At 40.9% G+C, this 72,089-nt stretch overlaps 1 protein-coding gene across 1 annotated transcript; it reads left to right on the top strand.

The window, feature by feature from the left end:
* The first annotated feature begins 57,319 nt into the window (after nt 1–57,319).
* On the top strand, nt 57,320–59,933 carry LOC145097000 (protein NRT1/ PTR FAMILY 4.4-like). The gene is made up of 5 exons (XM_079034456.1): nt 57,320–57,477; nt 57,625–57,842; nt 57,946–58,377; nt 58,470–58,618; nt 58,730–59,933. The coding sequence occupies exons 1-5, from the start codon at nt 57,363–57,365 to the stop codon at nt 59,601–59,603; spliced, it is 1,788 nt and encodes a 595-aa protein (XP_078890582.1). The 5' UTR covers nt 57,320–57,362; the 3' UTR covers nt 59,604–59,933.
* Nucleotides 59,934–72,089: the final 12,156 nt, after the last annotated feature.

The following is a 72,089-nucleotide window of genomic DNA, read 5'->3' as shown; positions in this document are numbered from 1 at the left end:
CTTCACTGTCACCGGGTTCCTCTTCGAAGTTCTCTTCGTCTTCTTCGGGTTCGGCAGGCTCGCCTTCGTCTCCAGCCTCCGGTTCCCCATCAGATTCCTCTTCAGGGTCTTCCTCAGACTCTTCCTCTAACCATCCGTTATTCCCCTGATTAGGGAAATAAGGGTCTCCAGGGTGATGAAAACCAGCCATGCTGTCTGCGCGAGTATGTAAATATGCTAACATTATTCCTAGGATGCTACAACTATTGTACAGACTAAGCAAGCGTTCTCTTTTTGGTGATATAGGGGTATAGTTTTAGGTTCCCTAGCTATCCCGATCTCATCAGAACGTGTGTTAGTTATACTTTGGAGAGAATATAGTTGATCAGGCTACATCCACTCCTTGGTAACACTAAGAACAGTCCTGAATTAACCGAGATACTAGCATTATTTTGTTTGGTTCGGCGTTATGTTCCTTGTTCCTAATGCAAGCAAAGGTGTTTTATTGTTGTATTTTACTTGTTTTGTTCAGAGTTATGTTAGTCCCTCTTTTGGTTTATAGTTGCATATCAATGTATGGTTCGATATGCTAGTTCACTATAAACAGAGCTCTGATACCAACCTGTCACACCGCCGCACCAGACGGCGGAAACATCCGAGGGCTATTGTGACTCAATTGAATACCATCACAATGAATATACATGAAACATAACATCATACAATACCAAGCATTGGAATATTACAGATGGTAGCGTTTACATTCAGTACATTGATCCATAATATTACATGCCCAAAAGTAAATTGTTCGGTACTAATTAAAACAACAGCAAGACGTTACTGAGTACATTTTTTTTCCTTTTCGATTTACCTGTTACAAGTATTTTGAAAAACGTCAACATATGGAATGTTGGTGAGTTCATAAGAAATGTTTGAAATGTAGTGGTTTGTATTGTTTTGAAAATCACCAGAAAATCGGATATTTTCTGAAAAGAACATAGTATAAAAAGTGTGAAGATCCGTAAGTATGCTTGTTTGTTTCTATAAATGTAAAAGTACAATTTGTAAAACTCGGTATGTAACTCGTAGGTGCATCAATTCAAAACCCTAGGAAAACCCGATGTTTTCCTAATACTTTGCATCAAATGATTTATATCTTGTTATTTCGTTACGACGGGTGTATTCGTTGAGTCCCGGTGACGTTGGATTAATTATGGATTGTGAATTGTTATAAACACACATTAATGAAAATGACTAGTTTACAACCATACAAACGATCCCTTAGGCGTCGCTCGCACTATTCACTTAATCCAAACACCCGGACTTCATGTAGCCCCACAACCGAGGAGGAAAAGAGGGTGCGAAGTCCCGATATTTTCCGTAAGTCGTTCAAGCCTATCGTGAATGCGAAGGGCCCTTAGCCTGACTCGCATTTGGTGAATTCTCGACTTTACTAGCAGCACCAGAGGGCCCTTGGGGTCCAACAGCACAAAGCCTGTAAAAGTCCTTTTACACGAGATTAGGTCATATAAGACCCATCTACATGTAAGCGAGCTTCCTTCGGGCCTAAAGATCATGCCTGTTGGGCTGAAGTTTTGTATGATGTTGCGTCTTTTGGGCTCGTTAGTTTAGCCTTGTATTCTCCGGTTTGGGCCTGTCCAACCGAGAGCCTTTTATGTATTGTATATAAGTCAATGCTTGCATGCATATTAGGTTAACGTTTTAGAGATTATCGATATAGCGATTCATACAGAGTACAATATTTTCTTTAATCATTCCTGTAATCTTCTAATCCTCTACAGTTGATGTTCTTAATCGAGCTCTTCTGAGGATTTTATTTAATCATTCGACACGTTTGATTCAAGTTGATTTGTTCTTATTATTGCGTTCTTACTGTTTTATTTTCATATACTTGTTCAAGATCTTATCGATCTTCATAGATTAAAAGTTGTTTTAATCCCATCACTTGGTATCAGAGCAGGAGGCTGTGTAATCGATACACATCTTTTCTGTGAAAAAGATTTCCATTAGGGTTTTCCGCAATCATTGATATTTATTGAGTCGTCATCTTAATTGACGTATCTTAATATTTATTATTTTGCCCTAATCTGCTTTATTACAAGTCTGATCTTTGAACAGGTTTTTACGATCATAATGGACGCAACGCAATCAAACCCTATTAATATTTCCAACAGCATCGGTTCGACGACAAAGATTCCAATCTTATACACCCATGACTATGAAGTATGGGCACATCATTTTGAAGATTACGTGATTAGATCGGAGGACAATGGTTATCTCATCTGGGAAGCCATCATCAATGGACCGTTTTCTCATTCTGCAACATCCAGAATCATTAAGACGCAAAAAGAGTACAACGATCTGCTCAAGGACGTGAAGGATATTGCACAAGATGAAAAAGACAAATTCCAGTGCAATATTAAAGCTCTAAGGTTGATCAGATTCGCCCTTCAGTCCGACACATTCAGACTAGTCAGCTCATGTACTACGGCAAAGGAAGTATGGGATAGACTTCGCGAACTGTATTCCACAGACGAAGATCTTGAACATTCTATCCAAACCTTACTTCTATCTGAGTTTGGAGAATTCAGGCAAGGGGCCGAAGAAACGGTGACCCAGACGTTTGATCGCTTCAATCATCTTCTCAGCAAGATGATCAAACACGACATTGAAAGGAAGCTCATCGAACAGAAGGTTACTTTCTTGAACGGACTGAGATCTGAATGGAGAGCAGTGGTTTCCACAGTCAAAGCCCATGAGCAGTTTAAATCATACTCTTTGGCGAAACTGGTGGGTATTCTAAAGTCGCAAGAGAAGATTGTGGTTCAAGAGAAGAATGTTGTTTCTAGTCTTGGTTCGTTGGCCCTCCTATCTAAAAGTAAAGTTGTGATGGAAGATGAAGAGCTTAACTTGGAGGAATATGACCTCACGTCTGAGGATTATGCCATGATGGTGTCCAATCCTAAGAGGTTCATAAAGAATAGATTCCCCAGCAACAAAAACCGAAACTGGCAGGGGAGTTACAGCTCTGAAAAGGTGAACAATGAACCGAAGGCTGAGGAGCCCAAGAAGGAACCGAAGGCAGATGGCGATTCCGGAGTAAGTTGTTTCTACTGTGGTGGCAAGAACCACTATGCTAAGGACTGTGTTCTTAAGAAGATGGCTGAAAAGGACGACGGAAATGATGAGGAAGCCGTGTTGCAGAAGAGATTGGATGAGTTGAGAAAGAAGAAGTCTACAGCTAACCCTTCTATTAATGCTCTTATTGTACAGGGTTCGGTTAATGACGATGAGTTCGGTAGCATAGAAATTTGGTCTACTGACTCGGAAGATGAAGAAGTGAGGAAGCCTTCCCATGGAAAGGCATATGTGGCTAAGGAGGAAAGCAGTGGAGGAAAATGCTTCATGGTGACTGACGTATCACAAATGAGGGGATACAACACCGATGGAGGAAGCGATGGACCGAAGGTACAGGAGGATATGTGCTTTACGGCCAAACCACTCAGCCAGCAGTTCAATGAGCTCGATGAACTGATAAAGAAGGTACAATCTGTTTTTATTTCATCTAAAGTACCATCATCCTCATATGAGAAAGAACTAAAAAATGTTAATACAAGAATTTCTCATTTAGATAGTAGCTTAACTCAAACTCGAGTCACCAATTCTAACCTGACTGATCAATTAAGCAGGGTGGCGTCGAAGAGTGAGGAGCGGCGAATGTGGATTGAGTTAAAAGAGTCGGAATTAGTTAAAGTCAAAGACGAAAACATTTATTTGCAGAGAGACAATTTAAAATTGTTAAAACAACGAAATGTTTTTTGTTTAATTGCCAAACATTTATATTCCAATATTACTCAACTTCACTTAGACTGTGAGATAGGTCAAAAGATCCATCGCATGATTTTGCCCTTCCTAGAATTTAAGGAGGATGAAATCAATGTCGAAGCCTACAATTGTGAGAGTGTGATATCGTCTGATGATGTCAATCCGACCTACATGTATGGACTGGACAAAATTGAGTCCTTCATTAAATCCAAAGACCACAAGGACATGCTCAAAAATCTTTTGGATGAAAATGACAGACTTAAACTGAGAACTGAAACCATGCAAAAATTTGACTCTCTAAACGCCAACGTAAGCTCAGAAAATAAAATCGATGTTGAAAATGCATCTGAACTTAACGAGGACGAAAACATGAGTGAAATTTCTGTAGAGGATACGGTTGACTGCTCAGAATTCGTTAAAAGCGAAACTGAAAACCACAAAAATCTTATTTCTGAAAATTCTGTGGAATTCACTAGATTGTCCCAACAAAAGTCCCCGAAATTGGTAGAAAAGGCTGTTGTGTATCAAAAGGTCAGGACTACTCCGAATCAAGTATACAAAGTGACTGGAGTAACCGAACATCAAACAGCTGAGCTCACAGATATTGTAAACGAAGACAATGCTGATGGCTGTGATGAGTACTTCTGGGAAGCTCCAGTAGATAATGGAAACGAAACCGTTGGTCTATCTGAAAGAACCTCCTGGATGAGAAAAGGGAGATACATACCTGAACCATTGAATAAGCCCAATAATTTCAGTGAGCCAAGCACCAGTGGTACGAAAGATATTCCTCAGGAGGATGGAAGATCAGCAAAAGAAGACACTCCTTCCACTCCCTCAGCTCAAAGTGAAACCTCTTCGGACATTCCTTCTACTCCCTCAGTGCAAACTAAATCTTCTTCGGATACTCCCTCTGCTCCCTCGGCTCAAAGTAAAACTCCTGAAGTTCAAAAGGAACCAGCCAAGGAGACAACAAAAACGAAAGCGAACGTTCATCATCAACCTAAGCAGATGAGAGATAAGAAGATAGAAAGGAACCAAAGATACAGGAAAAACCTTTCTGAAAGGAAACAATTCTGGCACTCCCAGAATGCATACTACTCACACCAAAACAAGAATCTGAAGTATGAAAACAATCCTGTAAGAAAGCCTGAAAGTTCCAACAACCGAAAGCCAAGGTTCGGTTCACAAGAAAATACCAACCGAAAGCCAAGGTTCGGTTCACAAGAAGATACCAACCGAAGGCAAAGGTTCAGTTCTGAAAAGGACTTCAACCGAAACCAAAGGTTCGGTTCCAAGAACAACTCCAACCGAACGCAGAGGTTCGGTTCTGAAGTCACAAGAGAACAAGACTCTAAGGTCAGTCCTACCAATGATCAAAAGCAAAAGAAGTCCTCTCCTTCCAAATCCTCTCATTCTAACTCTTCTCGTTCTTCCAATTCATCTCCATCTTGCTCTAACGCTAATTCCGCTTGTTCTCAAAAACCTCATTCATCAGCTGAACAAAAGGGAAAGCAGAAGGTCAATGAATCCAAACCAGAATCCAAAACGAACACACCCAATTCTAACAAAATAAAAGTCTTTACCATTAAAAAGAAAGATGAAACAACTCTAATAAAACGAACATATCTAGTTGACATCTCTCTTACTATTCCCGTTCCCATGAAAAGCTCACATGGACCCAAGAAACTTTGGGTTCCTAAATCTGCTTAATTTTTGTAGGTTATAAGTGACGAGCAGTTTGACGAAGAATGGTACATCGATAGTGGCTGCTCGCGTCACATGACAGGGAGGAAAGAGGAGCTCAGGGAATACAGATCTCTTGCAAGTGGTGGCAACGTTAAGTTTGGAAATAACTCTTTCGTCACCATAAAGGGATACGGGATGATAACGAATGGTGACTTTACAATAAGGAAGGTGGCTTATGTGGAAGGACTCCAACACAACCTCATCAGTGTATCTCAGCTTGTTGGAGGTACAGGTCTCAAAGTCTCATTCGATGATGAAGGTTCTGAAATCATAGAGAAAAAGACAAAGAAAGTGATTCTAAAGTCAGAGCGAAAGGGTGAAATGTTTCCTCTGAACATGAAACACATCAAAGGAAACCCAGCCATATGTCTGTTATCAAAAGCTCAATCCGACGAAAGCTGGTTGTGGCACAGAAGACTCTCTCATCTCAATTTCAAAGATATCAACCGACTTGTCACTGGAGGGCATGTCAGGGGTCTTCCATTGCTCAAGTTCGACAGAGAGCATTTGTGTGCTGCATGCGAAATGGGAAAGCGGAGTCGTCAAAGTCACCCATCTGTAATCAACACAAAAGTTGTTGAACCACTCGAATTGCTTCATATCGATTTGTGTGGTCCTTCATCTATCGAAAGCATCGGTGGTAGCAAGTATATTCTTGTTATCGTTGATGACTTTTCACGATTTACATGGGTGTTCTTTCTAAAGCTCAAATCTGAAGCAACTCAAAAGTTGAAAGTGTTTATCAAGAAAATTGAAGTCCAGCTCAAGAAGGTCGTTCGCAACATCAGGAGCGACAATGGTCTCGAATTCAAGAACAGGGAGTTTGAAGAGTTTCTTGCAGAAAAGGGAGTCAGTCACAATTTCTCAGCTCCCTACACACCACAACAGAACGGAATAGTCGAAAGACGAAACCGATCCTTGTGTGAAGCTGCCCGAACTATGCTAAGTTTCGCTTCCTTACCTCTTTATTTTTGGGCTGACGCTATTTTTGCTGCTTGTTATACACAGAACAGGTCCTATCTCAACAAGCGATTCATGCTCACACCATATGAGATTATAAACAACAGAAAGCCCAATGTGAAATTTTTCCATGTGTTTGGCTCAAGGTGTTTCATCTTTAACTCTAAAGAACACCGCAACAAGTTTGATGTCAAAGCCGACGAGGGAATCTTTCTGGGTTACTCACTCACATCCAAGGCGTACAGGGTCCTAAACAAACGTTCAAGAAGGATTGAAGAGACATACTATGTGACCTTTGACGATAGCTATGTCATAAAGCTACAGGCCATAGAAGACACTGCCGGGGAAATCTTTCCTCAAACTGGCCAAGTCACAGTCTCGATCGCCAATTTATACGAGAAATTTATGGAACTCTTTGACGAACCGGAAAAAGCTTCTCTCTCAGAAGCGGGTGCAGCTGACAACAAAGTTGATCATATGAAGCAAATTGTCGAAGATGCTGCAAGAAGAATGCATGAAGGAGAATCGCCCACTGATGAATCTCCATCCAACAATGCTTCAGTCGAGGGGGAGCTAAGTTCTCATGTCGAGGGGGAGCCAAGCTCACGAGTCCAGGGGGAGCCAAGCTCTACAACTCCAACCGAAGGTCCTTCACCAACCGAAGGTGCCTCTCCAACCGAAGATACCCCTCCAAACGAAGGTGCTTCAACGCCTGAAAGCCCAGCACCACAAGAAATTCCTGAACCTCATGTTTCTCAAGACTCATCAATTGAGGGGGAGCATGATGATATGACGCTTGATTACGATAGCCAATCTGAGCTAGAAGAGATGATCAACGCTGAAATAGATCCAACCTTCGATCCGAATTACCCTCCTCTTACCAAATGGACCAGAGATCATCCTATCTCTCAAGTAGTTGGTGATGTATCTGAAAAAGTTCTAACCCGATCTCAACTGAAGGCAAAACAGACATCCTTATTTTCAAAGGTTGAGTTTTGTATGTTTAACTCATTCGTATCAAAAGTTGAACCGAAGACAGTGAACACTGCCCTCGATCACTCTGATTGGGTTCAAGCAATGCAAGACGAACTGAACGAGTTTGAAAGGAATAAAGTCTGGCGCCTCATTCCAACTCCTCCAGATGCTTCGGTTGTTGGTCTCAAATGGGTTTTTAGGAACAAAATGGACAAGGAAGGTAATGTCATAAGGAACAAGGCTCGTCTGGTGGTCAAGGGATACTGTCAGGAGGAAGGAATAGATTACGAAGAGACGTTCGCTCCAGTAGCTAGGCTAGAATCTGTTAGAATATTTCTGGCCTATGTTGCTCACAAAAACTTTGAGGTTTTCCAAATGGACGTCAAGTGTGCATTTCTCAATGGAGAACTCGAAGAAATTGTGTATGTGGAGCAACCTCCTGGGTTCGTGAACGAAAAGTATCCAAATCATTGCTATATTCTGGATAAAGCTGTGTACGGCCTCAAACAAGCTCCGAGGGCCTGGTATGAAACGCTTACAAAATTTTTAAAGATGTCTAAATTCAAACAAGGTTCGGTTGACCCAACCTTCTTTCGCAAAAAGGAAGGTAACCACCTTATGATAGTTCAAATTTATGTTGATGACATCATCTTTGGCTCCACGAATCCCAGCTTAACAGCTGAATTCAGAAAGTTGATGGAGACTAAGTTTGAAATGAGCTCAATGGGTCCTATTAATTTTTTCCTTGGTTTAAATATAAGACAGGGACCCGAAGGCATCTTTATCAATCAGGAAGCTTACACGAAGACTCTCCTAGCGAAGTTTGGAATGATGGGCGACTCAAAAGTCAAAGTCCCAATGGCATTCGGCACCAAGCTTACCCTTTCACTAGATAAACCGGCTGTCGATATCACGCTCTATCGTCAAATGATAGGCTCACTGATGTATTTAACTGCTAGCAGGCCTGATATCATGTTTTCTGTGTGTTATTGTGCTCGATTTCAGGCTAACCCACGCGAACCTCACATGCTGGCAGTAAAGAACATCCTACGCGATCTCAAGCGAACCACCTCCTTAGGTCTATGGTATCCATCCAATTCAGGCTTCTTCGTTCAAGCCTATTCTGATGCTGACCTTGGAGGATGTGGACTCGACCGTAAAAGCACAACTGGTGGCTGTCAATTTCTTGATGGGAAGTTGTGATGGGTTTTGAGCATTCTAACACTTCCTAAGTGTACATGCAACCCTAATAACCTTGGATCTATGTTTGTCTAATTATCATGCAAAGTTGAATTCCAAGGTTATATTCCTATCTAGCATACATGGGGAACAATTTTTACTTGAATCATAGATAGAATAACTTACCTTGTTGTTGCTTGTGTTCCTTGAAACCTTGTGAGCCTAGCACCCCAAGTGTGATGCCTCAAATGCTTCACACAACACCAAATGCTCTTCGAAAGACTCTTGAGATAACACACACTTCTCAAAATCGGCCAAGCCCTCTAGTTTCTTAGTGTTCAACTTGTGTTGCCAATTTGTGGAGAATGGGACTCTTATATAGTGTTGGTACATCTAGGGTTACACCATGTAAACCCTAATGTGTCATGACTCTTCATTTCCATGACCCATGGGTTTGTAACTCCCATGGAGCATCCATGGAGCATCCTATGGGTAGAACCCAACTTGATAATCCATGGAGCCTCTTAGCCCACTATACAAGATATGAATGATTTACATAATCAACCCATATATTTAATTAGTTATCCTTTGATCACTTAATTAATTCCAAATTAATTCTTTGATCAACTAATTAAATAATATTATTAATATATTAGAACTTATAATATATTAATAATCTCCAAGTGTTATTTCTCTCATTTAGTCTATCCAATTGCATGGTGCCATGCAACCCAAATGGACCATGCCGGGTCGGGTCAAGTACAAGCCCGAAATAGTTATGGACTTAGACACCTTATCCAACAGTCTCCCACTTGGATAAGTCTAATAACTATATCTCTAGTACTTCAGGAACCGAACGGCAATCGTAGCTCTTTCAAGGTCTCTCGGAACTGAGAAGATGATGATACGCCATTTAAGATAAGTAATCATATAATCCTCTGTTCTAGATATCAGCCGGACAAATACATGGAACATGTCTTGCTTATTGTCCAGCATTTGTTTCCCGATTTCCGATTTGTTTGACATAGAACTTAATTGAACACATCAACTTAGTTCTGACCGGGCCCGGTACATGGGTCAAAACAAAATCATCGAGGGGCCCAGATATCAGCTTCTAATCCAAGAAGGAACAGATAAACTTCGACTCATATGTTTGTTCTACCACTTATTGAATTACACACAAAAGTACGTTTTATAACATCGAGTTACCAATGCGGTTTCGTACAGTCAATGCATAACCAACTTGTAAGTAACAAATCATATCTCTAGGTTTGAAGACTTATATGATATTACCGTCTCACGATCACTCGAGATAGAATTCCATGAAGTGATTCCAGTGAGCGTGGGTTGAGTCCAATGCTCAGAACTTATGAGCACTCATGATTGTTGTAGCCTTGTCCAAGACCTCTACAACCAAACATGACAGTCTTGATTCATATCTACTTCCAACATATGACCGACTGTGGAGGTTTGAATAATATGTTATACCAAACAAAATTATTCTGGAAGTCAAAACATGCAAAAGAAATATAGTAAACGATTGACAAGAGATAGCAACACTTTACTCATAAATAAAACACCTTTTATTCATCATCAAATGTCAATTACACTTTACAAATTTCCGGGTTATCTAACTACTAAAACTTATATCATCCTTCAGCCCTATGCTCCGAGCATGCTGAAGATGCTTAACCCTACTCAGTCCCTTCGTGAGGGGATCTGCTGGGTTCTCATCCGATGATACCCTCTTTGCCACGAGGAGTCCTTCTTCGATCCGATGTCTGATGAAATGCTATTTTCTGTCGATGTGTCTGGATCTCCCTTGATCCCTTGGTTCCTTGGCTAAGGCAACAGCACTTTCACTATCACAGAAAATTTCCATTGGCTCTTTAATAGCTGGTACAACTCCAAGGTCTCCAATGAAGTTCTTCAGCCATATCGCCTCCTTTGCTGCTTCACTGGCTGCAATATACTCTGATTCACAAGTAGAATCTGTCACTGTCTCTTGCTTGGAACTCTTCCAAGAAATTGCTCCTCCGTTTAGGGTAAAGACCCAGCCCGACTGAGAGCGGAAATTATCCCTATCAGTCTGGAAGCTAGCATCACTATACCCAACAACTCTCAAGTCATCACTCCCACCGAGGGTAAGGACCCAGTCCTTAGTCCTTCGTAGGTACTTGAGGATATTCTTTACCGCAGTCCAGTGTGCCTTGCCAGGGTTCGCCTGATACCTGCTAACCATGCTCAAGGCAAAAGCTACATCGGGTCGAGTACACGTCATAGCATACATGATCGATCCTACAGCCGAAGCGTAAGGTGTTCGACTCATTTCTGCTATCTCAGCCTCAGTGCTAGGGCTTTGTGTCTTACTCAATCTGGTGTTACTCTGGATGGGTAACTCTCCTTTCTTGGAATCCTGCATGCTGAATCTCTTCAGCACCTTATCCAAGTAGGTACTCTGACTAAGTCCAATTAGTCTTTTACTCCGATCTCTCAAGATTCTTATCCCTAGAATATAGGCAGCTTCACCAAGGTCCTTCATAGCGAAACACTTCCCAAGCAAGGACTTTACTTCCTGCAGGGTTGGAATGTCGTTTCCCATGAGTAGTATGTCATCCACATACAATACCAAAAAGCTAACTATACTCCCACTAGCCTTGACATACACACAAGATTCATCTTCACTCCTAGAAAAGCCAAATTCCTTGACCTTTTCATCAAAGCAAAGATTCCATCTGCGAGGTGCTTGCTTCAATCCATAAATGGATTTCTCAAGCTTACACACTCTATTAGGGTACTCGTTGCTGATAAAACCCTCTGGCTGACTCATGTAAACATCTTCAGCCAACTTTCCATTAAGGAAAGCGGTTTTGACATCCATCTGCCATATTTCATAGTCATGAAATGCAGCTATGGCTAACAGAACCCGAATAGACTTAATCTTGGCTACCGGAGAAAAGGTCTCATCATAATCCACTCCAGGAATTTGAGAGAAGCCCTTTGCAACCAGTCTAGCCTTATAAGTGTGTACTTTACCATCCATGTTGGTCTTCTTCTTGAAGACCCATTTGCACCCTACTGTCTTACGACCTGGTACATTTTCAACCAAGTTCCAAACTTGATTGTCATACATGGATTGTATCTCGCTATCCATAGCCTCTTTCCATTTAGCAGACTCGGGGCCTGCCATGGCTTCCTCGTAGCTGTTAGGGTCATCTTGACTTACTAGTGTCCCATCACTAATAAGTGTCTCACCTTCTGCAGTAATATGGAATCCATAGTAATGCTCAGGTGCACTCCTAACTCTCGTGGAACGTCTCAGAGGTACAGATTTGTCAATTGGCTCAACAGGAGTTTCCTCCTCAAGTTGAGGGCTAGAGTTTGAAGTTCCTTCACCGCTTGATTCTTGAATTTCTTCAAGATCAATTTGCCTCCCACTGTCTCCTTGGCTTATAAACTCTCTTTCTCGAAAGACACCTCTTCTTGCTACAAAGACCACATTGTCACTAGGTTTGTAGAAGAGGTAACCAAAGGATCGTTGTGGGTAACCGATGAAAATACACCTCTCGCTTCGAGGTTCGAGCTTATCATGAGTCTCGCGTCTCACGAAAGCCTCACAACCCCAAATCTTGATGTGGTCTAGTTTAGGTACTTTACCAGTCCACATCTCGTGAGGAGTTTTGGCAACTTTCTTTGTAGGGACTAGATTAAGAATATGGGCGGCAGTCTCTAAGGCATACCCCCAGAATGAGATTGGTAGCGTAGCTCGACTCATCATGGAACGAACCATATCTAGCAAGGTTCGATTACGCCTCTCAGCCACACCATTCAACTGTGGTGTCCTGGGAGGTGTCAATTGTGAGACTATCCCACATTCCCTTAGATAGTCGAGGAACTCTGAACTAAGATACTCACCACCACGATCGGATCGAAGCATCTTAATGTTCCTGCCCAATTGATTCTCGACTTCCTGTTTAAATTCCTTAAACCTCTCGAAAGTCTCTGACTTATGCTTGATCAAGTAGACATATCCATATCTACTATAATCATCAGTAAAAGTCAAATAATAACGATTAGCATCCCTTGTGGCATGTTTGAATGGTCCACACACATCCGTGTGTATAAGGTTCAACAAACCTTCACCCCTCTCACACGAACCTGTGAAGGGTGACTTTGTCATTTTTCCAAGTAAGCATGATTCGCAACTATCATCTGACTTTAGGTCAAACGACTCCAAGACTCCATCCTTTTGGAGTTGGCCTATGCGCTTCTTGCTTATATGTCCAAGACGACAATGCCATAATGATGCTTTATCCAAGTTATTATTAGTAGAATCAATACATAAAACATTATTTCCTAAGTTATCAACAACAGATACAGCTTCATACACACCATCACAAGGTAATGCTTTAAAATAAAGAACATTATTAAAGAAAGCATCAATAGAACCAACTTCATTATTAAATGAAAAGGTAAACCCTTGTTTGTACAAAGCATGAAAGGAAATAATATTTCTTGCCATTCCTGGCGAATAACAACACTTATTCAGATCTAAACTACACCCACTACTTAGCGATAAAGTATAAACTCCAATCTTGGTAACAGGTATAGCTTTCCTATTCCCCATGATCAAGTTTATCCTTCCTTGCTCCACATCCTCACTTCTTCTTAGTCCCTGCAAGTCACAACAAATGTGAATACCACACCCGGTACCAAGGACCCAAGAATTAGAATGGGGTGAGTTATTAGAAATGATAGTGTAAATACCTGCATGGTTGGGTTTAACTTTCCCATCCTTCACATCTTGCTGGTATTTTGGGCAGTTCCGCTTCTAATGAGCTTTTTCATGGCAATAGAAGCATTCAGCCTCTTTTGGGTCAGAAGAAGGAGTAATGAAACCTTTCTTGGTTCCACTTGAAGAAGAGCCATCAAGGGTCCGAGCCTTGGTACCCTTCGAAGATCTCTTTCTCTTCCTCCATCGATTCTTCCCAATTGCCAAAACCGGAGTAGAGTTTTGAGTAGGAGTGATAGCAACCGACTTCCCCTTAAGACCTGATTCTGCGGTCTTGAGAAGTCCTTGAAGTTTGCTGAGGGTGACTTCTTCCTTGTTCATGTGATATGTCATGCGGAATTGATCATAGCACGATGGTAAGGAATGCAAAATAATATTTATTGCAAGATCCTCCGGGAAGTTCGCATTAAGCTTCAGCAAACGATCCACATACCTTTGCATTTTCTGCATGTGGCTCGTGACGGATTCCCCGTCCTTCATCATGGTTGTTATCATGGAGCAGATGATTTCATACCTCTCTTGCCTTGCACTTTGATGGTATCTTTCCATCAAATCTTGGTGCATGTCATAAGGGTAGAAATCCTCATAAGACTTTTGGAGTTCCGCTGTCATTGTGGCCGTCATGATGCAAGCCACTTTCGTAGCATCCCTTTCATGTGCCCGAAATTCAGCGATCTCCTGAGGAGTTGCAGTGGACTCATCAATCTCCTTAAGCTCCTTGTCAAGGACATATTCTTTGTCCTCGTAGCGGGTAATCATCCTGATGTTTCTGATCCACTCATTGAAGTTGGATCCATCAAAGGTGACTTTCCCACACAAGTTCATAAGGGTAAAGGAGCCATTAGGATTAGAGCCAGAAGCATTGTTGAAAGACATCTGAAGGAAAGAGGACAAGATTAGTTTAGATATAAGAGAGTCCTTAATAAAACACCCAAATGTAATATTAAGGCTAGGATCCAATCACAATATAATATAACTTAGAAGAGGTATGCCGTAATCTAAGCTATATCATATTTGAAAGGTAGGTGAATGACGATTCACCAATTTCCACCACGAAAACCGCAATATTTTAGTATTAGGTTTTTGAATGGTTCTTAGAAATTCCTAGATTCTTTGAGATTCAATGAACTTTTCAAAGGCATGTTTCAATCTCGAGTGTGCCCTCCAAGTTTTGTGACTGGGATACCAAGGATCACAAAACGAGGTGTGAAGTAACCATGCAAATCACTTGGTACCCTTAAAGTTTATCACTCAATCGATGTGCCGGTTAACCACACACGCTCCATCGATACTATAATAAACCCCAAGTCACCCTTTACCTACCTTGTTAAGTCCAAGTTAGTGTGCCGGTTAACCACACACGCTCCACCAACAACTTAATCAAAGTGTAAAGTGTAATTTCATGGAACAGCACCTTATTCACATTTTTCCTAAAGTAACTAAGATTGGGAATTTAATAAAACATTTAGTTACTTTATAATATTCATCATACTTTGAATGAGAATTAATAAGACCTTGTCTTACCCGTTCGGCTAACGATCCTCCACCGATCAAGCAAGCGGTGGGTGAGAGTGGACACCCATTAAGTCACCATTTTATAGGCAACAACCTTATACCCACCTTATAGACCGGCTTCGTGAATGAGGCGTACTAGCGGTAAGACGACTTTGTTCTTATACATATATATATATATAATTATTAAATCATAATAATATAAGTATAAGGGTTGAATTTTAACTTTTAAAATTCTAGGGGTTGGAACTAAAGTTTTAACTTAACTTTACTTGTTCCAAAACTTGAGGGCAAGTTTTGTAAACTTTCAAAACTTTTCATTTCTTGTAACTTATGAGTTTAATAGAGTAATAAAATGAGGACTTTTCATTTTTCCTAACTCTTGTGTTCTTTTAATGGTTTTTAACCCAAGAGACTTTTGGTTTTCCATAACTTGAGGACAAGTTATGGACTCCATTAAAACACATTATGATCATGAATTAATCTACCACATAGGTTACAAATAATTCCTATGATCATCTAAACATCATAAGAACAAGAATATGAATATGAACACTTTCAAGAATCAAAATCACATTTAATCTTTGTAATTTTGATAACTAGTTGTTGTAAATGAGTTAGAAAAGACATTACACCTTCTAAAACAAGTTTTCAAGTACCAAAACATTTTAGGGTAATGATTCTAATCCATTTCCAGCAACTCAAGTCGAAATTCTGCACTCTGTCGACCCTACTCGCCGAGTGCATAAACCTACTCGCCGAGTAGGTTGAAGATACACATGAACTCGACGAGTCCTCCCCATGGACTCGCCGAGTCCATCAGTCAGACAGCAGAATTTTCGACTTTCTTCAACTTTTAAGCACAAATGACAAACAAACAAACCTGGCTCTGATACCACTGATGGGTTTTGAGCATTCTAACACTTCCTAAGTGTACATGCAACCCTAATAACCTTGGATCTATGTTTGTTTAATTATCATGCAAAGTTGAATTCCAAGGTTATATTCCTATCTAGCATACATGGGGAACAATTTTTACTTGAATCATAGATAGAATAACTTACCTTGTTGTTGCTTGTGTTCCTTGAAACCTTGTGAGCCTAGCACCCCAAGTGTGATGCCTCAAATGCTTCACACAACACCAAATGCTCTTCGAAAGACTCTTGAGATAACACACACTTCTCAAAATCGGCCAAGCCCTCTAGTTTCTTAGTGTTCAACTTGTGTTGCCAATTTGTGGAGAATGGGACTCTTATATAGTGTTGGTACATCTAGGGTTACACCATGTAAACCCTAATGTGTCATGACTCTTCATTTCCATGACCCATGGGTTTGTAACTCCCATGGAGCATCCATGGAGCATCCTATGGGTATAACCCAACTTGATAATCCATGGAGCCTCTTAGCCCACTATACAAGATATGAATGATTTACATAATCAACCCATATATTTAATTAGTTATCCTTTGATCACTTAATTAATTCCAAATTAATTCTTTGATCAACTAATTAAATAATATTATTAATATATTAGAACTTATAATATATTAATAATCTCCAAGTGTTATTTCTCTCATTTAGTCTATCCAATTGCATGGTGCCATGCAACCCAAATGGACCATGCCGGGTCGGGTCAAGTACAAGCCCGAAATAGTTATGGACTTAGACACCTTATCCAACAAGTTGGTCAGCTGGCAATCCAAGAAACAAACGTGTGTGTCGCTGTCTACTGCCGAAGCGGAATACATTGCCGCTGCATCCTGCACATCCCAAGTGATTTGGATCCAGAGTCAACTTCGAGACTATGGACTCAATATGAAGAAGATCCCACTATATTGTGACTCTGAAAGTGCAATTAGGATCTGTCATAACCCAGTGCAACACTCTAAAACCAAACACATAGCACTGAGGTATCACTTCATCAAAGATCATGTGGAAGATGGAAATGTCGAAGTTCACTTTGTAAGAACTATTGATCAACTGGCTGACATCTTTACCAAAGCTCTTCCTGAAGCATCATTTAATAAAATATTGCAAGGGCTAGGTATGATGGAATCAGAGTCAGTACCTCACACTACCTCTCAAACTCAAACGTAAGAAGTGAAACCAACCGAACGTTCGGGTTCGGTTCACCCATCTGACTCGCTCATTACTTCAAAGGTAGTTTTTCTGAGCTGTATATTTTCTTTGTACAAAATTTGTTTTTCTTTGTGTAAAACGTTTTTCCAAATTGCATATCTAAACTCTTTGGTTTTCCAAAATTTTCCTAAACCGAAACCAACTGAAGGTTCGGGTTCGGTTTTTCAAAACAGTAAGAACGCAATAATAAGATCGATAAGATCTTGAAGATCGATAAGATCTTGAACAACTTTTAATCTATGAAGATCGATAAGATCTTGAACAAGTATATGAAAATAAAACAGTAAGAACGCAATAATAAGAACAAATCAGCTTGAATCAAACGTGTCGAATGATTAAATAAAATCCTCAGAAGAGCTCGATTAAGAACATCAACTGTAGAGGATTAGAAGATTACAGGAACGATTAAAGAAAATATTGTACTCTGTATGAATCGCTATATTGATAATCTCTAAAACGTTAACCTAATATGCATGCAAGCATTGACTTATATACAATACATAAAAGGCTCTCGGTTGGACAGGCCCAAACCGGAGAATACAAGGCTAAACTAACGAGCCCAAAAGACGCAACATCATACAAAACTTCAGCCCAACAATCTCCCCCTTTGCGTCAATTTGGAGCGAGACCTTCACTTCTTACTTGGGCCGGCAACTGAAGCTGGTACCTTCTTCTTTACGGTGTTAAACAGACACTTGGTTATGGAAAGGATGGTCTGTCTAAACCGAATGTACCAATTGATCATATCATTGAAGTACTTAATGTCATCAGCCGAATTCTCCTTACACCGCTTGATGATTGATAAGACGTGTTCCAAGCAAGCTGTGGTGTAAAGGTGTTTGTCAGCTAAAGCGAAGAGACATTTCTGTCCTTCGGCTCTAGTGAACATTACTGAGTTTCGCCTCGGATCTATCTTGCCCATTTGCATTTGATTTAGATCGCTGGCCGATTCTACTTTCGGTTTCTTCTTAAAAACTGTGGCGACCTCCTGATCCATGAGGGCAACCTCCATGATGTAGCAAGCCAACATCCTTTTGACATGGTCTATGATGGGACCATATTCAGCTTCATTTGTCAGCAGGATATTGTACAAGACTATCCAGTCATGAGGATTCAGATTCGGCAGATCCGCCAGGGTGATAATGTGAGCAGTTCTTGCAGATCCACGAATAAGCTTGAACTTAACGTTTGTGAATCTCCCCACGGCATAAGGCTTCAGCACCCGAACACTAACAATCTTCTGGGCGCTCCAGGTAAGGTATTGAGGGCGAGCGGCCTCCAGGTAGAAGTCAATGAGCTCCCTGTCAAGCTCATCGTTCGGATGCGGGACTTCAAAAATGTTAGAGAAGACGTGGAAGATGAACGCCTTTCGAGTCAACGGCATATCAAACTGCGAATCGATGGAGTTGTTGCAGTCGAATGATATCATCGGCTCGAGCCATAGTATGCTTGGAGTCTCTATGGCCTCTTTTATCATACGATCCCTGGTCCAGGCAGGGAAGAGCAACTTTCGGCTCTCAAGGAGATCGTGGGCTTCTTTTTGCTTTCGTTCGGCTTCTTCAGCCTCACGCGCCGCACGACTGGCATCGTCTTCAGCATTGCGACTGTTCTTTCTTTTTAACATGTCAGCAATGGTCTCCCTGTCTTCATCTTCATCTTCATCTTCATCTCCTCCCTCAGCTATATTTTTGCCCTTGTTCTTCACACCCGAACCTGAGGCATGACCAGTTGGGGGTGGTTCGGTTGTGTGAGTAGCTTTGGAGGAAGGAGGTGGTTTCGATCCTTTCTTCTCATCTCCCCCTTGTTTCGGAATGGACACGAAACTCGGTAGGCCTTCAATTTTGCTTAAAAGGTCCATGGCCGGAGAGAGTTTTTCAGTGAGGGTACGCCTCACTGAGTGATTAAGGATGGGGTCGTGTGCTTCCAGGATGTTTGATAGAGCTGCGTGGACATCCGAAACACACGTCTTTATGACCTCCCTCTCGGATCGAAGAGCTTCCAATTGTTGTTCGGAGTTGGAAAGCTGCGTGCTCTTGACCTTGAGGGCGGTAGTCTTACTCGCCAAGACGTCCATCAGAGAATTTTCTGCCGCAAGATCCTCTTGTAGCTTTGCCAGGCGGGCATCGATGGAGGCACGGAGTGCCGAGTTGTCGTCGCTAATATGTTGTCTGAGAGTAGCGAACGAAGACAGCTCCGTCGAGACAAACTTGGCCAATTGTTGAACAACTGGTTCAAGAGTTGTCTTAGTGGCTTCGGCGCTCTCCTGCAAGGACTTCAGCAGGCCAGAAGCGTCATTGAATAGTTTATCGACTTTTTCGGTCGCTGCCTCACAGGCTCGGGTGGAGGCGTCTATAGCAGCAGTTGCTGAGGCCACGGAATCATGTTGAGCCCTGGAGAAGGCGTCAACGATCTTCTGAAGGGCAGCTTCAGACAAAGAGGACGGCTGGTTGGATGAGGAGGCGAGAAGTTAATCAACCTTCTCGTTAAGCTCGCGAAGATGCTTCTTTGTCACTGGAGCATCATCCTCCTCATCACTCTGAACTTGAAACGGACTATAGTAGACCGAATCATAGTTCATGTGATCACCACCAAGGTACTGATCGTCGCCATCGGAGGCGTCTTCTGGAGATTGAGGTGGTGGTGAAGCTGGGGGTGTTATGGGTTTGGTTGGTTCAGGTTGAGTGGGTAGGGGGTTAGTTTCGGGTGGTGGTTGTGTATGGGTAGGGTCGGTTGTATGTGTTTGAGTTTGTGGTGGTTCGGTTACATGAGGGGTTTCGGTAACTGGTGGTGTTTCGGTTGATGTGGTGAATATGGGTGGAGGTATAGGGATAGAGGTTGGGGGAATAGTGGGGTTTATGGTGGGAATGGAAATAGGAATTGTTGGTGGAGGTGAAGGAACAGGGGATTGATGAAGTTCCATTTCTGGGGTTGGGGACCGAGGTGGTGTGTTGCCTCGTTGAGGAGATTCGTCTCCTTGTGATCCTTCAGAGTCCGAACTCCCACCTTCGGATTCGCTTGAAGAGGAGGGAATAACGAGCTTTCGTTTCTGTTGGGTCTTCCTCATTTTCGGCTGTGGGGATGAAGCAGCCTTCGGTTGTTTTCGCTTCTTGGGAGAAGGTCCCTTTGGAGCTTTGGACACTTGCTTCCCCTTCTCTGTCTTTTTGCCCCTGGCCACCGGTTTATCGGCATCATGAATCGATCGCAGCATGTCCGGTGTCAGTTCCCTCGGACCAGTTGGCCTAAACTCCTTGATCGTCCTGATCAGTCTGCTATCGGCGGGCACATCGGCATACATCGACTCCGGGATAGAGCCAATGAATGAGAATTTTGATGCATCGGATACGATGATCTTCTTGGTATGAAACGTACCAATAGAAGACATCGATGCACCATCGGCTGTTGGAACATTGAACTTGTCCATGGCCCATCTTGTGATCAAGATCCAGAACCGAGCCAACGACACCTCAGAGTGTCGGGAAGAGGAAGAGAGGCTCTGAATCAGCTGTTGCCAAAGGACAAACCCATAGTCCAGGTTTATCCCATTGTACACCCCATACATTATCGAAAGGAAAAGACGACTTGCACCGTCAGATCCTGAGCTTCTCTCAGACAGTCCCTTGAAGAGAACTGTAAATAACCCATTCCACTGGGGCGGTAGGCAGGACTTCTTAAACTTGGCAACGGAGGTGAGAACCTCTGTGTAGCCCATGTTGTAAAACATGTTGTATAACATCCCAACCGGAATCGTCTCCGGGTTAACTCGCGAAGGGTCAGCAGCAAACCCTAACATCGTGCAGAAACGGGGGCGAGAAATCGAGGTCTTGTGTTCTGCCATTTCAAAGAATACCCTGTCGACAGCCTTGTCGTAGTAAGCCGTCGCATAGACCTGAGATAAGGCCACCATTGGCACCGTTTCGATCCGTGATAGTGCAGGAGCAAGCTGGGAGTACTTGAGGCATTCTATGACCGGCGACATGTAGGAATCATACGCCAGTGGGTTCAGATCAATGACTAGGCATTGTTGGGGCTGGATGGGAAGAATCTGAGAAGTTGCATGAACAGAAGAAGATTCAGCCATTGTTGCAGGTTTGGAGAAGAAGATGAACGGGAGAGTGTTTGGGAGTGTTTTTGCTTTGGAAATTATGGGGGCAGTAAAGAGGTAAAAGGTGGTGTTGATGGCTTTTTATAGTGAGTGATAGGAGAGAGAAAAATCGTTTCAAATCTCTTATGGAAATACGAAGCGGGTTTTTTGAGTGACTGATCGGTGACAGTTGGGACGTGAGATGATCACGTAGGAGAGAGAGTGTCAGATTCCTAGGATTACGTCGCCCAATAAGCGCCGGTTCAGAGAAAGGAACCGTTTCCATTTCCACACGCGCCTCTAATGCCAGAGAAATGATGCTTCAATATCGCACACGCGTCCTTTAAGTGTCAGAAAAAGCGCGGCCATTTCAAATTCACGCGCCCTCCTGTTTACCGTCGTTTGAATTTCTATCATTTTAACTCCCGCCGAGTCAGCAACTTTTTGTCTTATCCCCTTTTAAACGGCTGTTTTCAATTAATGACCCACGTGGCTAATTTTTGACCACAACTTCATTAGTAACCATCCAGTAATAATTCAGCCTGTAAAATAATTAGTAACGGAATTTTGGAAAATTCAGGATTTTCGTGCAAAGAGTGTAAAAGAAAAAGAAATAAAGCAACTCTTTTTAGGATAATCTGTGATGTCAATAATGACACGAAACTGATGATCCCGGGCACGAATCTCTTCCTTCAAGGTCAAGAGAGACCTCAAAGTGTTAGTGTGGAATCCCGTTGAATTACGATCAAACATTTATTAATAAATGTTGAAAGGCTTCTTTTAATTAGGCTTATTAAGGGTGGTTTCGCTTTGAGTCATCAATTCAATTCTTGATATAAGAACGAAAGTGAACAAAGTACTTGTGAGACCGGTGTAGTCTGTTGAACAAGTAGGTAGGAGTTGATTTTGTAGTGGCTTGGATTAATAGGAAATCTCATAAAAAAAAATTAAAACTGGATCCCTTGGTAAGAAATGTTATGGTGTGTAACAATTTCATTGGAATCATGCAAAAGAAAAATTGAGATTTCATGAAGGTACATTCGTCAATTCATTGGTGAAAACTTGATCAAATTAATTGGTCACCGTCAATTCGTTGGTGTTGAATTTTGGGTTTCACTCAGCTCGTAGTGGCACGAAACTAAGATCATAAACACAGATGTTGTGTAACCATAAACCTCAGTGGTAGTCTCTGAGAGTCTCAAGGGTTACGTTGATAAAACGAATGTAATGGAGAAGTGTAATGGGGATGGTGTAAGAAAACATAGTACCTCTGCTGCGAACAAAAGGACCAAGCAGGAAACTCTTAACTCATGTGAGAAAGGAGTGAGGTATCAGAGCGGGTCTTTGAAAATCTATTGATTTTTGAAGTATCGGTTCTTGATTTGGTGATTTCCTGCACATATATCGAAGATTATTGGTGTTTTGGCGGTAAGGAATCAAGATTTTTGTTCATGTTACTGTTCATCGAGATTTATACTGTTCATCTGGTATTTTTTTTAATCTGAATCTCTTTTCTGTTCGTTTGGGATCAAATCATTTGCTTAAATCCCAAATCAATTAATTCCTTTATTTTTAGCCTTTGAATCCAATCGTATTTACTTTTGCTTTGGCCCAAAATGTTCAGTCCGTCACTGTTCATAAAGCGGGTATTTGATGATATTCACGATCCAGTTTTATTTGACCCTAATATTACATCTATGTCTCCGTTTCCGTTTGCGTTTTTGTTCTGTGCTTAAATTCTTTCATTCGTGATTATCAATTTCAACATTCGTGTCGCGATTATCGACTCATGAATCGATTCCTTTTGATTTCAAGTTTTTTTTTCGATTGGTGTTCATGTGTTTCTGGGTACTTTGATGAACCATTGAAGGAAGCTTGCTATTTTAAATGAAAAACACATTCGATCTGGAAATGACTTGTGATTTTCACGGAACTCAAATCACCAATCAGAGATTAGCTTTTAATCAGAACAGATGGCTTTTGCAATTAGAATACAGATCTCGGAGTCGGTACCAATTTCTCAGAATTTGGTTTCAAAGTTGTGATGTTGGATGGCGTCTATCGGAACGAGATGGAATGGTAATGCAAAATCTTTGATTCCATTGAACTCACTGAGAACGAATCGGATTTGAGAGTTTATCGGAATGAAATTGTAACTGGTGCAAACGATAGTCAAAATCAAAAAGTCAAAATTGATGATGTTCACTGCAAACGAATGAAACTGGAATTGGAAATCAATTGGGAAGAACAATTATCAAACGAAAGTCAAAATCGCTATGAAAGCCTTACCTGTGAATGCTCGTTTACTGTTCTTCTCTTTGGGGTATAATCGTCAAAATTGAAGCGAATCTATGATTGGGTCTGTTTGTTGCCTTGGAACGAAAGAAAGGAAGACAGAAAGCGAACTTGGGTTCGGGTGCTAGCTCTTGGAACAAAAAAAGCTTGAAGTGAATGTAGAGTGGAACTATAAGCGAACCTGGGAATGGAGACTCGCCTTGGGGTATAATCAACGGAATTGGATCGAACCTCGATCTTGGGTTCGCGTGTTTATGCTGGGACTGAAATAGGAGATGAACCGAAAGCGAACCTGTAATTCGGCTTGGCTAAGGTTTCGCTCCTTATTCTAATCGGGATGCTCGGTTTTTGAAACTGGGTTCGGTTGTTAATGGTTGGAGCGAACGAAGGATGAACCGAAAGCGAAAGGAGTTTCGCCTGATGAAGCTTGATATGAAACGAACCGAACGTTCGGTTCGCGTGAATAAATGGCGATCTTGAAACGAACCTTGGTTCGGTTGGTTGTGCTTGAAACGAAAGTCTACAAGGAGTTGATTGGAATCATTTGTGAACGCTCGTATGATCCCCCTTCCAGTCGTGTTCTTTAAATTGGGGAAGATGACTTAACGTTTCTTTTTTTGTCCCTACAACACCTACGATTTGTCAATTCCGGTCCCTGTATTTTACATGGCTTGGCGATTATGGACCATATCCAGAATTTGTTACAAATGAAGGGGCATTTGATGCAGAATTACCTTTTCAGTCCTGGATCTTTCAGCAAAGTGACTATTTCAGCCCATTTTTCGAAAAATTTGCAATTTTAAGGGCTGGTGAACAGTTTTGGATTCTTTAACGCTCATATTTTTTTTGTGAACAGAAAAATAATGATTCCATCAACTCTTGGCGGTTCGAAAAGTCGTTTTTTTTTAACGTCAAGTTTTCACGATTTTTTCGGATTTTTTTTATATCTTTTTGTCGTGGGGGAGCATAGTAAATTTTTATCCATTCAAGATCATTCTCATGACCTTTTGAAGGCTTTATAATCATGTTTTTTATTATAAATCGGGGGAGAATTTGGTATGGCCATTCGAAATTGGATTTGTGACTTTTCAAAGTCGAAGATTTTTGATAAAGCTTGTGGGAGAATTATGAAGGTAGCTTTTTTACAGAAGTTCTTCATCGAGCTCTACTAAGGTTTTTACAGAGAAGTATCCTTTACAGCAAAAGTTCTTCATCGAGCTCTGCTAAGGACTTGTTATATCTCCGACTTCTTGTATTTTCTCGATCAAGTGGCGTTACGAATCTTAAAGTTTGGGTTGTTACATGATATTTTTTGATGGCTTATATCATTAGCTTATTTGAAGATCGTTGTGACTTGGAGGGGGAGCTCTTCAAAGACAAGAAGTGATTCAGTTTCTTTGTTCTGAGATGGGTTTTATGGCGGGTTTGGTTTTCATCAAGATTCTTTGGGATTACATTCAAAAATGAAGTTTAAAGACATTACTTCAGTGCTTGATTTATATATTCTAGAGCCCGTGTTTGAAGACCATTGAAGAATCAAGATTCGTGGATTGCTTCATATATTCCTCATTGCAGATCTTTTTATTTGCTAGATGCTTGTTTTGGAAGTTAAAGCATTGTCATCCATTCCATACTTTGAGGGGGAGATGGTAGGGTTTCAAAGCACTCCATGGATGATGGCAATGGGCCCCTTTGATGAATTCTAGGTTAAAAGCCCAAGACTTGTCTTTTCCCTATAAATAGTCATGTATTATTCATTATTAGGGTTAAGAGAGAGGCAAAATGTAGCCGCCACGTTGTGAGGTTTCTTGTAGAGTTAGATTATTATTTCTTAAGTGTAATTTGTTCCTCACATTTCAATAAATCGAGTGATCATTCGACATAATCTTCATTATTGTGTTTGTTCTTATTTTCCGCATCTTGTTCATCAAATCACAATTAGGGTTTTAATCCCAACAATGCCATTGGGCTAGCTAGGCCCAACAACCACGATTTGAAACTTTTGGGCCCAAAGACGGTGTATCGACGTCTGGTGTATTCTCACGTGTGTATTGACTTCCAGAAATTTCCGCGTGTGTATTGAAGTTTCGTCGTGTTAGTAATTTCGGATTCACTATTGATTCGAGACCGAATCAATTCGTTTGATAACGATTTTGGTGTTGAAGGTGTATTATAATTTTCCGATAGTCGAGGTGTTAGTATTTCATCATGACGAATTTATTACTTAAAACATTAGGATGTTTCATTATTGCAGCCCCTTTCTTTTGGATCATTTACACATTTAACCCTTTGTATAAAATAAATTTCTATTTTAGTCCTCAAACTATTTTTCTTGACACTTTAGTATCAAAACTTGTAGAAAAGTTATTTTTCAGCCCAAAGTTATTTGAAAAACAGTTTTAGTCCACCAAATGAAATTTTTCTCGGCTGAAACCCTTATGTTCGCAGTTTTTACACTTTTGGCCTAAAATAGAAAATTTTTGCATTTTTGGTCCCTTTTAAATATGAAAAGCATTTTTAACCCTTGAAATGGACTTGGAGCACTAGTAGTCCCCTCTTTTACAGAAAGTCACGGTTTCAACCCCTCTAAATTGAAAATCTCGCATATTGGGCTTTATTGGGCCGAAAAATTCATTTTTGGCCCATTATACATAAAAATTTCACATTTAATCCTTCAAAGAGAATATTTCCAGAAAAATACCTTATTGAAACTCTATTGACTCATTTCATCCATCAGAATTTGTATTTTGTCATTTTGGGCCCTTTAACTTTTTATTTTTAACATTTTGAGTCCAAAAATGGGATTTTTAGCCCAATGAGTTCATACTAACCAACTTGGTTATTTTTCTATAATTGATTTGGGTGTAATAATATGTTTAACCCTTGTTTCATACATCCTAATGCAAATCTCGATTTTAAGGACTTTTGACTAGTTTCAACACCATAATCACATAAGAACATGTAAACAAACATAGAAATCATACAAAGCATACATATACTCTTAGATCTACACATTTGCTTGTATTCCCCCCCCCCCCCACAAAACTTATAAAAACCGAAAAAGAGGGGGTATGAAGCTCACCTTTGGGTGTGGTTTCGGTTTTGGAGAAAAGATGGAGGAAAATGAGGTGATTTTCGGCCCTAGCACACTTTGATGAAGATCTCGACTTTAAGGTGATTCTAGGATGCAAAATCATGATTTCTTATGAGTTAAGAAGAGATGTTTGATAGATCAAGGAACCTAGATCATATATTTAAGTATAAACTTACCTTGGATTGTGATTCTTGTGAAAAATCTCCTTGAAATGCCCTTAAATCTCGAAAATTTAGTGAAGAGAGGTGAGGGTGTTCTTGAGAGTGTTTGATAAGTAAAAAAAAGTGATGGAAGTGTGTGTGTGTGGGTGCTTTCGGCCGAGATCAAGAAGAAGAGAAGAGAGAGAGAGAGAGAGAGAGAGAGAGAGTTGAGTTGACAATCCTAGATGCATGTTGGTCCACGCATGGAGGTATGTGAGATATAAGTGAGGTGGCAAGGCTTAAGTCAACTCTTCACTTCTTGGATTTGGGCTTTGGGCCAAGATTTTGGAAGGAAAAGGAGATTATTGGGCTTTAATGCCCCTAAGCCCATATTATAGTTAGGTTGGATGATTTTTGGCCCAAAAAAAATATATAAATATGATTTTTATACTTTGTTGGGCTAGTTTAGGTTAATTATGGTTCATAATATTTAATTTATTTCATTCTAGGCCCAATATGGCCCAAAATGTTGAAATAGATGAATGTGGATCCAATTAGAGCCCATTTAAAGGTTCTAATCTCATGATAGTCAAATTGGAAGCTTATTGGTCCAATGACTCCAATAAGGAAGTCCTAGCCCCAAATGGACCTAACAAGAACTTCTAGGGTTTCCAATTGCTTGTTGACTATTTGTAGTACTTGTATGGTGTATTGGATTGAAGTTTTGTTGTCATAGAGTAAGCATCATACATGCTCTTAAGTTTATGATTCTACATTTTACTTGAGTGTAGTGATTACAAGACACAAAATTTCTAGTTGTGACAGTTGTGGTGTTCACCCTTAGGATTTGGAGGCATTAACTTTGTGGGGTCTGTTGTACTGTCTACACGGATCACAAGAGTTTGAGATATCTGATGGAACAGCCAAACCTAAACATGAGGCAGCGCAGGTGGATGGACGTGGTCAAGGATTATGATTGGAAGATCCTTTATCATCCGAGTAAATCAAATGTGGTGGTGAATGCTTTAAGCTTCAAGTCGGATTGATATTCGGTTGGGGAGATGTGTATGAGGATATCAGTTGATTATCTGCTTTTGGGTTTGATCAGGGAGGATCGGGAAGAGGGAGTTCAGAAGGAGAACTGGAACCAGGAAAGGATCAAAGGTGAGATTGACAGATTTTTCACAGATAGTCGAGGGTTATTAAATCGGTGTGGTCGAGTTTGGGTTCCAATTTTTGGTGGGGTCAGGCAGATTGTGTTGGAGGAGGCTTTTAAGTCTCGCTTTTCTATACACCTGGGAGCCACCAAGATGTATCGGGATTTGAGATTGAGTTGTTGGTGGTTGTGTATGAAGAGGGAGATAACATGGTATGTTAAGAGATGCTTGACATGCACGCTGGTTAAGGATGAGCATCAGAAGCTGCATGGCAAGTTGTAGCCTCTGGAGGTTCCCGTGTAGAAATATGAGCAGATTATGATGGATTTTCTCACCAAGTTGTCGAAGATAGCAAAGTACTTTGATGTTATATGGGTAATCGTGGATCGACTAACCAAGGGTTCCCACTTTATGGCAATCCTAGAGAGCTCTTCATCCGAAAAGTTAGTAAATGTTTATGTCCGGGAGATTGTTGCTCGCCATGGGGTTCTGGTGTCTATTTTTTTTTCAGATCGAGACGTTCGGTTCACTTCCCGTTTCTAGAAAAAGATTCATGTGGAATTGGGTACAAGATTAGATTTCAACACTGCTTATCATCTGCAGACCGACAGCCAGAGTGAGCGGAAGATACATACCCTTGAGGATATGTTGTGGGCATGTGTTATTGATTTTGGTAGGAGTTGGGATTCATACCTACCTCTTGCAGAGTTCTCCAACAACAATAGTTATCACTCCAGTGTTGGTTCTCCGTTTTTTGAGCTCTTGTATGGTCGGAGATGTCGTACCCCGGTTAGTTGGGAAAAGGTTGGTCAAAACGTTATGGGTAGCACCGAATTGCTCCTTCAGACCACAAAGTTTATCCAGTTGATCAAGCAGAGACTGCAGACAGCTCAGATTCGGCATAAGAGTTATGCTGACCGGCGCCGATTCGAGTTGGCGTTTCAAAATGAGGGGGAGTTGGGTCATCGATTTATTGGACCGTTTCGAGTGATTTCTAGGGTTCACAAGGTTGCTTACAGGTTGGATATACATGAGGAGCTCAGTCATATTCACAAAAAATTTCATGTTTCGCAGTTGCGAAAGTGCGTATTGGATGATGAGGCATTGGTCTCCTCGGACAATAGTCAGGTCGATGAGCGCCTGAACTGTATTGAGAGGCCGGTAGTTATTTTGGAGAGAAAGATGAAGGTCTTGCACAACAAGGATATACCTTTGGTAAAGGTACGGTGGCAGCATCAAAGAGGCTCTGAGTTGACCTGTGTAACACCCGTGTTTGTAGGCTAGGCATTAATATTGATGTAATAGTCTATGTTAACCTTTGTACCTCGTTTTGAAGTAATAGAAATGTATTATTTAAGTATTGTATGTTTATTGCTTAAATGTGTGGCATAAATGAGTTAAGAATAAAAATAAGCATAATAATAAAATATTAGATTAGCCCAATATTTATGAAGGAAGTTGTGTTGGTCATGGCAAGGCTTCCGAGAATATAAAGAATGCCGAAATCCAAGTTATAACGAAGAAGTTATGACCTGTCAAAGTTTCGCGACAGAACCAGCACGACGCTGAATGACGTAAATAATGAATTTACGAAAGAGCGATATTTATCCTTAGTGATCTAAACGAAAATTGTAGAATATGTTAAACTGAGAGCGTGTATAAAAAGAACGTCTAAATATGACTTCGTATGAGGAAGTTATGATTTTTCTATGTTTCGACTCCGTAGTATGCAGCTCGAAAATCGAATTTTAGATCGAGTGATTGTTAGCCAAAACAATCTAAACGAGAATCGAAGATCTCGTTAATAGTAGTTCAACGGTAAAAAGACAGACGAAAACGAATGTCGGATGAAGAAGTTATGAATTTTTAACGGACTTTTCCTGTCCCAGCCTGTTAAAAATATAATATTAAAAATAAGTTCAAAATTAGCCGACGGAGTCTAAATGAACGTTGTAGAGCATAGTCTCACCTACACAAGTATATAAAGAATGTCAAAAACGGAGCTGGTATGCGAAAGATATGAATTTTAGAAGTTTGGAAATATGGAGTACGCCCAACGTACTTCGTGTTCATGGTCTGGGTTGGGCAACGTTGCCCTACTCCACCACTCGAGTGCCCCTATTTCACCCCCGAATCCCTGTGTTCATTGTCTTTGTTGCTCATTTCTTTCCTCTTACTTCTTATTCTCTCGTTTTACATGCAAAATATACCCCCGAATCCCTGGTATCATCCCGACACCCGAAGCAAGTCCTGGCGCTCCGAAGTTCCCGAGAAGATTATATTTTCAAGTATATTATTTGCTTATTTGAAATAATTATTGAATGAATGATTTGTATAGGTTTTAGGATGTATATAAATGTATATATTTTTATCTACTAATATGTTCGGTAGAACATGGGTAGACAGTTGTTGTGTGATGAAATAAAATGATGAGAGGCCTCGATTTGATTATAATCTAGTCGTCCAACAGAATATGGATGACGACCACAGACTTTTCTAGACAGTTCAGTGGAACGTTGGTAGGCTCATAACCTATAGGTGTAGTGAACTTGGGTGTTCGTTTGTTGTATTCTATCCCCCTCATGGATTCCTTAGGACATTCATTGTTGAGGAAACCCCTCTGTAGTAGTGTCCGTCCCGATGAAAATCCTAGATTAGGTCCCTTGTACTAGTTATTGTCATAGGGACGTAAAGTGAGGATAACGGGAATGGGTAATCGGGTTGTTGTTGTTTTGTGAAATTAAATATAATTAATTATTGTAGGTTGAAAACTCTATATACTCACTAGGCTCCCAAGCGTGACCCACTCAGTTTCTTTGTATTACAGGTAGTGGTGCGAGAGCATAAGTTAGGGAACTTGTGAAGATGTTTTTATTTATAGACCAGTAGTTGTATATAACTACATAAGGTCTATGTTTTATTGTTTATGCTTTTGTGTCTATATCAGAACATGACATCCCGAGTTTTTATATATAATGAAAATACATTTCTTTAAGAAATGCTTTGATAAATCTTATTTTATCACGTAATGTTTCAGAGACAAATTCCGCAACTTTTTTAAATCAATGGATTTACTCTGAAATTATTTTAAAAGCATAAATGAAACTGGTCTTTTCTGGCCGTGATTTTGGGGATTTCACAACCTGGGAGTCGAAGGCTAAGATGCGGGAGCATTATCCTATGTTATTTGCCGTGGCAGACTTCGAGGACAAAGTCTAAATCAAGTGGGGGAGAATTCTAACATCCCAATGTGAGGTATTCCTAAATTTATACCCTTTAATTCATTTATATTGAATTTAGTCCCAAAGATCAATAAATTTATGCAAAAGGGCCTTAAGGACATTGTTGTAATTTGAGGCCTTCGGAGTATGCCATGCGTACGTGGTGTAAGCAGAGAGTATTAGGGCGTGCCTTAGTACGCTCAGTGTACATCAGTGTACACCATGCGTACTTGCTAAATGAGGAAACCCTAATTTTTAGGGTTTACCTGGTATTTAAGCATCCTTATGGCTTCATTTCTCTTCATCCTATCAGCCTCCACCCTCTCATTCGTGTTTGAAGCCCTAGTTCACCTTGAAAAGCCATTCTAGAAAAAAAGTGTTTGCTTGCGTGATTAGAAGAAGAAGGAAGGAAGCCAATCTCATATTGGAAGAGTAAAGCACTATGGATCTAGGATTTTTTCTTCATTTTCAACCCTTCAAAGGTATAAAGCTTGCAACTTTATCTTTCACTCAAGTACATCTAGAAATGGGTGTTTTAGTGATGCTTTTTGGTGCCAAATGCCTTATCTTGAGCATGACATGCTCTTAATGATTTGAGTTGTCCTTACAGACCCTAGGAGGGGTCCTAAGTCATAAAAATGAAGTCCTTATGGTTCATTTTGCTCTATGCGTCTTGTAGAACGTCGTAATGGATTAAGGCCTTGAGTTAAGCATTAGTAGGCACGTAAAGTCAGAAAGTTGGAAACTTTATGACTTTAGCACGTATTTTAGCTGTGGATCTGAATTGTGGACGTAACTGCTTGAGCCATTAAGAAATTATTGAATTTTAAAGTTTGCGAGAGTACGCCCAACGTACTCAGACTACGCACTGCTTATGAGGTCAATCACCTGGATGGTGGACAACTGCAAGGGTTTGTAGTATGCTCAGCATACCTTCGGAGTACACCCATCGTACTCACGCTTGGTCAATCCGGTTGAGTTGACTCGACATGGTTGACTTTGTTGCTTTAACCAGTTGAGTATTACCAAGTTTGACCAAGTTTAACCTTAAGGGTATTTTGGGAATTAGATTGAGATTCGGGTACGAGGGCGTGCCCTAGTACGTTGGACGTATTTGAGTGTACACTGGGCATACTTTCCAAATGAGGAAATCCTAATTTTTAGCATTTGGCTGGTATTTAAGCATCCTTATAGTCTCATTTCCCTTCATCTTATCATCCTCCACGTTCTCATTCAAGTTTGAAGCCCTAGTTCACTTTAAGCAGCCATTTCTAGCCTAAAAGTGTGTGTTTTTGTGCTTAGAAGAATAAGGAAGGAAGCGAAGTTTAACTTGGAAGAGTGAAGCACTTTAGATCCGTGATTTATTCTTCATTTGCAACCCTTCAAAGGTGTAAAGCTTGCAACTTTATCTTTCAATCATGTAGATCTAGATATGGGTGTTTTATTGATGCATTTTGGTCCCAAATGTCTTAACTTGAGCAAGGCATGTTCTTGACGATTTGAGTTGTCCTTTCAGACCCTAGGAGGGGTCCTAAGTCATAAAAATGAAGTCCCAATGGTTAATTTTGCTCCATGCATCTTGTAGAAGCTCTTAATGGATTAAGACCTTGAGTTATGCACTTAATGGGCATGTAAAGTCATAAAGTTCGAAACTTTATGACTCTGGTGGGTATTTTAGTCGTGGATCTAAACTGTGGACGTAAGTTCTTAAGCCATTAAGCGCTTATTGAATTTTGAAGTTTGTGAGAGTACGCCATATGTACGATGTCAACTACCCCAATGGTGGACAACTGCAAGGGCTTGGAGTACGCTCAACGTACCTTTGGAGTATGTCTCACATACTCGCACTGGGTCAATCTGATTGAGTTGATTCGGTTGGGTTGACTCGGCTGGGTTGACTTGGTTGACTTAGTTGGTTAGACGAGTTGACGTTGACCAATTTTTGGCCTTAAGGTTATTTTGGGTATTTCGGGAATTTGATTGAGATTTAGGTCAATGGTTGAAATTGGTGTCGATTGGGGCAGAGATTCAGAGTCGAGACCTCATCAACTTTTGTCCAGTTTGTGAGGTGAGTTTTCCTCACTACACTTCTGGTTCGAAGGCACCAATGTCGGCCCTTTGGATTCGATATTATGTTATGCATGCTATTATATTGTAGTGATCTGTTAGATCGGTATCCTGGTATATAGGATGATACTATGCTTAGTGATTAGTAGAACTGTATGAATGCTTGTAGACTGTTATATGATTATTTGTTATATATGGACATACATGGTTGTTGGTTGAGGCTTTGCAACTTTGTGTGTAAGTCAATAGATCGAAGGTATTCCATCCCGAGCATTACAAGGGGAGTTTTGTATTAGCATTCCAGCCCGATGGATGAGGGGCCTAGGGTAATCCAACCTGATGATTTATTGGACCCGACATGCTGTTATTGTATATGTTATTTGTTTGTGTGTTGGGATTTTGAGAGAAATCACTAAGAATTTGCATATAGTTTTGTGCTATGTTCTAGGTATTTCAGATGACCACAGGAAGGTGAAGGTGTGACCGTACACATCCTCATGTTTTGACTTATGGCTTTGTGAAACTCTAATGTTGAAATGTTTTTTGAAAACTATGTTTGTAAACAATTTATGAATCTTGCTGGTTTTAAAAAGTATAAATTTTTGATGATTTTTATGAGTGTTACCAGTTGGTATCATAGCCTTGCTTTGAGTGAATTGGAGGAACACTCTTGCGAATCCTGTCTCAAACTACGGAAAAATATTTTAAAAATTATTTTCAAACTGGTTTCAAAATAATCTAAGAGGATGTGATGTGTACGATCAGCCGGAGCTAGTAAGTAGACCCCAAATTACCACACTATTATTTGAACTTATGATATGTTAGAACAACATACTAGTGATAGGCTAGGGATCTTAGGGAATTGCAAGAAAGAATTGCCTGATTTTTTGATGCCTGATAGCCTAGAGTTCTTCCTTATATGAAATTGACATCATTATTGTTGTTGCTTAGTATAGGCATCATAGTTTTGCATCACTAAGATTTTATAGCCTGAGAATGTTTTGTTTAGCCTTATTTCTAGTTCTTGTTTGATGAAGGGCCTAGTGTAGGATCAGATATTCGACTGTCTATAGGGTCCAGTGTTATGTATGATTAGCATACACGAGTATTATATGTTTAGTGGAAGTTTCATGGATGTGTTGTCTGGGGTCGGTCGGCCAGTTTCATGCGGTTTAGCCTTCCTCTAGGGAGTGAGAACTGAGCGTATGTGTTTTCTAGTGGGTATTGTTAGGGTTTTTGTGATGATCCTTGAGACAAATACGAGTAGGTGTGGAAGGATAGTATGCTCCCGTACTACTAAAAACACAGTACTCGTGCGCATAACAGGGAAGTCACAACCCCAAGGCTTTGTTGGGTGTTGGTTCCCCTGATATGATATGCATGTTATCTGATATCTCCATGGTTTATTTTCAGTATGGTGATGACATGTCGTTTTGAGGCAAGATCCAAATCAGGATCAAGGGCAGGTGGCCAGAGTGAGTCACCTGTGTCCGAGGACAAGATTATGGAGATCTTTCAGGAGGAGGTTGTTCCTCACCTTAGAGTACAGTTTCTAGAGATGTTTGGATCTATTAAGACCGTCATGGTGGAGTATTTTGATGAGCGTTATGCTGCTTTGTTTGAGCCTTATGCTGCTGCAACCACGCAGTCGTTGTCGTTGCTGCGTTTGGTGCTGGGAGAGTCTTCCAGTATCGGGACTTCGACAATATGAAGCACCCGAAATTTGATGGACTTCAGGACACGATCATAGACTTGAGGTGGTTGTCTAACATTGAGGTGCGTTTCTTCACTTTCTCTTTCCCAACTGAACAGAAGGTCATGTGCGCTCTAAACCTTCTTTGGTCCGGAGTGAAGGATTTGTGGAGACTTCTTACCAACTCGCATTCTCCTATGCAAAGGACTGCATTGACTTGGGAACAATTCTGGGAGATGTTCCATTCTAGATATGTTCTACTGGTGGAGCGTGAGAGGTTCGTGTAGGAGTACTTGAATTTGAGGCAGGGGACAAAGTTGGTGACAGAGATCACTAGGATGTTCAAAAATAATGACATGTTTTGTCTTGAGTTTACTGCATTTGAGCAAGCCCAGGTGACCGATTACTTGAGCATGCTCAAGACAGATATCAGGAAGTTTGTATCCACACAGTGTTATGGTTCATTGTTGGAGTTGCAGGAGGCCGCCAGGCGGCGTGATATTGGGATGGAGCTCTAGACAAGGGAGCAGAGACAGACCTCGGCGCAGTAGCATCCTGCACCAAAACGGTTCATGGACACTGATACTAGATCTGGGAGTCAGCGGGGCCGCACTTGTTAGAAGTGTAGCAAGATTCATGGTGGCGCTTGTCGATATTCTTTGGGATGCCACAAATGTGACAAGAACAGTCACGTTGCGAGGGACTATCGGCATCAGGCTCGAAATTGGCATCAAAATTTGTTATCATTGTGATCAGGTGGGTCATATGAAGGCCAAGTGCCCCTTCCTTCCTGCCAGGCCACCATAGACTCCAGCACCGGCTACTCTGAGGATCACAGATGGGATTCAGGGTAGGCCGGAGACTTCGAGGGCTTGAGGTCGCGCTTTTCAGCTCACTGCGGAGGAGGCCAAATCAGCTCTAGATCTTATGACTGGTATGTTTCTATTTATTTATTTTGTTGATTACGTTTGATGTTATGCTTACATTTATGCCCCTAGTAGGTATGTTCCTAGTGAACTCTTTTCCTACTCTTGTGTTTTTTGACTCTGGGGCAAGTCGGTCTTTTGTGTCTCTATCATTCAGTAGGGAGTTTAATATGCCTATTGGCGAGTTAGAGTGTCCATTGAGGGTTTCTATCGCCAAGGAACACGGGGTTTCTGCATTTGTGGTATATTAGGGTTGTGTGCTAGAGATCTTCGAGGTGCCTTATCCGATAGATATGATCCTTATTATCATGGGAGATTGTGTGCATGATAATGGGTATGGATTGGTTGAGCAGGTTTTGTGCCATGATAGATTTTAAGGGTCAGCGCGTGGTAGTTCAAAACCCAAGTGGGGGACAACTCGTTATTTATAGAGAGGGCACCAGGGTCGGTTTAGGGTTTCGTTCGGCAGCAAGGACTCATCAGTATATTCAGCATGAGTGTGCATGTTATTTGGCTTATGTGGTTGACCCTCGAGTTAGGTATCAGATTTCAATTTCAAAGGTTCCAGTGGTCAGGAAGTTTGCTGATGTATTTCCGAAGGAGTTACTCAGTGTGCTGGGTGCATCCCCAATTGCCAACGCGTCGTACCACTTGGCACCACCTTAGATGGAGGAGTTGTCATCTCACCTGAAGGAGCTTTTAGGCAAGTAGTTCATCAGACCGACCAGTTCTCCATGGGGAGCGCCGATACTGTACATCAAGAAGAAGGATGGTTCACACGGGATGTGATTGATTACAAGGAGTAGAACAAGTTAACGGTGAAGAACTGTTATCCTTTTCCATGGATTGATGACCTCTTTAATCAGTTTGAGGGAGCATCTTGGTTCTCAAAGATCTATTTGAGGTCTAGATATCATCAGGTGAGAGTGAGAGAGGTGGACATGGAGAAGACGATGTTTCGAACTTGTTATGGGCATTACATGTTCATGGTGATGGCATTTGGGCTCACTAATGTGCATGCCATTTTTATTGATCTGATGAATCGGGTATGCAGGCCAATGGTTGACCGATCGGTTATTGCATTTATTGATGATATCTTAGAGTATTCCAAGACCAGGGAGCAACATGAGGAGCATCTTCGAGAGATTTTTAGGGTATTGAGGCAAGAACGGCTTTATGCAATGTTCTCGAAGTGCGAGTTTTAGTTACGAGAGGTCTAGTTTCTGGGGCACCTCATTAACTAGGATGGGATTTTGGTCAATCCAGCCAAGATCGAGGTTGTCATGTAATGGGAGGTTCTGAAATCTCCCTCAGAGATCAGGAGTTTCTTGGGTTTGGTGGGGTACTACTGGAGATTCATTTAGGATTTTCTCCAAGATTCTGGTACCCCTCACTCATCTGATGAGGAAGGGGTGCATTTTCAATTGGGCCATGTGCTGCAGTCTGCGTTTGAGACTCTTCGGCAGAGGTTATGTGAGTCCTCAGTATTGACCCTCCCAGAGAGAGTTGAGGATTTTATGGTATTATGTGATGCATCCATCAATGGTTTAGGGTTAGTCCTCATGCAGAGAGTATGGGTGATTGGTTATGCTTCACGGTAGCTGAAGCCGTATGAGTCGTGGTATTCCACACATGATCTGTAGTTGGGGGTAGTGGTGTTTGCCCTTAAGATTTGGAGGCACTATCTTTATGGTGTTCGTTGTACTGTCTACCCAGATCACCAGAGTTTGAGATATCTTATGGACAAGCCAAACCTAAACATGAGGCAATGCAGGTGGATGGACGTGGTCAAGGATTATGATTGGAAGATCCTTTACCATAAGAGAAAAGAAAATATTGTAGGGGATGCTTTGAACTGCAAGTCGGCTTGATCTACGGTCGGGGAAATGTGTATGAGGATATCGGTTGATTCTCTACTTTTGGGTTTGATCAGGGAGGCTCAGGTCGAGGGTGTTCAGAAGGAGAACTGGAAGCAAGAAAGGATCAGAGGTGAGATTGACAGATTTGTCATTGATAGTCGAGGGTTATTAAATCGATATGGTCGAGTCTAATTTCCAATTTTTGGAGGGGTCAGGCAGATTCTGTTGGAGGAGGCTCATAAGTCTCGCTTTTCTACACACCTAGTAGCCACCAAGATGTATATGGATTTGAGATTGAGTTATTGGTGACCGTGTATGAAGAGGGAGATAACCTAGTATTTTAAAAGATGGTTTACATGCACGATGATCAATAATGAGCATGAGAGGTTGCATGGCAAGCTGTAGCCTCTGGAGATTCCCATTTAGAAATGGGAGCAGATCACGATGGATTTTCTCACCAAGTTGCCAAATATAGCAAAGGGCTTTGATGTTATATGGGTCATCGTGGATCGACTAACCAAGAGTGCCCACTTTTTGGCCATCCGAGATAACTCTTCGGCTGAAAAGTTGGTCAATGTTTATGTCCAGGAGATTGTTGCTCGCCATGGGGTTCTGTTCTCTAGATTTTATGATCAAGATTTTCGGTTCACTTCCCGTTTCATGAAAAAGTTCCACGAGGAACTGGGTACGAGATTACATTTCAGCACTTCTTATCATCTGTAGACCGACAGCCAGAGTGAGCGAACGATACATACAATGGAGGATATGTTGTGGGTTTGTGTTATTGATTTTGGTGGGAGTTGGAATTTATACCTACCTCTTGCGGAGTTCTCCAATAACAATAGTTATCACTCCAGCGTTGGTGTTCCACCTTTTAAGCTCTTGTAAGGTCGGAGATGTCGTACCCTAGTTTCTTAGGGGGAGGTTGGTCATAGGGTTATGGGAAGGACCGAATTAGTTCTTCAGACCATAAAGCTTATCTAGTAGATCGGGCAGAGACTTCAGACAGCTCAGATTTGGCAGAAAAGTTATGCCGACCAGCGCCGATCCGAGTTGGAGTTTTCAGGATGATAGGGGAGTTGGGTCATCGATTTATTGGACCATTTCGCGTGATTTCTAGCGTTCGGAAGGTTGCTTACAGGTTTGATCTACTTGAGGAGCTCAGTCATATTCAAAAAAAAAATCATGTTTCACAGTTGCGAAAGTGCGTATTTGATGATAGTCAGGTCGATGAGCGCCAGAATTGTATTGAGAGGCCAAAAGCTATTTTGGAGAGAAAGATGAAGGTCTTGCACAACAAGGAGATACCTTTGGTAAAGGTACGGTGGCAGGATTGGAGAGGCAACAAGTGGGCCTAGTAGTTGGAGGCTGAGATGCGAGACCATTATCCTGTGTTATTCATCGTGGCAGACTTCGAGGACGAAGTCTAGATCAAGTGGAGGAGAATCGTAACCTCCCGATGTGAGGTACTCCTAAATTTAAAACCTTTAATTCATTTATATTTCATTAATTCCAAAAGATCAATAATTGTATGCAAAAGGGCCTTAAGGGCATTGTTGTAATTTGAGGCCTTCGGAGTATGCCATGCGTACGTGGTGTACGCAAAGAGTATTAGGTTGCGCCCTCGTACGCTCAGTGTACATCAGTGTACACTATGCATACTTGCTAAATGAGGAAACCCTAATTTTTAGGGTTTACCTCGTATTTAAGCATCATTATGGTATCATTTGCCTTCATCTTATCAGCCTCCACCCTCTGATTCGTGTTTGAAGCCCTAGTTCACCTTGAGAAGCCATTTCTAGACTAAAAGTGTGAGTTTGTGTGCTTAAAAAAGAAGAAAGAAGGAAGCCAATCTCATATTGAAAGAGTAAATCACTATGGATCTGGGATTTATTCTTCATTTGCAACCCTTCAAAGGTATAAAGTTTGCTACTTTATCTTTCACTCTTGTAGATCTAGAAATGGGTGTTTTAGTGATACTTTCTGGTACCAAATGTCTTATTTTGAGCATGACATGTTCTTGACGATTTGAGTTGTCCTGTCAGACCTTAGGAGGTGTCCTAAGTCATTAAAATGAAGTCCCAATGGTTCGTTTTTCTCCATGCATCTTGAAGAAGGTCTTAATGGATTAAGACCTTGAGTTAAGAACTTAATAGGCATGTAAACTCATAAAGTTGGAAACTTTATGACTCAAGTGGGTATTTTAGCCGTGGATCTGAATTATGGACGTAAGTGCTCAATCCATTAAGAACTTATTTAATTTTGAAGTTTGTGAGAGTACGCCCAACGTACTCGGAGTACGCCTTGCGTACGAGGTCAACCACTTGGATGGTGGTCAACTGCGAGGTTTTGTAGTACGCTCAGCGTACCTTCGGAGTACGCCCAGCGTAGTCGCACTTGGTCAATCAGGTTGAGTTGCCTCAGTTGGGCTGACTCTGTTGACTTAGTTGGTTTAACCAGTTGACTTTTACCAAGTTTGACCTTAAGGGTATTTTGGGTATTTCGGGAATTAGATTGAGATTTGGGTCATTGATTGGAACAGGAGTCGATTGGAGCTGAGATTCGGAGTCGAGACCTCATTAACTTTTTTCAAGTTTGCGAGGTGAGTTTTCTTGACTATACTTGTGGGTCGAAGGCACCCACACCGACCCTTTGGATTCTATATTCTTTTATGCATGCTATTGTATTGTAGTGATATATTAGATCGGTATCCCGGTATAGAGGATGATGTTATTCTTAGTGATTGGTAGAACTGCCTGACTACTTGTAGACTGTTATATGATTATCTATTATATGTGCACATATCTGGTTGGTGGTTGATACTTTACTAATTTATGCGTAAGTCAACAAACCGAGGGTATTCTATCCTGAGGATGATAGGATCCACTGTGTATTGGAATTCCAACCCGATGCTTAAGGGGCTAGGGTATTCCATCCTGATGGTTGACTGCACCCATAGTGTATCGGCATTCCAACCTGATGGTTGAGGGGCTCGGGGTACTCCAACCTGATGGTTCATTGGACCCGACATGTTGTTATTGTATATGTTATTTGTTTATGTGTTGGTATTTTGGGGTAACTCACTAAGAGTTGGCTTACTGTTTTGGGTTATGTCTCAGGTACCTCAGATGACCACAGGAAGGCGAAGACGTAACCATACACATCCTCATGATTTAACTTATGATTTTGGGAAACTCTAATGTTGAAATGCTTTTTAAAACTATGTTTGTAAACAATTTATGAATCTAGTTGGTATTAAAAAGTTTAAATTTATCATGATTTTTATGAGTGTTACATTCGTTCTTTAGATCATTGGAATCATTATTTACATGCAAATCATTTTATTTTGCATTCTAATCATGAATTCTTGAAGTACATCTATGGGCAACAAAAGTTAAGCAAATGACATGCAAAGTGGGTGGAGTTCTTGAAATCCTTTAATTTTTCATGCAAATACAAGGATGGAAAAAGCAATATGGTGGCTAATACACTGTCTAGGGGTTACTCATTATTGGTGGCTTTGGATGTTTGTTTGTTGGGGTTTGAAACTCTAAAGGACCATAATCAATCTGATGTGGACTTTGGAGACATGTTTTTGAAATGTGCAAGTGGGCCTAATGGTGAATGTGTGATTTAAGATGGCTTTCTATATAAAGGCAATCGCTTTTGTGTTCCAAAACATGTAATACATCAGTTACTAATCCATGAAGCTCATGGTGGTGGTTTAGCTGGTCATTTTGGTGTTACCAAAACTCTAGAGCTACTTAAAGAACATTTCTTTTGGCCTAAAATTTTGGGGGATGTAACCAACATAGTGGGCAAGTGTGTTACATGTCACATGGAAAATATAACTTTCAAGAATGGTGTTTACACTCATTTGTCGGTTCCTATTCGTCCCTAGGAAGATGTGTCCACAGATTTCATTATGGCTTTGCCTAGAACTTAAAGGGGGAAGGATTCCATTATGGTGGTGGTGGATAGGTTTTCAAAAATGGCTCACTTTGTGCCATGTCATAAAACCAATGATACATCTAATGTGGCTGATTAGTACTTTAACAGGTTGTTCATTTAGTTGGTATTCCTGAAACTATTGTTTCTATTAGGGATGACAAGTTTTTGAGTTACTTTTGGAATACTTTGTGGAGGAAAGTTGGTACTAAGCTACTTTTTACTACATCCCATCATCCACAAACGGATGGGCAAATGGAGATGACGAATAGAACTTTGGGTACTTTGTTAAGCGGGTTGGTTAGAAAAACTCAAAAGAATTGGGACATCAAACTTGCACATGTTGAATTTGCCTATAATCGTTCTCCTATGTATGCTATAGGTCACTTTCCTTTTGAAGTAGTGTATGATGTGAATCCTTACATAGCTTTAGATTTGATTCATTGTCAAAGGATGAATTGGTTCACAAGGATTATAATGACAAGTTAAAGGCCATGATTAAACTACACAAACAAGTGTCACACCCCCAAACTAGAACGGCATAATCGTTCGAGGGCGGATGACTTCATGTAGTATCATAACAGTTGAATAAATAGTAAAGAAAGCAAACACAACCATCATAAATATAATTTAAAATGTTACATTGTTAATTATATTACATGTTTCAAAATAAATTACATTATGATGATATAATAAGTTTTAAATTCATGCCTTAGCGTCCCTTCCCCAAAAGTTGTTGTTATACTTGTATTACTGAATCCCTGAGAAATGCAAGTAGTTTTGAAAAAGTGTGTCAACAATTAAGTTGGTGAGTTCATAAGCATTTTTGTATAAGAATTATATGACTTTTTTTTATAAAGTAATTGAGTTTGTTTCTAGAAAATCCAACATTTTCTATAAATGAATAGTAGTTTTAAAAGTCCCAAACACCCGAAATGCATAAGTATTTTCCATACCTAAAATAGTGTAAGTAGATTTATATATGTATATATAATCACTAAGGTGTTTGATAGCCTCGTAAATCAAATGTTTTAATACTTCATGTGAGTTTTATAACCGTACTATTGACCCAGACTGCATGTCACAACGTTCTTCAAGCATTGGAATGATATGATGTTTGTCACCCCAGACCTGCCGGTCCAACTGTAGCTAACAGTTTAGGTGCGGGATTGTCAATCCCGTATAGATCTATACACAAGTATCACGCTCTCCCTACAAGAGATTATGTTATATAATACATGACTTAAAAGGCGTACATGAAAGTATATGAAGTCAAATGTCTCACAAAGTTTGTGTCAAATAGAGTTACGTATGAAAAGTCCATTGTTCTTGTAAATGTAAGTATTTCCTTTCTATAGTGTTTATAGAGTGTAAAATATCATGAATATCTCATAAACTATACCTATTATAGTTTTCTAAAAATGCATTTCATTTGCATGATAAACCTTAGTGTGTTACTAACTTTTCTTGCATTTCACTTGTATTTCTCCCCCTAAAATATAGTAAAAACGTGAAAATATAGGTGTATGAACTCACCTGGAAAGTGTGGTGATTTGACGAAAACAAGACGCTTCTGGGGCAGCACTTCGACCGGAAAGTGGAAATGTTCTTGGGAATCTTGGGCTTCGAACCTTCGTTGGAGCTTGGATATGGAACCGGGATGTTGCGATAGTCTCGAGAGGCTTGAAAGTGAGAAAATGGGAGAGAAATGGTGTAAATTAGCAAATGTAGTCGGGACCCTCACATCCTATTTATAGGAGGGAACCTGGCCCTCGTACGCTGGGCGTACGTCAGCGATGACGCCACCTTCGGACTCCGGGCTTCAGATGGGACATGCTAGAGGGTAGCGGGGGACGTGGTCGATCCGAGGCTGAGCATTGAGTACACTAGGCATACCCTCGTACGCCATAGCGTATTCCCCTCGGTTTGTGTGCCCCAAACTTCTAAAATGCATAACTTTCGCATACAAGCTCTGCTTTTGACGTCATTTATATACACGCGTAGGTGAGAATATATTCTACAACTTTCATTTAGAATTCGTTGGAAAATTTTGAATTTTTTTAATTATATATTTTTAACAGCCCGGGACTGGAAAAATCAGTTAAAAATTCATAACTTCTTCATCCGATGTCTGTTTTCGTCTGTCTTTTTGCCGTTGTACTACTATTTTCGAGATCTTCATTTCTCTTTGAGGTCGAGGTTTTCGTTGTCTACCGTTATTCCGAAACTTAAAAAAATCCTAACTTCCTCATACGAAGTCAGATTTGGACGTTCTTTTTTATGTACGTTCATGGTTTAATGATATCTACAACATTCGTTTAGATACCTAAGGCTAGAAAGTATTTTATTTAAATTTTGCATTTTACGCTTAATAGTGTTTTTGGGCACGAGGTTTAATGATCTACTCGCCGATTCCATTATGGTACTTGACAAGTAGATGTTGGCAGATGAAACCCTAGATTCCAGGGCCTTGGACCCTATTTAAAGGGTCATTAGCCTCCCTTGGTCTCCCCTTTACAGCTCTATACCTCCTTAAAACCCTGATTCAAGTGTGAGTGTGTTCTTGGGGATTTTAAAGCTTGAAGGAGGGATTTGGTGAGGAATCATTTGAGGAATCAAGCTAGAAGAAACAAGGGCATGTGGGGATTCTAGATCTACTTCTGTGGAGCACTTTCTGAAGCTATTAAGCTGTCTCTTGGCTCATTTCCACCCAAAACCCTCTTGAGCATGGATTCTAAGAAAGGGCTTTTGTGTTTAAGCCAAGATCTGAAGTTGTAACTTCAGATCTGAACTCCTTTTGGCCTTAAGCTGCATAAAGTTATCAGTTGATCTTAGCATGTACCTTCCCTCAAGTGTATGACCCCATTCCAAGCTTAGATTTGCTATTTTAGGGCCTTAAAGCCTTGCATGCACGTAAAGTTTGCAACTTTACGTGGAAAGCATTCCTCAGGAGCCTAGATCTGTAGTTTGGAAGCATTGCATGGCTCAAAAAGGGTCTGCATAGCTTGAGATCTGATAGGACTCGGTGAGTCACAGGGGGTGACTCGGCGAGTCATTTGAAGGCAGGCATGGACTCGGCGGGTTGGATGAACAACTCGGCGAGTCGGATGAACATTTCCTAGAACTCGGCGTGTTGAAGTAACAACTCGGCGAGTCAAGTAATATTTCTCAATGGTTGGATGTTCATAGACGTGTCGAGTGTCAAGCAAGGGAACTCGACGAATGACCTTAGATTATCAATCGAGACTGCATGAACTCGACGAGTCACCTCAATGACTCTGCGAGTAGATGTTATTCCAGGAAATTCTGCGAGTCACTAGCTGTACTCAGCGAGTTAGGGTCAACATGGACTGTTGTCTTGACCTTGGCTATAGTTGACCAGGATGGACTTTCGGGAAATGACTGGATATTGTATGATCCTTATTTTAGGCCGTTGCATGGAGTAGTCCGTGGGGTATATTTGGTCGCAAAGTGTCAGTTCAGCATTCATGACAGGTGAGTTTCTCACCATACCTATGGGTCTAAGGCACCAAGGGCGGCCCATTATGTGATTATGATATATGTGTTAGACATTTTGTGTCTCGTTATGTGATTGCGTGTTTTGTATGAAGACCTCGGGGGAAGCCCGTGGCATTGGATGTAAGACCATGTGGGGTAGCCCATGGCAGTCCTAGGTGAAGACCATGTGGGGTAGCCTGTGGCATTAGATGTAAGGCCATGTGGGGGAGCCCATGGCAGTCCTAGGTAAAGATCATGTGGGGTAGCCCATGGCAATCTCTCAGGTTTCATGTATGCATGGCTTACATGATATATGTGTAGCTTTCATAGCTAACAGGATATATGATATGTGGTTTGTGTGTGTGTGGTATGCTCTGGGAAATTCACTAAGAATTTCGCTTACAGGTTGTTTATTGTTTCAGGTACTTCAGAGCCGAAGGGCAAGGGCAAGGCGTGATGACGTGGCGTGCACTGTACCTCTCTTTTTGTGTGTTGGGACTCTCTGATGTTTTCAAAAGTACAATGAAATTGTAATAATTGTGAATTGGGAAACAAATGGTTTGGAAATTTATGAATTATGGGAATTGTTTGAGTAATTAAAAATGAAAAAAAAATCTTGATAAAAATTGGGTCGTTACAAGTTGGTATCAGAGCCTTGGTTTGAGGGATTCAGACACATCCTCGGGTGTGTCTGGACTCAAACTAAGGAAGTGGTAAAATGTTTTAAAAAGGAAACTTAAAAAGGGCTTTTAAGCCAAAAAGAGGAGATTGCAACGCGCGTGATTAGCTAAGCCAAGTAAGTAGTTTCCCAAGTTGAATAGCCATGTTATATGATAGTGAGCTTTGTCGATTATATGGAATTGCTAAGTGTATATTTTTAAAATTATATACGGTTAGGAGCTTATAGCCCCAGGATGATTTATTTAGTCTATTGATCCTTTCAGTGTATAATTTGCATGCCTAAAAGCAATCCGTAGTGATTGGTTCAACTGTTATGAGTAGGGCAACCATAGGATGTCCAGGTTTGACTCATGCGAGAGTTGTGAGTCATGATTTGTGTGGATAGCTTTGGAAGTACAAGGTAAAGCAGCGGGGTAAGGTACGAGTAGGTGTGGAAGGTAGTATTGGGCCCGTACTACTGGAAGCACATGACTCATACCCAAACCCATGTTCTTCCTGGGAATTCGAAAGGAAATCAGTATGGAAGTAACCTCGTTAAGGTTATCCTGATCATTATGTTTTGTGAAATGACAGTCCAGCATGGTGGTTACGCGATTAGGATCAGGATCGGGTTCGGGATCCGGGGCTGGGTCGGACCGCCCTACTGATGGCATTGATGGGAGGCTGCGTGAGTTGATTGCGGCCGAGGTTACGAGGGGAATCCTTGATGTTACCCCAGTCATCTTTGGGTCGGTCAAGGAGGGTATGATGGAGATCATGGAGGAGAGACATAGAGCATTCAGGGTCGATATTTTTGCGGGCCAGGGTAGAGCTCGAACCCCCTCGTTTAGGGAGTTCAAGGCATGCAGAGCTCCGGAGTTTTCTACGGTCAGGGATCCCATTGTGAGCAGACGCTGGGTGGCAGACATTGAGAATGCCCAGCGCACGAGTTCTTGCCCGGAGGAGGCAAAGGTTGGGTTTGCTTTCTGTATGCTGAGGGACAGGGCCCGAGATTGGTGTGGTGACATTAGTAGTCAGGTGGGAGTAGCCGGTGTGGCTGACATGTCGTGAACCGAGTTTGTCCGACAATTCGATCAGGAGTTTGCACCACCTATCGAGGTGCAACGGATGGTGAGGGAGTTTCATGATTTACAGCAGACCACTGAGACTGTGGCAGAGATCACCGCCAAGTTTCGCGAGCGAGCTTTGTTGATCCCTCAGTATGCGGCAGATGAGGATTTGAGGAGGACCCGATACCACTCTATGCTGGGAGACGACATACGGGAATTTGTGAGCTTTACAGGGTGCAAAACCCTGAATGAGATGGTGGATAAGGCCCGTGAGAGGGAGATGGAGTTGGAGTCCCACATGAAGCGGAAGACTTAGCAGGTTCAGGCAGTGGGGGCTCAGGCTAAGAAGCCTAAGACCTTCGATTCTTCGAGTAAGGGCCATCAGGGTCGGGGCCGGTGCGCCAAGTGCGGGAGATTTCATAGTGGGGCTTGTCGGACGGCCGGGGCGTCTAGGATGCTACTCATGTGGCCAGCAGGGTCACTTGAGTAAGGATTGCCCCAAGAAGGGCTTGATATGTTTTCACTGCAACCAGACAGGCCATAAAAAGGCCGATTGTCCGAGGTTACAAGGAGGAGGAGGAGGATCTGTGACAGCGCCCGCGCCCGCCACTATGAGGATTACTGATGGCCGCCCTAAGGCGGAAGCTCCAGCGGTGAAGAGTCGCGCATTCTAGCTGACTACCGAGGAGGCTCGGGCCGCGCCAGATGTTGTGGCTGGTATGTGTTCATTATCCTCTGTCTCTTTTATGGTAAATGTTTGTATACATGCTTATTATGATTTGTATAGGGATCTTTCTGCTCAATGGTATGACGGCCCATGTCCTATTTGATTCGGGGGCTACCCGATCTTTTGTGTCTCTTGCGCTTAATAAGAAATTCCGAGACGCACCAGGGACTCTAGTGTTGGAATAGTGTCTAAGGCTGCAACTATATTAGGCAAGTATTTGACCCGATTGTGCATGGTCCTTTTGGGTTGCCTTCACCATAGCAACTTGATAGGATGATTTATTATGAGAGAATAAATATTATAAATATATTATGAGAATAATATAAGGAATAATGATATTGTTATTTGATTAATATAAGTCATAGAATTAATTAGAATTAATTTGGTGACTTAAAGAGATTAATTAAATAAGAGGGTATAAACTGTCAATTGTTTGATTGTTACACTTTAGACTGTAAATCCTTATTGGATAGAGGATGGACGGATTCTAGGGCTAGGGATAGCCTCAAATCATCCAAGGCTTATCTATGGTAAGGATATGGATTGCTTTAAGGAAAGATTATCCAACTAGGGTTTCAAGGTGAAACCCTAAGGAATCTACAAGTATAAATAGATCCCTAGAGCAAGGGGATTCGACACCTTTTCTAGAGAAAGAAAACCCTGGCCAAATTTCTTCCCTCTCCTCTCTCTCAAATCATCCTCCTTGCTAGTTGGTGTTTGTAAGCCATTAGAGGAGTGACAATTGTGACTCTAGAGGTCCAAGATAACAAGATCAAACAAGAGATTCAAAGGTAAACTTCTAGATCTGATTTAGTATTGTTCTTATACCTAATTAGTCATTAAAAGTCTTGGATTCAAAGCATGTTTAATTAGAAAGCCTAGATCCAAGCATTAGGGTTTTGCATGCGCACATAGGAAAGTTCTTATGGCTAAAACCCATCAGTGGTATCAGAGCCTAGATTGGTTTCTATTAAATTGTTGCTTGTTTGAATCTTGCTTGAAAAATTCGAGTTTTATGTTTCTGAGTCATGGACTCGGGGAGTCCCTTTGGTGCACTCGGCGAGTCCAAGCGTTAGGAAAGGCCAGATTCGGTATTTTTTGATGATTATCTTATGGAAACTCACCTTAATCATATTAGATCAACCCTAATCCGATTTTTTGATATATATGACTATAATCTTGATCTAATTAAAGATATTTATCAACTAATAAAATATTTAATTTCCTTATATGATAATTAATTAATTATTTTGATTAAATTGGTAATTATCTTGCAAGAAATCTTGAATAAATCAAATATGGATAATTATGGAATTAATTGTTAATTAAAATTATTTGTTATTTGATCCTCCATGTTTTAAATGTTTAAAACTTGTCCTCAAGTTTTGAAATTTATGTTTTGTGATTAAAAGTTTTAATTTAGACAATTTAAATTTCAAACCTCTAGATTTTTAAAAGTTTAAAATACAACCCTATACTAATATAATATTACAAGATTAATATATATATATATATATATATATATATATATATATATATATGTATAACTAAAATGCTAGTCTTACCGTTAGTCGGCCTCATTCACAAAGCCGATCTATAAGGTGGGTATAAGGTTGTGGCCTATAAAATGGCGCTTAATGGGTGTACACTCACACCCACCACTTGCTTGATCGGTGGAGGGTCGTTAGCCGAACGGGTAGGATAGGGCAACCTCATCCTCTCATTAAAAGTATAATAAGAAATATAAAGTAACTACATGTTTTTAAAATTTCCCAATCTTAGTTACTTTAGGAAAAGTGAATTGATGCAATCCCATGAAATTGCACTTTGCACCCTTGCTAAGAAGTTAGTGGAGCGTGTGTGGTTTACCGGCACACTAATTGGTTCTAAGCAAAGGTGGCAAAGGGTGATTCATTGTTTATCATAGTTCGATGGAGCGTGTGTTGTTTACCGGCACATCGAATAGGTGATCGTTACAATGAAGGCACCATGTGAATTTGCATGGTAATTCACACCCGCTTTGTGATCCTCGGTATCCCAGTCACAAACAAGAGGGGCATATCGAGATTTAAACATGCCATTGAATAGTTTCAATGAATCTCATCTGAACCTAGGAATTCTCAATACATTTAGGACTTAAGGTTATGTTTTTATGGTGGAGAATTAGTGAATCATCATTCACTTACCTTCATTTTATTTGCATGTTGGATTACGACATCCCTTTTCTAATATGTAAATATTGTTGTTGGATCCTAGCCCTAATTTTTCTTATTGGGTGATAATTAGGGATTCATATTCTAATCTATCTTTGTCCTTTCTATTTGTAGATGTCGAACGCAAACAACGCTGCTGCTAGTTCTTTCACATTGATGAGCCTTTGTCAAAAGGTCACTTTTGATGGGATGAACTTTAGCGAATGGATAAGATACATTCGCACCATTTCTCGCTATGAGGATAAGGAGTATGTCCTCTATGAGAAGCTCGAGAAGATTAACCCTGAAATCGCTACTCCGGCTGAAATGACCGCTTATGAAACTCATGAGTGCGATGCAACGAAGGTACATTGCATCATGATAGCCACTATGAACTCCGAATTCCAAAAGTCCTATAAGGACATGTACCCGTACGAGATGCATCAAGACTTATTGGAGAGATACCACCAAAACGCGAGACAAGAACGTTATGAGATTTTCACTAACATGATTTCCACTAAGATGGGTCATGGTGAGTCTCTTACCGTGCACCTGCAAAAGATGCAAAGGTATGTCGACTGTCTTCACAAGTTGAATGTTGACTTTGGGGAAGACTTGGCGATTGACATGGTGCTTCACTCTTTGCCTCCGAGCTATAATCAATTTAGGATGACCTACCACATGAACAAAGAAGAGGTCACCCTAAGCAAACTCCAAGGTCTCTTGAGGGTCGCTGAGAGCAACTTCAAGGACAAGTCTGCTGCACCAACTCCCAATCCACCCGCTGCTCCTGTCTTGGCTATTAGACAAGGAAAGGGAAAGAGGAGGAAGGCTTCGTCTAAGAACTATTGTAAGGTTAAAGCCCGAGATGGTGCCTCTTCTACTCGGACCAAAGTTGATCCTGCTAAGCCCTGCCCTAACCCGAAGGAGGCAGAGTGCCACCACTGCCACAAGATAGGACATTGGAAGAGAAGCTGCCCAGAGTACCTGCAAGCCATCAAGGAAGGAAAGATCAAGCCATCTTTCACAGGTATATACATAATTAAATCTAGCGATTCATCTCATGCTATTTCTTGGGTTCTTGATACCGGTTGTGGTTACCACATTTGCTCTAATGTGCAGGGACTAAGAAGAAATAGGGATGTGGAGACTGGAAGAATAAATCTAATCATGGGGAACATAATATCCTCGCCTGTGACCAAGATTGGAGTGTATTCTTTAGTACTTAGGACTGGTTTAAGTTTAGATTTGAACAATTGTTGCTATTCACCAGAAATGGCTAGAAACATCATTTCATTTCATGGTTTGTTTAGACAAGGTTTTAGATTTTCTTTTAATAATGAGAATGGTTCTATTTTAGCTTATCTAAATGGTGTCTTTTATTTTGAAGCAATACCGTGTAATGGAATTTATGAAACTGTTATGATTGTTGATAACTTAGGAAATGATGTTTTGAACATAGATTCTTCCAATAGTATGGATAAGGCATCCTTGTGGCATTGTCGCCTTGGACATGTCAACAAGAAACGCATAGCCCAACTCCAAAAGAATGGAGTGTTGGAGTCATTCGACCTTAGGGAAGATGACACATGCGAGTCTTGTTTACTTGGAAAGATGACTAAGTCGCCCTTCACGAGTACGTGTGAAAGGGGTGAGGGTCTATTGGACCTAATACATACCGATGTATGTGGACCGCTTAGATCAACCACGAAGGATGGGAATCGCTTATATGTGACTTTTACCGATGACTATAGTAGATATGGGTATATCTACTTAATCAAGCAAAAGTCAGAAACTTTTGAAAAGTTCAAAGAGTTCAAGAATGAAGTGGAGAATCAATTGGGCAGGAAAATCAAGATGCTTCGATCCGATCGAGGAGGAGAATACCTAAGTCTTGAATTCCACGATTATCTCAAGGAGTGTGGAATAGTTTCACAATTGACGCCTCCTAGGACACCGCAGTTGAATGGTGTGGCAGAAAGGCATAATCGAACCTTATTGGATATGGTTCGCTCTATGATGAGTCGTGCTTCACTACCTATCTCTTTTTGGGGGTATGCCTTAGAGACTGCTGCCCATATCCTTAACCGAGTCCCTACTAAGAAGGTTGCCAAAACACCTCACGAGATGTGGACAGGGAAAGCTCCCTCGTTGGCACATATCAAGGTTTGGGGTTGCGAGTCTTTCGTAAGACGAGATAATCATGACAAGCTCGAACCTTGTAGTGAGCGATGTATTTTCATCAGCTACCCGCAGGAATCCTTTGGATATCTCTTCTATAGACCGAAGGATAATGTTGTCTTCGTTGCGAGGAGAGGAGTTTTCCGAGAGCGAGAACTCATAAGCCAAGGAGACAGTGGGAGGCAAATTGAGCTTGAAGAGATTCAAGAGTTGATAGATGAAGAAACCTCTACCGCTGGCACTCAACCCGAGGAGGAAACTCCGGTTGAACCGATTGACGAGTCCTTACCTCTTAAAGGTTCCGAAAGAGTTAGAGTTCAACCCTAGTTTTATGGTTTTCATATTACTACCGAAGGGGACACGTATATTAGTGATGGTACACTAATAAACCTTGATGAACCTAATAGCTATAAGGAAGCCATGGCAGGCCCGGAGTCTGCGAAATGGAAAGAGGCAATGGATAGCGAGATCCAATCCATGTATGATAACCAAGTTTGGAATTTGGTTGATAATGTGCCCGGACGTAAGACTGTTGGGTGCAAATGGATCTTCAAGAAGAAGACCGACGTGGATGGAAACATACACACATATAAAGCGCGATTGGTCGCGAAGGACTTTACTCAAACTCCTGGAGTTGACTATGATGAGACCTTCTCACCAGTTGCGAAGATAAAATCTAATAGAGTGATGCTAGCGATTGTCGCATTTCATGATTATGAGATTTGGCAAATGGATGTCAAGACCGCTTTCCTTAATGGGAAGTTGGCTGAGGATGTTTACATGGCTCAGCCAGAGGGGTTTGTGGATCCGAAGCATCCGAATAGAGTGTGTAAGCTTGAAAAGTCCATTTATGGATTTAAGCAAGCATCTCGCAGATGGAATATTTGCTTCGATGAGAAAGTCAAAGAGTTTGGATTTGTACGAAGCGAATATGAATCATGTGTATATGTCAAAGCCAGTGGGAGTATAGTTAGCTTCCTCGTTCTATATGTCGATGATATATTACTCATAGGAAACGACATCCCGACTCTGCAGGAGGTTAAGTCCTGGCTCGGGAAGTGCTTCGCTATGAAGGACCTAGGAGAGGCTTCCTATATTTTGGGAATAAGGATAGCGAGAGAAAGAAGTAAGAGACTAATAGGACTTAGTCAGAACAGTTACTTAGAGAAGGTACTAAAACGTTTTAGTATGGAAAACTCAAAGAAGGGAGAATTACCGATACAAAGTAATGCTAAGTTGAGTAAGACTCAAAGTCCGAGTACCGAAGCTGAAATAGCAGAAATGATCCGAGTACCATATGCTTCCGCAGTTGGCTCAATCATGTACGCTATGACTTGTACTCGCCCTGATGTAGCCTTTGCTTTGAGCATGGTTAGTAGATATCAAGGGAATCCTGGTAGAGCCCATTGGATTGGGGTGAAGAATATCCTTAAGTACCTTCGGAGGATGAAGGAATGGTTCTTAGTTCTCGGAGGGAGTGATGACTTGAAGGTGCGAGGGTATAGTGACGCCAGCTTTCAGACCGATAGGGACAACTACCGTTCGCAGTCGGGCTGGGTCTTTACCTTGAATGGAGGAGCAGTGACTTGGAAAAGTTCCAAGAAGGAAACTGTAGCTGATTCAACGTGTGAATCAGAGTACATTGCAGCGAGCGAAGCGTCGAAGGAGGCAATATGGCTGAAGAACTTCATCGGTGATCTTGGAGTTGTACCTGCCATAAAAGAGCCCATGGAGATTTTCTGTGATAATGAAGGAGCGGTTGCCTTAATCAAGGAACCGAGAGATCATGGTAGATCATGACATATCGACAGAAAATATCATTTTATTAGACATCGTGTAGAAGAAGGACAACTCGTAGTGAAGAGGATATCATCAGAAGATAACCCAGCAGATCCGCTTACGAAGGGACTGAGTAGGGTTAAGCACTTGCAACATGCTAGGAGTGTTGGGCTAAAGGATGATGTTAGCATAGATTAGATAGTATTAGAAACGTGTAATAGATAAATGTAATTAACATTTGATGATTAAATAAAGGAGTTTTATTTATGAGTAATGTTACTGTCTTATGTTAATTGTTTAACTATTGTTTCATTTTGTATGTTTTGACTTCCAGAATAATTAAGTTTATTGAGAATAATTGAATTATTCAAATTGTCCACAATCGTTCATATGTTGGAAGTAGATATGAATGAAGATTGTCATGAATTGGTGTGTAGATTGTCTAAATGGTATTAGACATAGCAAAAGGTTGCTGCAACGTTCATGAGTGCTTATGAACTGGTTTTGAGCATTGGAACAAACCCGTGCTTGTTGGAATCACCATATGGAATATGATATAAAAGGGTGATCACAAGACGATAATATCATATAGTCTTAAAACCTAGATATATGGTTTGTTATTTGTTGATTGGTTGTACATTGATAATGCGAAAACGCATCAGTAACTCGGTGTTATAAAACGCATTGGTGTGTATAGTTGGTTAATGAATAAGTAAATGCATATAAGTCAAAGTTTATCTGTAACTTTTATTCCAAAAGGGTAAAAGCGATATCTTGGCCGCTCGATGATTTGATTTGACTTATGTGCCGGGCCCGGTCAAAACTAAATTGATGTGTTCGATTAAGTTCTATGTCAAATAAATCGGAGATCGAGAAACCTAAATGCTTGACTAATCATTCCATAGAATTGTCAGCATGATATCTAACAGAGGACTGTACAATCCTTTATTTAAAGGACAAGATTGATTAGATCAGAGTTTGACAGCGTCTTTGAGAGCTATGATTGCGAATTGGATTGTACTTGTGCATATAGTTACTAGACTTATCCAAGTGTGAGACTATTGGAATAGTGTCTAAGGCTGCAACTATATTAGGCAAGTATTTGACCTGATTGTGCATGGTCCTTTTGGGTTGCCTTCACCATAGGAACTTGATAGGATGATTTATTATGAGAGAATAAATATTATTAATATATTATGAGAATAATATGAGGAATAATGGTATTGTTATTTGATTAATATAAGTCATAGAATTAATTAGAATTAATTTGGTGACTTAAAGAGATTAATTAAATAAGAGGGTATAAACTGTCAATTGTTTGATAGTTACACTTTAGACTGTAAATCCTTATTGGATAGAGGATGGAAGGATTCTAGGGCTAGGGATAGCCTCAAATCGTCCAATCCTTGGTTAAGTTACCAGAAGGGAAGAAGGCGCTACAAAACAAGTGGGTGTTTTTTTTCAAAAACAAGATAGACGACATCAATTAGTACAAGGCTCGATTGGTGTTCAAAGGGTTTAACAAAAACTATGGTTGATTATAGTGAGACATTCTCTCCATTTGTGAAGATGACCACTATCAGATTGGTCTTGGGTATTGTGGTTGTAGAAGATCTCCATCTTGAGCAGCTTGATGTAAAAACAACTTTTCTTCACGGTGACTTAGAAAAAAGACATATATATGGCACAACCATAAGGTTTTCCTACAATCGACAAGGAAAATCTAGTGTGCAAATTGAAGAAAGGTTTGTATGTGTTGAAGCAAGCTACAAGACAGTGGTACATGATGTTTGATAACTTCATGTTGTAGAATGGGTGCAGGAGATGTGAGATGGATCTTTGTTGTTACCTAAAGAAGTTTAGTCTTCATATATTATTCTCTTATTGTATGTTTGATAATGTTTTATTTATACACATTTCTAGGTAATAGTTTAATACATTTTAAGCTATAATTTGGTTAATTGAAAAGAAATTCGGTACTTATTCAGACAAAAGCAGATATTCTTGAAGAAAAATGACCAAAACCGACAAAAGTTGGATACTTGAAGGATTGGAGCTGAAAAAGATACAAAAAATGATGTTTTTGGACAGCTTGACCGATCAGTATTTTGACCATATCTCATGACTCGTAACTCCGATTGACGAGCTTCAAAATGATTTGAAAACTAGACAAAATTTTAGATGACTCTTGTTTTTCTTCCAAATTCTAATTTCAAGTTCTCACGACGTGAGGAGTATAATATCACGATGTGAGATTGATTCTTCTAGAACATAGCTACATACAATGCAGTTTCCTTGCCGAACACAAATTCCACTAAGATCACGACGTGAGACCTAAATTCTCACAACATGAGATGCGATTTTTGGAAACGATCAATATCCCTTAGCATATCGACTTTGAGGAGTTGGATTGGAGATATTCTGGAGAGATAGTGGACTTTAGAGGTTAGAAACTTGCAAGATTCAACTATTAGAAGAGGATATCGTTTGGAAATTGAAGATTGAAGACTATACATCACATTCAATTTGCATTAGATTAGCAATGTCGAACTTTTATGATTTTGTATGCTTATTTACTACCATGACTAACTAAATATTAGGCTTTCGTTTAGTATCCATTACACCACTATTACATTCATGGTGTCCCAATTTGATTGAGTGCATGGAAGCACCGAATTTGGAATTGTTCTATCTAGAAAACCGAACTTTTGGCGTGCTTCTAGTACAGTTGCAATATCTCCAGCTCAGTTGATATAGTTGTCCACACAAAGTCGGGATGGAATGATAAAATCCCATGGTCGATCTTGAGGACTAAGGTAGAACGACAAATTTGGCTCAATCTTCTGGGCCATTGAAGAGCTTCACCGTCGGAGATATTTTTAGGTTTCATAAACCTATGATACCATGAAATATTTGGTTCAAACCTTGCTTTTCATTCAAGAATCTTTCATCATAAATACATCTCCAAAAGGCTAACAAAAAGGAATTAGAACTTATCTAAACACAGTCAACTAAAAATAGATAAAGAGATAAAGATAAATATTTGACAAAAATTATTTATATATGTCTTGACAAAAATTTTCTATATCTGTCTTGACAACTCCGCACCACCAAACTTGTATTATATTGTAATTTGAGTCTACTTTAGCATTCATATAAAATTTACTTACACCTAAAGGTATAGAGAACACTAAAAAAACTAACAAAATGGGCTATCTACTTTGAATTTTTGGATTTCATTAATTGACTTCCCAAAGTTGAATCTTACTTTTGGAAAGAAAAGTGGTATATACAATTAATGGCGTAGCGATGATTAAAGGTAGCAAGTGAGTGTTTTGAAGTCTAAGCTTAATGGGATAATTGTGGGTCACACTATAGCACTACAAAAAAGTCAACCCCCAGAAGTCAAGATGGCGCAGTATCAGAAACATAGTACCGGTCTGTTCATTTAACGTGGTTCAATTTGGCTCACTCGGGTTACCATCACTCATTCTTAATGCATTAAAAAGTAGTATTCTTGACGGGTTTGTCAATTGTGGATCCACAAAAATGATGCAACTTGTAACATGGACGGTATTATAAGTAGCAAACTAGGGACACACTTCCTCACTTAAAAAAGCCCATAACTTCCTCTGTAAACAAGATAATGAATAGGGAGAATTGCAAACAAGAACCATGCGTGGATGACTATGTTGATTCCAAAGGCAGACCTTGTAAGCCCGGCAAACATGGTGGTATGCGTGCTGCTCTTGCCATCCTCGGTAATTCTCCTCCTGAACTGTAGCCATATGAATCCTGGTTGAGCTTTAAGTTATTGATAGCGTGCATATTGTGACTAATATGTAGATCTAGTAGTATGTGGTGTGAATCTTTGCTGGCTAATAGATGTAATTGATGTTTTTGGTCAGGACTTCAGTCATTCGAAATGATGGCTATTGCTGCGGTTGGAAACAATCTTATCACTTATGTGTTCAATGAGATGCATTTCCCTTTATCTAAGTCTGCCAACGTTGTCACAAACTTTGTTGGCACCGTCTTTCTACTTTCTCTCCTTGGTGGCTTTGTCTCTGACTCCTACCTCGGTAGCTTCCGTACCATGTTACTTTTCGGCTTCATTGAGCTATGTGTAAGTCTATATGTTTGTATATGATGATTAAATCTTCATGTTTGCTATTCAAATAATAATAAAATTGCAAAACAACGATTTTGATTTCACTTTATATGTGTAGGGATTTATATTGCTATCTATACAAGCTCATCTGCCTCAACTTAGACCACCAAAATGTGACATGACGTCGAGTGTGAGCAAATGTGAGGAAGCACAAGGTCTCAAGGAGTTCATATTCTTCGCAGCCGTCTATTTGGTGGCTTTAGGAAGTGGTTGCCTAAAACCAAATATAATTTCTCTTGGAGCTGACCAATTCCGGAAAAAGGACTCGAGGAAGCTATCGACTTATTTCAACTGTGCCTATTTTGCATTTTGCATCGGTGAGCTCATAGCACTAACGGTTCTAGTTTGGGTGCAAACAAATTCTGGGATGGATATAGGGTTTGGTGTTTCAGCTGCTGCCATGGCTGTCGGATTGATATGCTTACTTTCGGGGACTTCTCTTTATAGGAACAAGCCTACTTGTGGAAGTATATTCACTCCGATTGCTCAAGTAATCAACACATAACATCTTATGTTAAACTCTTTTCTTCTTCGCAGCTTCATACATGCAGTTGTGGTTACTTTTTCTCCCCTCTATTTCAGGTTTTTGTAGCTGCAATTACGAAGAGGAAACAAGTTTGCCCTTCAAGTTTTAAGATGCTCCATGGAAGCCAAAGTACAGTCATCCTACACCATAATGTCTCAACCGAGTCACATGGTGGTAGCAGCCTCCTCCATACCGATAAGTTCAGGTCTTGTTTACAAAACTTAAGGATCAATATGTGCATTGAGATAACGCGTTCATTGTCATTAAAGGGTACTCATGAGTTTTATCTTTCTTTTGCATCCCCAATTCCTTACAGGTTCTTGGACAAAGCATGTATTAAGATTCAAGACGATACTGGAAGCAATGAAAGTCCATGGAGGTTGTGCACTATGTCCCAAGTTGAGCAAGTGAAGATACTCATATCAGTAGTTCCCATTTTTGCCTGCACCATCATCTTCAACACCATTTTAGCACAACTCCAAACGTTCTCTGTTCAACAAGGTAGCATTATGAATACCAAACTCACCTCAAACTTTGAAATTCCTCCAGCATCCCTCCAATCCATCCCATACGTCATGCTAGTATTCCTAGTCCCTCTCTATGAGACAGCCTTTGTCCGCATTGCACGCAAAATCACAGGGCATGACTCAGGAATCTCTCCACTACAAAGGGTCGGTGTCGGGCTCTTCATTGCAACATTCTCCATGGTTTCAGCTGCAGTAGTTGAGAACAAGCGAAGAACAATGGCTTTGAGAGATCCGAGAGAAACCCTCTCAATCTTTTGGATCGCACCACAGTTTCTTGTTTTTGGGGTCTCAGAGATGTTCACTGCAGTTGGGCTAATCGAATTCTTTTATAAGCAATCATTAGAAGGCATGCAATCTTTTTTGACAGCAATGACGTATTGCTCATACTCATTTGGATTCTACATAAGTTCTATCTTGGTATCCCTTGTGAACAAGGTCACTTCTAGGTCCGGCCATGGTGGATGGCTCAGCGACAACAACCTCAACAACGACAGATTAGACCTTTTCTACTGGTTATTAGCTGGTCTAAGCTTCGTAAACTTCTTTAACTACCTTTTCTGGTCAAGGTGGTATTGCTACAACCCATTATTGGCGGGTCATCATGAGGGCCCTGGCTGCCCCAAGGATTCAACATCCAATAGAAACGACATCGAAACTGGCTAACAACATCACTTCCAGTGAGCTTATGCAATACATATAGTAATAGTGAAAGAGAAAAAGACCTAGAAATGATTATCCTGATAACCTTTAGAACATCAAGTGCAGCATTTTACGGGTTTGACTTTGTTAGTGCCGGAGTCCTTTGTGTGTTTAACTTTGATGCGTAAGGGTCCACCATAAAAGATTTAGTTCACCATCTGATTTCAAGAGTCTAAAAAGATGTTAGGTATAAACCCATCACCTCTATGCTTCAGTGCTATTAGTTGTCTCCTAGCCTGCTTTCATTCCCTTTGTACATGTTATATTAATATGTCATGAGTTTCGCTTTTGTTAGTTTTGGGTGGAATACTCTCTCTCTCTCTCTCTCTCTCTCTCTCTCTCTCTCTCTCTCTCTCTCTCTCTCTCTCTCTCTCTCTCTCTCTCTCTCTCTCTCTCTCTCTCTCTCTCTCTCTCTCTCTCTCTCTCTCTCTCTCTCTCTCTCTCTCTCTATATATATATATATATATATATATATATATATATATAGAGAGAGAGAGAGAGACTAGGTTAATATGTTTCTTACATTATTGTATATTAGATTGCACTAATTATTTAATTAAATAAAAATAGATATTAAATGATATTTACAATTATAATTCTCTTTTTATAGAAACTAATTAAAATCGTCATAAATGTCAGCAATAACATTCTTTCGGAATTAATTAATACTTAGGGTTTATGTATGGGTTTGTTGTTTGTTTCTGGACTCATTCACTTAAAATACAATAAAGTTGCATGGAATATGAAAAACGAGAGTGTATTTTACTATAATACACTCTTATTCTGTTAGAATACACTCTTATTCTTCTATATACGAATTCATTCTAAAATAATATTATTGTTGACATTAATAACGAATTAAATTATTTTCCATAAAACGAATTATAACTATGTAGATCATTTAATATACATATATTTTTTACTAAATTTTTATTGGTGCATTCTAGCACACAATAGATGTGACAAACATTTGAACCTATATATATATATATATATATATATATATATATATATATATATATATATATATGTGGGTTCAAGTGTATTATCTATCTATTGTGTGGATGTATAATTGATTGCGCACCAATCATATTAAAAAGGTAATAGTGTAAATTTACATATTAATTAATATTTTTAAATTATTTAAGTTGATTATTATCTAAAAACAATTCCCTTTGGTTTAGACAATTATTTATAAATTCATTAAGAATAATAATCTATATATAACAATATCATATACATTTTTCCTACCATACTTTTTCTTCTTCATATTATTCATCAGATGCTTTCTTCTTAAGAAGTTTCATCGATGGAGTTATTTTTTTCTTTCTTCTTTTCAGGTGTTGATCTCATAGAATCCTTCATTTATCTTTCAGGTGTTGCTCTTGCAGAATATTCCCATATAAATTTTCTACAAGTAACACAACCCATAAAATTTCATAAAAAGAAAAATTCACACTAAAAGCATAAAAATCCCCATAGCAAATGAATTATAACTTTGACATTCCTTTCATAATATTCAAATGGAATCAAACAAAAAACTATTAGTAAAACTCATGACAATTACATGTATTCTAAAAGAATTAAGGGTTAGTTCAATTTCAACAAACTCTAACAAAGACATAAAATTGACCACCAGTTCGAGTAGAATCGTTCACTTTCAATGATATCTAACATACATTTGTTGGCAAAATCAATACATTTGTCCTTCACATTATTCTATCAGGATTTTTTAATGTAATCATACAAAATACCTTTACAAACCCATGACAGTGACATGTATTCTCATAGAATTTTCGGTTCCTTCGTTTTTAGAAACCCTAACAAAACCATAAAATTGATCACACACTCAAGTATACTAGTTCGATTTCATCGGTTTTCACCAATACATTTCTTATCAAAAAAAATAAAATTTCTACTCCCTAATTTTCTATCGGAATTTATCGACACAATCGAAACTACAAAAAATAAAAAGATGCCAAAACCGTACCTTGTGGTGGAGAAATGAAATCATCATCGTCATCATGAAGATTGAACATTGTTGTGGCGATGATCTTGAATTTTGACTTGAAAGAACTAGCTCTTGTATTCCTCAGTATTCCACGGTCGATGTTCTCTGAAATCAAGGAACAATACTTCTTCAAGAATGCTCTTAACAATAATCGATCATTATATAAATTTGATCAACAGAATCACCCGATTTTGAGGTTGATTCTACATTATCTTCATTCTTTTTCTCTTCTGATGGAAATGTTTAGTGATACGGTTTATGCGATATTTGGGGATGATCAAATCCGTTATTAACATATACCAATTTTTCCTAATAAAATGGGGATGCTAAATGTATACAAATACCTTTAGAGAACCGTTGACAATCATTTTGTTGATATTAATGTATTTTTTTAATTTCTTAATATACTTCTTCATTTAATTAGTTAGGAATGATTGGTCCACAATCAATCCTGCATCCACATAATAGTTACCATCCACACAATAAACTAATATATATATATATATATATATATATATATATATATATATATATATATATATATATATATATAACATTTGTGACAACTGGAAAATTTTGGATTAAGCAAGGTTTAAAATGTAGCCATGTATAAGTACAACCACAATGTAACATTGTTGCCATAAAAATTTTGAAATCAAAAAGGACATTATTAGGACAAGTATATATGTAAGTATATATGCATACTTTGAAAATCTTGGTTGAAGTAAGCACTTAAAGGGCATTAGTTATATGAGTATATATATACCTTGGAAATCATATTTATAACAAGCTCTTTAAAGTAAACAGACTATAACAAGTCAAGACAAATCAAATAGTTGGAACATAAATCATGAATTAATACTTTGCTTTATAGTTTATGGCCTAGTACCCCACCTACCTTGGAATATCGGTTTGCTTGGGACCACTTAAGGCCGAAATCTCCCCCCCCCCCCCCCCAGAGCACCCTAGGCCGAAAACACCACCCTAGAACCCCACTATGGCCGAAAACACAAGCTAGAGTGGGTCTAGGACTGAAATCACAAGCCTAGGACCACCTAGGCCGAAATCAAACCAAGTCTAGGCTAAAATCACTTGGGATTTCGGCCATATTAAGGAAATTTGAAAGGGATTTCGGTTTAAGAGGAGCAAAAGGATAAGGTTAGGTGACTTTGTGATAGGATACTTCATCGGTTTACCATGTAGATTAATACCTAGAAAAATTCCAAGCAATTATCCCCCAGTTATCAAAGTAAACATCCCATCACGTACCACGTTATCTAAAGGCCGAATTCATACCACAAACCCCACCATTTCTTCATCCTACTTCCTCTTTACTTTCCTTCTTCTCTTAAGAATTCATTTCCAAGTTTCAAAGGATTTTAGCTCCAAGTTCATCCTTAGAATTTTGGTGAGTTTATCCCACTAATCTAGTGTTTTATTACACTTTCATGTTAGTTTCATATTATTTACACGTATTATTAGGTGTTAAACCTCTTAGGGTACGATCATTTTCCAAGAAGTTCATCAACCTCATTCAAGTGTTTAGGCTTGGAATCTTCACATCATCTCTTCAAACAACCCACAAAAATCCACTACATCACTTCATTATAAGTCGTAGTAACGATAGTAGACACCTGTCACCTGCTTCGATTTATCATTTGAAGTTGTAGCTAGCAACCAAAGGTGGACATGCAACCCCATATAGATATATACATATGGGTCTCGCTCCGAAGATTAACGGTTATGGTAGTGTGGGTATGCTAAGTGTGTTTAGACTAAGTTAATGAATATAGTCTCACTAAAAGGCCTTTCACTAAGGTAGGTGAAAAGCTATCAACCCTAATTTATAAGTAGATAAGTTATTAGGCATAATGAATTTGTAAGGAGTTTATAAAAGCCAAGCATAATTGGTATGCATGTATAGTATAAGGCACTAGCTTTTATAACTAAGTATGTTTATTGTATAAGCTTTGTAGTAACACGGTGTATGTTATTATTCTAACAATATAACAAATGGACATATTAATGTTGGAACTAGTTAATGTATTTACAACATATAAATTTTAAACCATTGTTTTATAAACTAGTCTAGTATTTACATAAAATAATGATATTTATGTGTATTTTGTATGAATTAATATTTTATAGCAAATGTATTCTCCCCCAAAACATGTAAAAATATAAAATACTCACCATAGAGTACGGTTGTAGGGTTGTTTCGACTATTTGATGCGATAAATCGAGATGTGTTTCCTTGAACACGAACCTCCGAGATTAATTTTGCTTCCTAGGAATTTTTTAATATAAATTAATATGTGGAGGGTTGTTTAGTAATTTATCTAAAGCATATGGTTATTTTACAAATTTAAATAAAATGAATGGGACTAAGTTTGTTAATAATTTTTAAATAAGGGACTAAATTAATTTATTTAAATTCTAAGCTTGATTTTTGGATTTATTTTGCAAAACATTCTCAAGGATGGGTGTAATCTATTTAAATAAAATGAGTTTAATTACTTTAGACTTATTTTCACAGAATTTTTTGAGTGGGTAGGTTATGAACATTTTAATTTGTAGTTTGAAAGTTTGGGACCTGTTTTATAATAAAAATCGAAAGTGAAGGTGGATTTTTGAGATTTAAAATGGAACTTTGGAATAGGAGGTCATCACCACTTGTTTACCCGTCGAGTGCATGTATCAACAAAAGAATAAAAAAGTTTTTCAATTCTTGCTTTGGCCTCAAATTCAAAGGAACAACAAAGGAGGGTGGAGGGGACTTATTTACGGTGGCGATGGAGGTCGAAGATGGTGGTGATCGGCAGTGGAGAAGGATGGTAGTGGGTGCTTGATGGTGGTAGAAAGAGGTTCCGACAACCTCCTACTGTCGTTTTCTGCATTATTTCGGTGATGAATTGACTAAAGAGAGTGAGACTGTAACATCCCAAGTTCAGGAGTGCAAGTTTAGGTTTCAAAGTGTAAATGTGGAAGGGCAACTCAGCGAGTCCATGGGTGGACTCGGCGAGTAGGGTCGCGACTCTAGTCACGTGTTAAGTGGCCAACTCGGCGAGTCGGAGGCTGGACTCGGCGAGTAGGTGCTGAGTGGAGAAAACCCTAATTTCGGAGGAGGAGCCCTATTTAAAGGACATTATACCCTCTCCCCCAGCCTCTTTACCCTCCCTTGAAGTCCATAAAACCCTAAGTCGCGTTTGTGAGGGATTTGAGAGCATTTGAACCTTGGAGAAGGGATTTTGGAGGAGATCTTGGAGAGTTAAGAGGCTTGGAGCAAGGGGCTTTGCTAAGATTCGGATTTCTCTTCTGTTGGAGCTTCCTTTTGAGGTATTATTTCGTTGCTTGGGCTGTTATTCATCTAGATTCATCAGTTTGGAGTATTTGGAAAGATTACCTAGTGGTAGTTTGAGTTTGGAGGTTGGATCTGAGGTTGTTACCTCAGATCTGGAATGGAGAAGGTCTAGAGTGCATTAAAGTCCCTGTTCTTGAGTCTTTGGTGAAGCCATCTTGTCCCAAACCCTAGCCCTAGAGTGTAAAATGCCTAGATCTCTTTGGATTCACGTCAAGTTTGCCGCTTTACGTGATGGATGGGTTGTAGAAGGGTAGATCTATGGTTTGGATCAACTGCATGGCCTGGAAGGCTTCTGTATGGGTTAAGATCTAGAGGCACTCGGCGAGTCACAAAGGTGTACTCAGCGAGTTGCTTGAGGATGGGCAGGAACTCGGGGAGTTGGAAGAACAACTCGGCGAGTAGGTTGAAGATAGCCTTGGACTCGGCGAGTCTGTTCTTGGACTCGTCGAGTCTGGTCGTGAGGTCCTAACCTTCTTCTGGTTGAGCCATGAATCGGCGAGTCAAGGGAGGACTCGGTGAGTTGATTGCGAGGGGACTCAGAGTTGTGAGACTTGGCGAGTCACCGGGTTGACTCGGCGAGCAGAGTCAGTCAGGAGGTTGACTTTGACTTTGACTTTGACTTTGACCAAGGGTTGACCAGTTGACTTCCAGGGGCATTTTGTAACTGTTGGCATTTGTTTTGAGTTCAGTGTTGGTGTTGGCTAGTGGTGGAGATCGTATCAGTGGTCGGAGCATCTTGGTCTTATCTTTTCAATCGGTAGTTGCGAGGTGAGTTATCCTCACTATATCAACAGGGTCTAAGCCACCAAGGCCGGCCCTTTATCGGAATGTGATCCGGGTATCGTTGTTATGTTATTTATTTGCTATGTTTGTACCCTGGTATATAGGATGATGCTATGCTAGTGACTGGTTAGGTCGGTATCCTGGTTAGGATGATGTTATGTTATGTGATCTGCTAGATCGGCTTGATTGAATGTGAATTGTTATATGATTGAATGTTTATGTGCACATGGTTGTTGGACTGGGGTTCGGTTGAGGCGGGTCCTGCTTTGTGCTGTAGGCCAACATACCCAGGGCGGACCGGTTATCCCGAAGGCCCAGCGAGCGGTCCGGATAGGTTGTAGGCCCCAAGAGGGCGGACCAGACGTGCCGAGGCTCGGAGAGTGGACCAGGCCGACTGAAGGCCCAGTACGGGCGGACCAGTCATACTATAGACTCAGAGAGTGGACCAGGTGGATTGAAGGCCCGGTGCGGGCGGACCAATCACACTATAGACTTGATATGTATGGCTAGACTCGGAGGGTGGACCAGGTGGACTGAAGGCCGGTGCGGCGGACCAGTCACACAGTAGACCCGAAGTGCATGGTTGTTATGTGTTCTGTTATGATATGGCATGTTGTGCGTGTATGGTATATGTGGTTGGTATTTTGGGGGTATCTCACTAAGCTTTCGGGCTAACAGTTGTGGTTTAATGTTTTTCAGGTTCTTCAGGAGACCGTGGCAAGGCAAAGGCGTGATCGTACCGCTCCTCATGATTATGTTTTATGTTGTGGTTCTGGGAAGACTCTAATAATGATTGTATTGAAAACCTTTTTGTAATAACTTTATGAACCTGAGCTATTTTTGAAAATTTTTAATTGGTTGAGATTTTTAGAGCGTTACAAGTTGGTATCAGAGCCTGCGTTTGAGTGAATTGGAGGAACATTCGTGTAAATCCAGTCTCAAATCAGGGAGAGTTTTTAAAAGAGAATTTAAAATGGTTTTCAAAAATGAGTAAAGGAGGACGCGGAGGTACGATCAGCCGGAGCCAGTAAGTAACCCCAAAATACCATACATGATATTTGTTTTTGAGCTTTGATAGAACAGCATGCTAGTACTAGGCTAGGGATCTTCAGGATTTCATGATAATGTTGCCTGATTTATGATGCCTGCTAGCCTAGGGTTCCTCTGTGGGAGATCTCTGGTGTTCCTCTAGGAGTGAGGGTTGAGCGCTTGTTATGTATGTTTTTCGCTAGGGTGTTATGGTAATACTTGATACAAATATGGGTAGGTGTGGAAGGTAGTATGGGCCCATACTACTGAAAGCATAGGACCCATACGCATATCAAAGAAACCATGACCTCTAGGGTTGGGTTGGGAGTTGGTTCCCGGGTTTGTGGGAAGTATATGAGATCTTGTGGTGTTTTTCAGTATGGTGGTTACGAGGCATATTGGGAGCGGATCCGGGTCAGGATCGGGAGCAGGAGAGGGCGGTCAGGGTGGGTCAGTACCGCCCGAGGTTATTGGTCAGATGACCACAAGCGAGTTAAACGCTAGGATTTGTGAGATCCTGCATGATGAGGTTGCTGCGTTGTTCCGGGCCGACTTGCCGGAACTGTTCGGGTCGATCAAGACCGCCATGATTGAGTATTTTGATGAGCGCTATGTTTCTCTCACAGAGACGGCTACCGCGGCGGCTACAGCGGCTGTAGTAGCAGCAGGGGAGGAGCCGGTCGAGGTTTTCAGTATCGGGAATTCGATAATACGAAGCCTCCTACCTTCAATGGGGTTCAGGACCCAATTGTTGCTATGAGATGGCTGTCGGACGTGGAGGGGTGTTTCTTCACGTGTTCATGCACTGCTGATCAGAGGGTGAGGTGTGCTCTGAACCTGTTGAGGCTCGGGGCGAAGGATTGGTGGAGATTAACTACGGGGTCATATTCGGATGCGCACAGAGCTGCGGTTTCATGGGATCAGTTCCGGGAGATGTTCAGCACTCGTTATGTTCCACGGGTTGAGAGGGAGAGATTGGCTCAGGAGTTCCTTGAGCTGGAGCAGGATTCAGAGTCGGTGACGGAGATCATGAGGATGTTCACTGAGAAGGCGATGTTTTGCCCTGAGTTCGCTTCGGAGCAGGCTCAGATGTCCCGATATCTGAGTATGCCTAAGAGGGATATCAGACAGTTTGTGTCTACGCAAAGGTGCGAGACCTTGTTAGAATTGTAGGAGGCCACCAGGCGGCATGAGTTGGAGATTGAGTGGCAGTTGTGAGAGATGAGGCAGGCTCCGGTGCAGTTGCAGTCGGCGCCGAAACGGTCCAAGACCGTTGATTCTAGATTGGGATATCCGAGAAGCCACACTTGTGGGAAGTGTGGGAAGGGTCACACCAGAGTTTGTAGGTCCGGTGGTGCATGCCGCAAGTGCGGAAAGGAGGGGCACTATGCGAGGGATTGTCGGCAGACAGCCCCGGTTCGGGATTTGAGGATTTGTTATCATTGCCATCAGGTTGGACACTTGAGGGTCAACTGTCCCCAGCTTGCTGCAGGACCGGTGCAGGCTCCAGCACCAGCCACTTTGAGGATTACGGGTGGAGGTCAGGGTGGAGCGGAGCCCCCAAGGGCTCAGGGTCGTTCTTTTCAGCTTACAGCGAAGGAGGTCAGGGCAGTGCCAAATGCACTTGCGGGTATGTTTCTTTCTTGATGTCTTGATATTTAGTGATTATTGTGGAGTATTGTTTATTTTGCTAGTCTCGTTGTGTGATTTCTGGTATGGTATTCGTTGTTCCTTAAGGGTTGTTGTATGGTTATGGGTTTGGTGTTGGAAATTTCGTTGGTTAGCATTCATGAGGATTATTAGTGGGAATCTGGCTTTTGGTCAGAATGTTGGGTAGCATTTGTAGTCTGAGGAGTGGTTAGCTAAAGATCGAGTTTCTTTCGAGCCCGGGATGATCTTTGTTGTTATGTAAATCTGTGAAGGTTACTCGTTCTGGTGGGAATCAGTTCGCATGTAAGGATTTGTGTTGTGTAGGGTTGTCGAGGGAGGTCGGTGACAGCGACCGGTGGTTGATAGTCAGTGCTCTAAGTGGGGGAGAATTGGAGAATTCTCCAGAAGATCGATAAGCATGAGAGGTTGTTTAACTGTTGATATTTAACAGCGGTTTTGACAACCGAGCGTAGGCTGGTATGAGCAAGTGTCGGACAGACGGGGCGGGATGTAGACCAAGGGTGATTGATTGTGGAAGGCCTGGGATCAGGCCGGGTTTGAGTATGTAGGGTGGAGATAGAGTTCAGAACCCCTAGAGGGCTAGAACGGTATGCATGGGAGAGTTTTCTGGAGGGATAACGCGGGATGATGAATGCTAGTTGAGCGGTCCGGATAGACTGAAGGCCGGTGGGCGTACCAGTCAGGATGAAGGCTCGGAGAACGGTCCAGACAGGCTGAAGGCCCTAGAGGGCGGTCCAGACCTGTTGAAGGTTCTAAGAGTGGTCCAGATGGGCTGAAGGCCTGGTAAGGCGGTCCAGTCATGCTGAAGACTCTGCATGTGTTGATAGATCTGTATGAGGATATGGAATGAGTACGTCATGATGTGATAGCATCTGTGGGTTTGGCCCCGGGTATTGATCTCGATTAGTGGAGGTAGTGCATGGACTCTAGAGTCCTTGCGATCAGATTCAGAGTATGTGTGGTGCATGGGATAGCGGTTATGCTATAAGAAATAGTGTAATATTGGGTGAGCACAGTGGCACTTGTGATAGTGTCAAGGCAGCCAAGTGGATTTCCTTGGTAAGGAAAGGGAAAGCAATGTAGCTCCGAGAGGGAGTGTAAGTTCACGGAAGTGAAAGCAGTAGTGCGGAGTTATGATTGGAGTGATCCAATTATGGTCATTGAGTGGTGTGTTTGCGGCAGTGGTATGGAATCACATCCGGTTTGGATGTCTGCCGAGGTCACGGAAGGAATTCCGAGGGTGTAGAGCCAAGAGGCTCGGAAGGGATGCAAGGATGGAGTCTTGGATTCCCAGCTTGATTTTGATCAAGGAATTGTGTATGTAGTGGTAATTCATCCTAGGGGATGTTTGGAGGTGTCGTTAGTGCATCGGGTTTTCCCAACCCGGGGATGTTAGAACCAGTCCAGCATGGGTATGAGATTGCGGAGGAGAACTCATGGGAGTTGCTCTGAGACTGAAGGATGTGTCCTTCTGTCAACCTGGAGTGGATAGAGTTGGACTCCGATCAGGATTCTGGTGGTTCATGGTTATTTCTAGCTCGAATGAGTCAAGTGATTGGCGTGATTGGAGCAAGTGAAGTATCATGGAATGGTACTTGGCTGTTAAGTGGAGTTATCTGAGGATGAGGCTGGTGGCCGGCTTGAGGCGGTGGTCAGAATGCCGCAGGAGAAGAGTTGGGTTTCAGGGGTTGTGTTTTGAGGAATCTGGTCTGGTTAATGCCAGGTGGTGCATTACAGGAGTAGTTCTGGAGTTGAGTTGCCGCAGGCTTCGAGGACGAAGCCTAATTTAAGTGGGGGAGAATTGTAACATCCCAAGTTCAGGAGTGCAAGTTCAAGGTTCAAAGTGTAAATGTGGAAGGGCAACTCGACGAGTCCATGGGTGGACTCAGCGAGTAGGGTCGTGACTCTAGTCGCGTGTTAAGTGGCCAACTCGACGAGTCGGAGGCTGGACTCGGCGAGTAGGTGCTGAGTGGAGAAAACCCTAATTTCGGAGGATGAGCCCTATTTAAAGGACATTATACCCTCTCCTTAGCCTCTTTACCCTCCCTTGAAGTCCAGAAAACCCTAAGTCGCGTTTGTGAGGGATTTGAGAGCATTTGAACCTTGGAGAAGGGATTTTGGAGGAGATCTTTGAGAGTTAAGAGGCTTGGAGCAAGGGGCTTTGCAAAGATTCGGATTTCTCTTCTTTTGGAGCTTCCTTTTGAGGTATTATTTCATTGCTTGGGCTGTTATTGATCTAGATTCATCATTTTGGAGTATTTGGAAAGATTAGCTTGTGGTAGTTTGACTTTGGAGGTTGGATCTGAGGTTACTACCTCAGTGCTGGAATGGAGAAGGTCTAGAGTGCATTAAAGTCCCTGTTCATGAGTGCTTGGTGAAACCATCTTGTCCCAAACCCTAGCCCTAGAGTGTAAAATGCCTAGATCTCTTTGGATTCACGTAAAGTTTGCCACTTTACGTAATGGATGGGTTGTAGAATGGTAGATCTATGGTTTGGATCAACTGCATGGCCTGGAAGGCTTCTGTATGGGTTAAGATCTAGAGGCACTCGGCGAGTCACAAAGGTGTACTCAGCGAGTTGCTTGAGGATGGGCAGGAACTCGGGGAGTTGGAAGAACAACTCGGCGAGTAGGTTGAAGATAGCCTTGGACTCGGCGAGTCTGTTCTTGGACTCGTCGAGTCTGGTCGTGAGGTCCTAACCTTCTTCTGGTTGAGCCATGAATCGGCGAGTCAAGGGAGGACTCGGTGAGTTGATTGCGAGGGGACTCAGAGTTGTGAGACTTGGCGAGTCACCGGGTTGACTCGGCGAGCAGAGTCAGTCAGGAGGTTGACTTTGACTTTGACTTTGACTTTGACCAAGGGTTGACCAGTTGACTTCCAGGGGCATTTTGTAACTGTTGGCATTTGTTTTGAGTTCAGTGTTGGTGTTGGCTAGTGGTGGAGATCGTATCAGTGGTCGGAGCATCTTGGTCTTATCTTTTCAGTCGGTAGTTGCGAGGTGAGTTATCCTCACTATATCAACAGGGTCTAAGCCACCAAGGCCGGCCCTTTATCGGAATGTGATCCGGGTATCGTTGTTATGTTATTTATTTGCTATGTTTGTACCCTGGTATATAGGATGATGCTATGCTAGTGACTGGTTAGGTCGGTATCCTGGTTAGGATGATGTTATGTTATGTGATCTGCTAGATCGGCTTGATTGAATGTGAATTGTTGTATGATTGAATGTTTATGTGCACATGGTTGTTGGACTGAGGTTGGGTTGAGGCGGGTCCTGCTTTGTGCTATAGGCCAACATACCCAGGGCGGACCGGTTGTCCCAAAGGCCCAGCGAGCGGTCCGGATAGGCTGTAGGCCCCAAGAGGGCGGACCAGACGTGCCGAGGCTCGGAGAGTGGACCAGGCCGACTGAAGGCCCAGTACGGGCGGACCAGTCATACTGTAGACTTAGAGAGTGGACCAGGTGGATTGAAGGCCCGGTGCGGGCGGACCAATCACACTATAGACTTGATATGTATGGCTAGACTCGGAGGGTGGACCAGGTGGACTGAAGGCCGGTGCGGCGGACCAGTCACACAGTAGACCCGAAGTGCATG

The sequence above is a fragment of the Lactuca serriola genome, chromosome 4 (assembly GCF_051521515.1).
Source record: "Lactuca serriola cultivar US96UC23 chromosome 4, Lser_US96UC23_V15, whole genome shotgun sequence".
NCBI classification, from domain to species: Eukaryota; Viridiplantae; Streptophyta; class Magnoliopsida; order Asterales; family Asteraceae; genus Lactuca; species Lactuca serriola.
This window is presented reverse-complemented; position numbering and strand designations above follow the sequence as displayed.

Bases quoted from the DNA above. Each gene is read 5' to 3' on its own strand.
- LOC145097000 (XM_079034456.1), top strand. From the start codon at position 57,363: ATGAATAGGGAGAATTGCAAACAAGAACCATGCGTGGATGACTATGTT. The intron at 57,843-57,945 runs GTAAGTCTATAT...TTATATGTGTAG, and splicing joins TCGGCTTCATTGAGCTATGT to GGATTTATATTGCTATCTAT. The intron at 58,619-58,729 runs GTCTTGTTTACA...AATTCCTTACAG, and splicing joins CTCCATACCGATAAGTTCAG to GTTCTTGGACAAAGCATGTA.